The sequence below is a fragment of the Choloepus didactylus genome, chromosome 16 (genome assembly GCF_015220235.1).
Source record: "Choloepus didactylus isolate mChoDid1 chromosome 16, mChoDid1.pri, whole genome shotgun sequence".
NCBI lineage: Eukaryota > Metazoa > Chordata > Mammalia > Pilosa > Megalonychidae > Choloepus > Choloepus didactylus.
In genome coordinates this window covers 82,810,726-82,882,814 of record NC_051322.1, presented here as the reverse complement: position 1 = coordinate 82,882,814, position 72,089 = coordinate 82,810,726, and the positions used below count along the sequence as shown (strand labels likewise).

The following is a 72,089-nucleotide window of genomic DNA, read 5'->3' as shown; positions in this document are numbered from 1 at the left end:
TTGAATCATTTGTCTTTTGTAGATGTGTGGTTCTCATCCAATGTCACCCCCAAAATGCTGGAAAACTTATTATCTGAGACAAAAACCATTTCCTATGTGAGATGTTTGGTACAATGTTACTTTTTCATTGCCCTTGTCCATGTGGAAGTCTACATCTTGGCAGTGATGGCCTTTGATTGCTACATGGCCATCTGCCACCCTTTGCTTTATGGCGGCAAAATTTCTAGGGCTGTCTGTGTCCGACTCTTCTCTTTGTCTTATGTCTATGGATTCTCTGTTAGCCTTATATGCACACTGTGGATGTACAGCTTGTACTTCTATGGGAATTTTGAAATCAACCATTTCTATTGTGCAGACCCACCTCTCATCAAGATTGCCTGTGGGGGAGTCCACATCAAAGAATACACAATGATTGTCATTGCTGGGATTAACTTCACATATTCCCTTTCAGTAGTCCTCATTTCTTACACCCTCATTTTAGTAGCTGTGCTATGCATGCACTCTGCTGATGGGAGGAAGAAAGTCTTCTCCACCTGTGGGTCCCACTTAATAGCTGTTACCATATTTTATGGGACCCTCATATTCATGTGTCTCAGGCAGCCCACTGAGGAGTCTGTGGAGCAGGGGAAAATGGTGGCCGTGTTTTATACCACAATGATTCCCATGCTGAACCCCATGATCTACAGTCTGAAGAACAAGGATGTCAAAGAAGCAGCCAACAAAGCAATCATCAGGGCTAACTTGAGGCAGTGAAACTTCAACAGATATTTTTTGGTATGTTGGTAAATATTGTAAATGACAAGGTATAAAAATTGTTCACAAAAGACTTTCTATAGGCAACTCTTGCTTACACTGATAGATCCACTCTAACACTGTGATGCCTTATACCTAGAATGGACTCTATAGGCTTGGCATATTTTATTCTACATATGCAATGATTTTATTAAAACTGACATTGTTTTAATAGCTTTAATAAAATGAGTGCCTTCATACCATCATAAGATTTATCCTTAGTGTGCAATATTTGATAGTAAACAAAATTTATGTTCTAATTATCTGTCCCACCCAACTATTCATTCTTGTATGCTCTGCTGTATATTTCTGATGCTAAAGGGTTGAAACATCCCTGACAGAAGGCTTTATTACTCATTGCAATGAAAAGATGAATGAATATGAATTTTCTGAGTGTAAAGTCTGAACTTTGGCCATATAATGCTATCCCATTAAACCCTTGGTTAATAATTTGATTTGAAAATGTTTGATTGCAGCTAATTCCTAGTAATATTAAGTTGCAGAATCAACATTTAGTAACTTAAATAAAGTTTTCAGTGTTTAGAATGAAGCTACCAAATAGGAAGCACAACTCAACTACATGCTCTTGGGCATACATTTTAACTTGATCAATGTGTTTCAAAGTGGTATTTCTTTTGGGTCTGGCTAAAAATCCATGACACTCACTGTTCAATTAATCTTGATTGGTGCATCTGTACTCTACTTATTCTACATCCCATTCTTGCTAAAGGCAGAACATAAAATTGTCTACCCTGTATTATTCTTGCTAATTTATCAGTGTAACAACAAATGGGAAGTGAAAGTGATCCCTGATAGAGTAGTTATTCTGGGTTGAGTACTAATACTATTAAAATGAGTTTGCAATTGAATATGTTCAGCAAGATCCTGAGAAGTAGCATATAATGGTAATACTGCCACTGTTAACATAGGCTAGTTCAAAACACATATGATTTTTTTTAATTATATGCATGCTGGGTGTTTAGGGGAAAAGTGTTCTCACATCTGCAACTTACTTTGAGATTTATAAAAAATGGATAGAGAGGGATTGGAAAATGAATATATATGTAATAAAGCAAGGATATAAAGTGTTCACTGTAGAAGCTAGGTTAAGAGACAGATGAGTGTTCATTGGCACAATTATTTCAACTCCTCTATGTTTAATAATTTTCAGAATAAAATGTTGGAAAACAAACAAGAAACAAATATGAAATAAAAAATTGTCAAAGAAAAAATACATAAATATTGTTGCTTATATTAACAATGTTAACAACTCTACATTCTGATAGCAGGAGGAAAGAGTACTATTGGTTGGTTTTGGAAGTTATGATAACACCTTTTTTGTGTTTTTGAAACTCTTGCATTTGCTTCAAAAGAGTAGTTTCAATTACTGTACATAAAGTAGAACTGCTCAAGCAACAGCTGCCTTCACAGAGACTGACATTATATTGTAAAGGTCCATATTGCTGTCTTCCTTCTGGCAGAGAAGTTCCTCATGTTCTACTATTCCAGTGTTCATTTTATAACAAAAACCCTGGCAACCCAGCTATAGGCCACATTTGCCATCTTCTATTGTTGGCCCATTATAACCTTGTTACTAAATTTTTATTGAGCTATCAACAGAATTTATATATAAATCTAAGGGGCATCTCTTTAAAGCCAAAGCCGTAAGACTTGGACTTTCTCTTCTCCCTTCCCACTTGAAAATGTTGTCAATTTCAATGTTTACCCTAGGTCCAGAGATAGAAGCTACATCTTATGAGCTCTCTAATTGCCTTATTGTAACCATTAACTCACACTGTTGGATGAGAAAGGAATTCAATTATATTTTAATGACACTATATTTTGGAGCTCACTAGTAACATGTAGCCAACACCCTAATTCTCCTTTCAATTGTATTTATAAAACTTCCCAGAAACATGGTTCTTGGCATGCCACATAAGCATGGTATTACCTCTTAAGGATGATTTAATTTTCCTCAGCTGTTTGCCAGTTTTCCTGTAATTGAGTGAGAGGCATCTGGTTCTCTCTCTCTTAACCATAAAAATTCAATCCTCTGGTTTGGGATATTAGGCTATATCTCCGTTGCCTTGCTGCTTGATGAGACCTTGGATTTATCATGGCTCCCAACTGACACATTAGTTGATTATGAATCTCCTTTGTTCTCACTTCCAGGTCACTTTCAGACACTTATGAACTTCCTTCCTGGGCTCAGGAATTCCAGCAGTTTTCCCTGCATGGTCTTTTGAAGGATAGACTAGAATGTGCCTCCTTCAAACTGTTAGCCTACAAACACCTTTAGCTGTTGTTATTCTTCTGTGTGTTTAACACATTAGAAGTGTTTTTCTATGAGACTTTTTAGTCTCCCTGGCTACTCACTGGGAAGCTAAGCTATCATCTTGTCTGCTATGGATGCTCTTTAAATTTATCAGGGCTTTCTTTGGATAATTCTGTGGTTTTGTGCCACATCACCTGAATCCAAGATGCTACCTGAAGAAGGAACATGGGATCCCTTTTCAAAGATTCATTAACCTTTAAATTGTCAAAAATCAATTCTGGGGAGGTGAGGCAAAATGGTGTCATAAGGAGGTGTGGGATTCAGTTCATCCTCTATGGTAGCTAGTAAATAGCAAGGAACTGTCTGTAAAAACTGTTTGGGGGATTCCATGATGAGATGCATATTGTATACCAACCTGGAATTAGTGGAATAACAGAGATCACAGCACAGAACTGTAAGTAACTCTTCCACATTGTGGAAATTGGTACCTCTCCTCCACTGGTACGGCAGACTGACTTGGAATCTTTCCCTGGTGGGGAAAAGAAGCCCTTTCTTCTATGAGTTTGGGAAGGAGAGCTCAACCAAGCCCCAATGCAGATTTGATTAACAAATTCAGACTGCTGAATACCTACTTTGAGCACAGATAAAGGAAAAATAAAAGAACTGGGAGATCTATAGCAGCCCCACACCCAGTAGCAAGAAGGCAGAGCTGATGGAAACCAACAAACAAACAAACAACAACAACAAGAACTTAGAGGTTTCCATAGTTGGCTCAGCTCAGAATACTGGAAACAGACTATGCTCCAAGAGAAAAGGCAGGTAGACCCGGGTACCAATGCCAGCTATTGATTGGTGAACCTGCATGCCTGGTGACCAGCTCAGAGGAGAATTTGTTTTCTTTTCTTTTCTTTCCTTTTTTCTTTTCTTCTTTTCTTCTTTTGTCTCTTTGTTTCATTTTTTAGCAGCCTATTTAACAAAGCAGCAGTCATTCTTAGTTTTCAGCCTTGCCCAAAGCAAAGGTGGAATTAAGGTATGACTGAGAGACAAAACAATTAATCAGGTGGAGGAAATAGTTCCCAAAAGGGCATGTTTCCCCCAAGAACAGGAGAGAGGGACTAGTGCAAGTAGTGACTGTTATTCAGAGATTTTAGACCCCAGAGGCTGGGATATCAGCAGCAGTTTCAACCTACAAAAAGCAGAGACCAGCCTGTCTCAAACATGCTCCAAGGAGGGGTAATAAGGGAGCTGCTTGAGAGGCCTGTAAAGTTTCCAGCCTGCAGGGAACATTGGGCTGAAGAGTGGCTTATTTTTCCCCAAATAAAAAGAAAGGAGAAAGGCCCAGCACATGTGGTAACTGTTGTTTAGAGAACTCAGACCCCAGGAGCTGGAAAACAGAAACAGTTTAAACCTGCATTCAGCCTCAGCCTCTGTCTCAGCCATGCCCCTGGCAGGCACTGGGTTGGCTGAGAATTAAAGGTACAGTTAAACTTTATAGCAGTGGGGAACAGCAGGCTGAAAAGTGTCATCTTCTGGGTGGGGCAGGAATACCACAGAATCAGGAGGTTCAGGTCAAAGAATGGCACCATGCTGGGTCTCATCATCAGGAAACCTTGATACTGATTACTCCCTCTTAGTGAGTCCTGGACCCATCTTGTCTGGGAAAATCTGACTGGGGTCCATTTTATATATGGAGACACTCCTCCCAGAACCAGATCTCTAGGCAAATGTTTCTAGAAGTAATGAAATGAGTGTTAAAAATACAGAGAGGCATAAAACAAAACAAAGCAAACAACACATGAATATTCTGTGAGGGGGAAGAGGGAATAGAGTGCTTTTTTCCTGGGATGAAAGAACTGCACACACAAAGAAGGGCAATCTCAAAACACTTCCATATAAACAGGGAAAGAATCAGAAAAATAAGAGCTGAAAAATTCTGACCAGTTAAATGGAAGCTATGCCAGAGACCTAGAATAAATTGAACTGAATGTCAAAGAGCATCTATATAAAAAAAACCAACCAACAAGAAAACACTAGGAAAAAGAGAGAAAATGACCCCAGAATAAACTAATAAAAAAAAAAATCAGATGCCTAGACTACAGCAGAAAAATGAGTCATACTAGGAAGCATGAAGATATGGTCCAGTCAAGGGAAAGCTAACACTTCAAATGAAATACAGGAATTGAAAAAACTAATTAGAGATGTTCAAACAAATATTTTAAATCAATTCAATGAGTTGAAGGAGAATGTGACAAAAGAGATGAATATAAAGAAGACACTGGGTGACCATAAGAAGAACTCAAAAGCTTTCACAAACAAATGATGGAGTTTATGTGAATGAAAGACTCAATAGAAGAGAGAAAAAACACATTGGAGACATGCAATAGCATATTTGAAGAGGCAGAAGAAAGTATTAGTGATCTAGAGGATAGGACATCTGAAATCCTGCACACAAAAGAACAGAGAGGGAAAAGAATGGAAGTATATAATCAGGGTGTCAGGGAATTGAATGTCAACATGAAATGCATGAATATACATGTTATAGGTGACCAAGAAGGAGAGGAAGGAAAAGGGACAGAAAGAATAATTGTGGAAATAATCACTGAAAATTTCCCAACTCTTATGAAAGATGTAAAATTACAGATACAAGAAGTGCAGTGTACCCCAAACAGAATAGATCCAAATAGACCTTCTCCAAGACACTTACTATTTAGATTGTCAATACCAAAGAGACAATTCTGAAGGCAGCAAGACAAAAGCAATCCAAAGTATTCAAGGGAGGCTTGATAAGAGTATGTGTGGCTCTTGTAGCAGAAATCATGGAGGTGGGAAGGCAGGGGTGTAACATATTTAAGATACTTGAAGGAGAAAAACTGCAAACCAAGAATTCTATATCTGACAAAACTGTACTTCATAAATGAGGGAAAGTTTAAAAGGTTTACAGATAAACAAAAACTGAGACAGTTCATGAACAAGAGATCTGCTCTACAAAATCTACTAAAGAGAGCACTCCAGGCAGATAGGAAAATACAGGAGAGAGAGGTTTGTAAAATAGTGTAGAAATGAAGATTACCAGTAATGGTAACTAAAAGGGCAAAAAAAGAGAAATATAAAATTTCTCTCCAAATATGTATTTGGACATATAAAATCCAAATGACAAAATAGTTGAAGGTATTATTGCATTTACAGTAACAACATTAAATGTTAATGGATTAAGCACCCCATTCAAAAGACATAGACTGACAATTTGAATTAAAAAAAAAAAAAGGGAAACATCTATATGCTGTCTTCAAGAGACTCACTTTAGACCCAAGGACAAAAATAGGTTTAAAGTGAAACTTGGAAAAAGATATTTCATGCAAACCACAACCACAAAAAAGCATGGGTAGCTATACTAATATCAGACAAATTAAATTTCAGTTGTAGAACCATAAAAACAAAGAAGTCCCTATGTTTTAATAAGAAGGACAATTCATCAAAAAGACATAAAAATTACAAATATCCATGCACCAAGCCAGAGTGCCCCAAAATACAGGAGGCAACACTGACAACACTGAAGGGAGAAGTAGACACTTTAAAATAATTGTTGGAGACTACAAAACACCACTGTCTTCAATGAATAGAACATCTAGACAGAATAAATAAGGAAGCAGAGATCTTGAATTAATTGACAAATGAACTAGAATTAACATGTACAGAACATTGCACCCCACAAAGCAGGGTATACATTTTTCAAGTGCTCATAGATCATTTTTCTGAATAGACAACATGATGTGTCACATACCAAGTTTCAATTTAAAAAGATCAAAATTATACAAAACATCTTCACTGATCATAATGGAATGTGGTTGGAATCAATAACAGTCAGAAAGCTGGAAAATTCAGAAATATATGGAGGCTAAACAGCACACTCTCAACCAGTGGGTCAAGGAAGAAATCTCAAGAGATATCAGTAAATATCTCAAGGCAAATAAAAATGAAAACAGAATATATCAAAACTTATGGGATGCTGTAAAGACAATACTGAGAGTGAAATTTTTTGCCCAATGTCTATATTAAAAAAGAAGAAAGAACAAAAATCAAGGACTAACCTGCTCACCTAGAGAAGGTATAGTAAACTAATCCCAAAGCAAACAGAAGGAAAGAAATAACAAAAATCAGAGCAGAAATAAATTGAGTACATAAAACCATAGAGAGAAAAAACAAAACCATCAGTTGGTTCTTTGAGAAAATCAATAAAATAAATGGACCCTTATCTAGGCTGATAAAGAAAAAAAGACAAAGGTTGCAAACAAATAAAATCAGAAATAAGAAAGGGGACACAACTTACTATCCTGCAGAATTAAGGGAGATAACAAAAGGATTCTATGAGTAACTCTATGGCAATAAACAAGCAATGTAGATGAAATGGACATCTTCCTAGAAAAGCATGAACAACCAACATTGACTCAAGAAGAAATAGATGACCTCAGGAAACCAATCAGAATTAAAGAGATTGAATCAGTCATCAGAAAGCCCCCAAAAAGAAAAGCCCAGGGCCAGAAGACTACATATGTGATTTCTACCAAGCATTCAAGAAAGAATTAGTAACAATCCTGCTCAAACTCCAAAAAATTTAAGACAGAGGGAAAGCTACCTAACTCCTTCTATGAGGTCAACATCACTCTAACACCAAAGCCAGAAAAAGTTACAAGCAAATGTCTTTAATGAATATCAATGCAAAAATATTCAGCAAGATATTACAAATTGAATCTATCAGCACATTAAAAGAATTATAAACCATGATCAAGTGGATTTTATTCTGAGTATGCAAGGGTGGTTAAACACATGAAAATAAATTAATGTAATGCACCATATCAATAAATCAAAGAGGAAAAACCATGTAATCAACTTGATTGATACAGAAAAGGCAATTGCCATATTTCAGCACACTTTCTTGATGAAAACACTTTGAATAATAGGAATAGATGGAAATTTCATCAACATGATAAAAGGAATAAAGGGGTAAAGCCAACAGATATTTGTACTCTGAGAGCAATCCATTAAAAATGCGTAGACTCCATTGCTGCTTAATGGGTTGAGTGAGACAGATGTAAAAATAATTGAAAATACATAGAGTTTAATATGATGATTTTAATGTCTCCACATAAGTCTAAAAGCCATACTTAATCTTGAAATATATTCTAACATGGAAACAATTAAGATAAAGTGGCTTTCATAGGCTTCTTATTAACTCCTAATATTGTAATTTCTTTTGCCAGTATTTCTCAAAATATGATACAGGGAGATGGTTTTAAATAGTTCACAGATATTTTATTTGCAATGCCTGAATATTTATAATTTTTGCTGTTTTCAATTCATGAAAATTGTTACACATATCTCATTTGCACTAATTATATAAAGTTTACCATTCAGATTTATTTAAACTAAGTTGTGAATCAATTTCAAGAAAATAAACTAAGAAAATAATAGTCCATTTAATATGTCAATGTGGGAAAAATCGTAAAGCATAAAAATAATTAAAAGTCAAAAAAGCACAGCTCTATGCAAGATTAGCACAATTATGCAGACACACATATACACATACCAAGTAATCATATGCATATATACGTAATTATATATATACACTCAAACAATATAACGTGTGTGAATTTTATATAGAGTAAAATATAGTATTTGTTTATATATTTTATAATATAGCTTAGTACTTCTCTGCATGCTATTTGCTCATCAGACACTGATTCCCAGAAAGTTTATATATCCTTCCTTTGATTTTTTCAGACTCCAAGAATTTCTGCACTGTCCATGACTATTAGGTGGTTGAGCTGAGACTTAAAATCCAGGAATTCTGTTGTCAAAATCTCAGTTTTCCAAAATAATACTGTGCCTCCTCCATACATTCTTATATTATTAGTTAATTTTAATGACAGACCAATTTTAATAGAGTAAACTCAGATAAAGAATAATCCCCAGAATATACCTCTCATTCTTTCTATGTTTCAATAATGGACTGCCTCTTGCTATTTCATACACACATGTAATATGTTGATTAGACTGACATACATACACTTACACATATACTTTCCCACACATAATACTTATATAATATATGTATATATGAATCTAAATCTATAGATTGTGTTGTGTGTGTGTGTGTGTGTGTGTGTGTGTGTGTGTGTGTGTGTTAGGGTTCCCTAGGGAAACAGAACCAACAGGAGATATCTGCAAATATGAGATTTTATCAAAGTGTCTCACACAACTGTGGGGGTGCATGAGTCTAATTATATAGGGCAGGATGCTCAAGTCCAAATTCTATAGTACAGGTAGCAAGCTGGTAACTCCAATGAAGGTCTTTGATGAACTCCCCAGGATAAACTTCCTGGTTGAAGAAGAAGTGAAATCTCTCTCTCGTCTCACTTATAAGTCTTCAAATGATTGGGTTAAATCCATCTGATTGAATTATCTTATTGTGGAATATGTTCCTTCATTGATGTAATCAGCCACAGATGCAATCAATTGACTGATGATTTAATAAACCAGTCTTCTGCTTTATTACCTGCCACAAATGTCTTTGTAATAACAGTTAAGCCAGGGCTTCCTTCACTAGACACTTTGGCACCATCACTTGGCCAAGTTAACACATGAACCTGACCATCACAGTCCATCCCTTGTAGTTATACACATCACCTTAAACCACACTTAATCTCTAAATAGAACACAAAAACAGACATATGTTTCACCCAACCATACTCAGCTCTACTACATACAACTGGAAATGCACTAAATCTACTACATACAACTGGAAATGCACTAAATCACTTCCAAATATGGTGCAAGTCCTTGGGTAACTTTCATTCTTAAATTTGATATCCTATAACTTAAATATTATGAAATGAACAATACAACTTATGTCATATGATAATAGGATAAGATAGAGAAGAAAACAAAGATATTTGCTTTATGTACAAATAAAAACATACTCATAAAACAAGGAGGAAATATTCATGCCATCACAGCCCTCATTTCTGTAACTGATCACATGGTCATAGTTCATATTTATCATTACCTTCTTCCACTACCTGTTCCATGTTCCCTTTACTCACAGAAATCATTTCAGGTGGCCTTGTTACTTTGCCTGGTGGGGTGACCCCAAACCTTCATTCCTAAAGTTTCTGGACCATTGGTAGTCCTGTCTGGATTGGGTTGTTGCAGTTTTCCATTGTGTTTAATCACAGGGCATGGTAGTACTAAGAGATTCCCTAGGGGATCTCCTGTATTCCAGGAAACCTCTTCTTTACCTGCATTGTGTAGTTGCAGTCCTATTTCTCCTTGATAGTCAGGATCAATCACTTCAGCCAGTAAAGGAACCCACTTCCTTCCTTCTTGATTCAGAAGCATAAGCTCAGAGTGACCAGGTGGCAGCCTTAACTTCAAGTTCAATGAAATAAGTTTTGTGTTTTGTATTTGCAAACTCAACAGCACCAGCACCCCACTTCTCTGGTACCAAAATCTGTTCCAGTTTGCCAAAGATGCCAGTATGCAAGATACCGGAAATGGATTGGCTTTTATAAAGGGAGTTTATTTGGTTACACAGTTACAGTCTTAAGACCACAAAATGTCCAAGATAACACATCAGCAATTGGGTGCCTTCACTGAAGGAGGGCCAATGTTGTCCAGAAAACCTCTGTTAGATGGTAAGGTACATGGCTGGCACCTGCTCCAAGTTCTGATTTCAAAATGGCTTTCTCCTAGGATTTTCCTCTCTAGGCCACAGCTCCTCTTCAAAATGTCACTCTTAGTTGCTCTTCAGGCATTTGTCTTCTCTTAGCTTCTCTGGAACAAGAGTCTGCTTTCAACAGCACTCTTCAAACTGTCTCTCATCTGCAGCTCCTCTCTCTCAGCTCCTGTGTATTTTTCAAAGTATCCTCTTGGCTGTAGCAAACTTGCTCCTTTTGTCTGAGCTTGTATGGTGCTCTCGTAAACTAATCAAGACCCATGCTGAATGTGTGGAGCCACACCTTCATGGAAATTCTCCAGAGTTATCACCTACAGTTGGGTAGGGCACATCTCCATGGAAACAACCCAATCCAAATGTTCCAACTTACTCAACACCAATATGTCTGCCCTCACAAGATTTCATCAAGGAACATGGCTTTTTCTGGGAGACATAATAAATACAGACTGGTACAGGTGTCAAAAACACTGTCACCCAGAAACTTGTCTCATACAATAGTATGGTTAGGAGAGTCAAATGGTGATACTTTGCATATCTCCATTGCCAACTTATGCCATGGACTATCAGTGCCATCTTGATTTTTGAAAATATTCATTAGTGCCTTTGAATCTAATTAGAGTAGAAAACCAATTGTAAAAGCCCATTTAAGATTGTTTCTCAAGAACCACTCCTGGTTCCAAAGTGTATTAGTCAGAGTTCTCTAGGGAAACAGAATCAACAGGAGATGTCTGTGAATATGAGGTTTTATAATAGTGCCCCATGCAACTGTGGGGGAGCACAAGCCCAAATTCCATAAGGCAGGCAGCTAGCCAGCAACTCCAATGAAGGCCTTTGATGAATTCCCCAGGAGAGACTGGATAGCTGAAGAAGAAGTGAAAGTTCTCTCTCTTCTTGCTTGAAAGTCCTCAAACGTTTGGGTTAAATTCAGCTGATTGAATTCTCACATTGCAGAAGATGTTCTCTTCATTGATGTGATTAGCCACAGATGCAATCATTTGACTGATGATTTAATAAACCAGCCTTCTGCTTTATTACCAGCCACAAATATCCTTGCAATAATAGGTCAGTAGTTCCTTGACCAGACACTTGGGCACCATCACCTGGCTAAATTGACACCTGAACCTGATCATCACACTCCACTCCTTGTCAACTTGGCAGGTATACACATCACCTTAAACCATACTTAATTTCTAAATAAAACACAAAAACAGACATATGTTTTACCTAACCATACTCAGATGACCTGTGTACAGCCAGAAATGCACTAAGTCTCTCCAGAATAGAGTGCAAGTCCTTGGGTAAAATTCACTCTTAAATTTGATATCCTATAACTTAAATACTATGAAATGAACAACATAACTTATGTCATATGATAAGGGGATAAGATAGAGTAGAAAACAAAGATATTTGCTCTTTGTACATACAAAAACATACTCAAAACAAAGAGGAAGTTTTCATACCATCAGAGTGTATATATTTATCTTTCTGTAGTTATATTTATAGCACATATAGTTGTTTCCTCAGTACACAAACTATCACCCTACCTCAAAACATATCAATATAAAGATTGTTTTGTTGTTCTTCTCAATTTATGCTCATGTACTCTTGGCCATCAGGGAATCAACATGCTAAGAAAGTGGAATTATATTGTGAAAAATTTCTCCTTTAATCTTTGTGCTTTATGCCAGCTTGCTTATATTATGTGCTTTACCTCCTTCCCTCCTTTTCTCCCTCCCTTCTTCCTTCCTTCCTTCCTTCTTTCCTTCCTTCCTTCCTATCTCCTATGCTAAGAAAGATTTTCTCAACCCTAAATGTTATATCAGTGTTCATCTGGGACATTTTGTGCTTTTTTTTATACTTAACTCTTTAATCAATCTATTATTAAATTTAGTATATGGAATACAAAGATTTCACAATGCAACCTCAATTTTTCCACATATAACTGAGTCTCAGAGACTTATTAATGAATATTTTGTCCTTTCCTTATTTATTTAAAATAATGAGCACTTACTGTACTCAAAACACTATGTTATGGGCTTGGGAACCAACAGTGAGCAAGCATAGATGGGGTCCCTGGTTTTATGTCATACATTCTGGAAAGGGAGGAAGATAATGCATAGTGAAGTAAATAGATTTCCTCAAAGTATGATCAATTATTTAAAAAAAGCAAAAACAGTGTGTGGTGTACTGAAAACAAACAGCAGGAAAATCTGGCCTAAAATGGAATCCAATATCATTCTGTTCAGATATGAATATGAGTAGTAGTTAAAAATGCATTAATAAAATGTCTGAAATACTCCTTCTAACCTTTGTTTGTTTCACTGATTTTTATTATGTGATTCATAAAGCTATTTTTTCAGCTTGCTCCACACTGTTAAGATGGTTATCGATTGAATATGCCTTAAATAGGGCAGTGTATACTTTCACCTAATATTCTTTTTTTTCAAACAATTATAGTAAGGATTATCCATTATTTCTTCCAAAACAATTATATATATATTAATATATACTTGTATACAGATATTTTAATATATAATTATGCAAAATATGTATAGTATATAAGTATATAATTATATAAACATCTATAATATATAGTTAATGTATATTGATATACAATTATATAATTTTAGAATCTATTACATTTTCCACAAAAAATAATTTGATTAAAATTGCATCATATTTACAAATCAACTTGAGGGTATTTTTAAAATTCTGTATAATATTGAGTCATATCCTTCTTTAAAATATGCTCTGCTTCTCCATTATTTATGAATTTTTTAATACCTCTCAGTAAGCTTTTCCAGGTGGCCTCATATACTTAGGACAATTCTCAGCTCTTTTTTCTTTTTTTCTTGTTATGGAAATAGTATTCTTGGAACTGACTGTGATGTTGAATAGAAGATCATATTAATATAATTTTAATAATTATAATAGTTTTTGGCTCTTTTTGGATTTTCTAGGTAAACCATCACATCATCCAGAAATAATGGGAAATTTGCCTTCTTGATAATACTTAAGCCTCCTATTAGTTCTCTAACCATTATTGCATTTGGTTCCTTTCTTTCTACCCTCCATGTATTGATCCTCACCCTCACAAAGATCCCGATTCTAGAGAGTTGTGAAAAAATCATAATAATTGAGACAATAGGAATCCTTGTCCTCCTTGATATTAATTGAGATGTTTCTAACTTTTCTCCATTACATGTGATGGTGGGTAGTGATTTATGGCAGATAGTTGTAATTATGTTAATGTTTTATTTCTCAAAACTTTCCCAGGAGCTTTAGGATTAGCTGTGGAAATTTATCACATATATATTTAATGTATTAAGGGAACAATGTGTTTTTTTTTTTCATTTTTTCTTAATTTAATGAATTACAATGATAACTTAAACCAATAAAACTAAATTATTTTCTTAGAATAATCCTTACATTTAAAATATCATGCAAATAGATATAACCTCTTGATAATAAATTTGAATATTTTTCACTTTTGAATTCTATTTGATAGTATTCTTGATACCTGTTTTCCCATTTGATCTTTAAACATACACTTATTGCAATTTTTAATTTGCTTAATCCATAATTTTTTTTTTATTTTCTATCTATTTCCACATGAAGAAAACAAAGCTCAGTAAAAGGAAGAAATGGTGCCTAATGTTACCCAAGTTTTGTAGGTTGGAGACAGAGAATGCAGGGTCATTTCCCCCTCCTCACATCAAGCTCATAACCATTTATTATACAGACTTTTATTTAGGTATTTTTCCTTTTTATTTCTAATTTGCAACCCAATTTGCTTGAGGATTTTTTAACCAAATTTTTGGCACTTGATTCCTATTTTATCTCATTTCAGTATTTCATGTTATGTTTAACTACTAAAGTACATAGGTCTATGTGTGAATAATCCTCTGCATTTCCCCTCACTTTTTTCCATACGTTTCAAAGTAAAAATATAGATACCTACAGATACATGCACACATACACACACAAACATATGCAATTGTTTCCTGATACTTTTAACTGCAAATTTGTTTTCCTACTTCAAGCAACTTTATTTTTAGAGTTTTTTCTAGAGTAACTTCTTTTGATATCTTTTAATATAGTCATTATATGGTGGTCAGATTCATGAACTGTTTTATTTCTATAAAATGTTCAAACCATAAGTGTAAGCATTTATCATAGTTCAATTCATAATGCGTACACCCACAGTATGCAGAAATCATAAAATGTCCTTCCAATTTTAGGTCTTACAATTAGAGCTTATGGGTAATATTTTGCCCAAATTTGAAGCTCACAGACCATCACCCTCATCCAAACTGTCACACATGACATATCCTGTCCTAATTTATTATATATATTATGTTCTAATCCTAATATATGTATTGCTAGTATTTATAGCTCACATTTGACATTTTTATCCTGCTCCATGTGAATAGGCCTTTACATCATAACTCTTCTGGATATCTGTTCCGGGAAGGATTAAATATCATTTAGCCTCCCTTAATACATAGTATTCTAGCCACTGTAAATGTCAAAATATTTAATTTTGGTAAAAGTAGTGTTTGCTGCTGACTTTGAAGGATTTTAATCAGAGATTGTATTCCCTAATTATTTGGTACAGATTAATATGCAACATTTCACTACAAAATTTAGGAGGTCCCAATTGCCTATTGCCTGCCCATACTATATAGTGTGAAAGGATTTAGATTAGTGAATCTATTCCTAGTCAGGCTGCAAAAGTTCAAAGTATTTAGGATAGTTAGGAAAAAAATGCCACTTTCTGGAACTATCATTCTTCATCTGTTGATTTTAATTAAATAATTGTTGATCATTTAGTAATGAGAAAATGAAGTCTGAGTTTGCTTAAGTGTTGATGATGAAACTGTCTCTCTGGGTCTTATTACTAAACTCTCCATTGCAAACAAAATTCCCTGCCATAATTGCTATAAAGTGGATCTACTAGCTAATCAGTTTCCAGGAGCCTAATTAAAATGACTGCTTCCTGAGCTTTTTCCTGGGAATATATTAACTGGAACCAATCACAACAAACTAAAAGTTTCAAATTTTCATTAAGATTAATGAATATGCAGTTTAGTTTGAACTGCAGTGAGGTAATTATCTGATTCCTCAGGGATGGAGATTTCCTTTACCAAAAGCACCTTCCTCTGGGAGACAAAGATATTGTAGTGAGAAGAGAAGGGGATTTATGCCAGGCTAGGTTTATGCCAGGCTTTTCTACTATCTTGCCATGTACTCTTGGGAAGATCATGGACTCAGAGCTTCATTTAAGAAATGGGACTATTACTTACAGCACAGGACTCTCTTGAGGAATAAACTTAGAAGGGATACTTAATTACTTTCCAAACTGAAAATTAATGATACTATGATTTGTAGATAGAATGATAGTGCTGACCACAAAAACAACAGTGTCTAACATAATTTGAATGCTTATTATATCCTGGACAAGGTGCTTAAAAAGTCTACATACTTTATAGCATCAGTCCTCATAAGTACAAAATAATGTATGTAAAAAGGTCTCATATTTCAGATGATAAATAGAAGTTCAGAGAATTCAAATAATTTGCCTCAAATCATAGCTGATAAATGTGTTAGAATCCAGATTCTAAGTGTAACTTTAAAATGGATACTCTTAACCCATATTCAATCTCCATATATTTTCCAAAATTAATTCTAAGATTCTCCAGAATGTGTTATGATAGTGTCTCTTGTAGTAACTGTGCAAACAAAAAACAAAAAGTAAAATAAAACACAATATCTGGAATGCTCATATCATTTGTAGTAATAGTGCAGATATTACATTGGATAGACAGATGGATACATGAAAGGTAGAGAAAGAGATAAATAGATACATATATATACACACATATATAGATGCAAAAATGCATAAATATATAGATAGATGCAGTTATATACATATGTTACTAAATTGTTTTCCACATCTCAGCTGAAGCAACTTTTATTCTCACCCAAACAGAACTTCCAACCCTCTTTCTCTGAATTCCACAGCATACCAACAACACAAGTCAGGGCATAGTAAACTATAAACACAAATCTACAAATTCTCTCATTCCTTGAGCTGTATACACAGGCTCTTGTGTGTGTTTGTCAGTCTGTGTGCATGTGTTTACATTTTAAATTCCAGTTTTTAGTTAATTTTCCCACATCTCAGTCTCTTTCCATTTGATGCATGGTACTCTACTGTGTTAACTTGCTGTGTAATTTGCATAGATAGTCCTTAATGGTGGTCATTAGTGTTGTTCCAAAACTTTCATTATTATTGCAGTCTTGACAGTACCAAACACTTGCAACTGGTCTCTCTGTCAAGACTCTTGCCAGCCTCCAATGCCTCTGCCATTCATTCCAAATTATCCTGTTGGAGGGATGTTTCAAAAATGTTATTCTGTTTCCCTCTACTATAGGTTTTATTCAAAACTCATATAGGGCTATTTGTGAGCTGGGCCCTTCTCTGTATTTACACTTGTTCTCCTGCTATTTCTCTCCCTGTCTCCAACAAAACTACCTCACCTTCTCAGACCATGGCCACACATGCTGTACCACCAAAATATTCTCTGCAGCCTTTCCTCCTTGCACAATGTCTAATTGCTTCTCATCTTTCAAGTACAAGTTCAAATAGTAACTTCTTGGATTTCCCAAAATTCAATCAAACTTTTCCTTACCTGATCCCCCACCGCCAAATAATATTAATCAGTCTTTACTCAGTGTAGCCTTTGTGCCTTTCCTGTATCATTGTTATATTTTCTATACTATGTTATAAGTCTCTCCATTTCTGTCACTACATAATGAGGGAGGGAATCTGATAGAGTTATCCCTTTATCTGCAGGGCCTTTCAAATAGTGGCAACTGATTTACTATTATTATTATTTTAAATCATGAGTGTTCTAAATGAGTTAAGCTATCTAAAAGAAAGATAAGAAAGTAACAGAATATTACCACTTTCATCTTTCATTAAATTTCTTAACCAAAATTTTGTATTTCTTTAGTGACTTTTTCTCATTTGGATTTTTTATATGTATGGCTTAATTCAATATACAAATATGTAACAAATCACACACTATTGTAAATAGATTTTTTTCCCATTGTATTTTAAATTTTTTTCTCCAGCATATAAGATGTGCCATTTGTGGTAAAATTTTAGTAAATCTGATTCACTGATTATGTTGGATTTTATTGATATATCTTCACACTATTCATGAAATATCTTTATATTTCTTCATCTTAAAAAAATGCCTTTTATCTTTTCTTTTTGGAGATTTGCCAGCATTTCTGACAATACTTTTAACAGAGATGCACTGACACTTCAAATCCCAAACTAATGCAAGCATTATAATTTCATTATCATTTTTAATTTTTGCTAAAGTAATTCCTTTGTGGTAAACTTTTTTTAAACTATTAATTATGGAAATTTTCAAACATATACAAAATTAGAGGGACTGATACAGTAATACCACTCCCTCCCCCCACAAAAACATCCCATCACAAACAGATCTCAATTCAGGCTTCAAAGGGTTTATAGCACAATATTTGTGACCATAGGTAAGTAAGAGCTTATGAATATTGTTATTATTGGAGACTGTCTTGCCCTTTCATTCCCCTATAGCTGGAAGCTGAGAGAAATTGTATGAATTTGAGGAGACCTGGTTTCCTCCTCTGTTAAAAATGACCATGATAAGCTAGATGATCTCAAAAATCTAGATGGAGCTGATGTACATAATTAACTATAAGACTGAGAAATTGAAAGTAAGGATCAAAATACAATTCTTTGTCCTATCAAATAGCAGGTTGTGTTTGTGCTATGCTGAAATCACATTTTCAGTAATGTCTTATTGAGTGCCACAAGTTTTTTTAAGAAACATTGACTTAACTTTTTTTTTTAATGATAGCAACTCTGCCAGGGGTTAGGGACACAGTGGTGAGCAGAACTGACATGCTCTCTATCCTCATGGTCACACAGTGGTCACACAAAGGAGCATACAATTATTAATTGTGATAATTCCTTCCAAGTAGAGGTACATGGTTCTGAGAGAAAATAAAGTGGAATCCAGCACAGTTCAGGTTTCTGCAAAAGCTTCCCCTGGAAAATGACTTAGTTTGAATTTTGAGGTAAGGATTGGTAAAATGGGTGAGAAACAATATTCCAAGTCAGGTGGCAGGGGGACACTTGGAACATCAGCTGAAGTGAATGGAAGTTAATGTGACTAAAACATAAGGGAGTTGAAGGGAGAGCAAAGCAGGTCTGGTGCAGAAGGTCTGGGTGAGGTCACTATGACCTTGCAGTCTATTTTAGGGAATTTGATCTTTACTCTAGGAATGTTAGGAGATTATTAGAACTTTTTGAAACAGTGGGGACATTCAATAGGATTTGTATTTCTAGAAGTTTATTAGAGACCAATTACAATGCTATTTCAACAGTCTTAAACAAGAAATTATGTGATGTGCAGTCAGAGAGTCAGTGGAGATAGAAGGGAAAGCATGGATAAGGACAATAGGTAGGAGGTAAATAGATATAAAATTTGGAAAGTAAGAAAGATGAAGGTGTCAAGGACGACTACTAGTATTTTATTTCCAAAGTAGTTTGGTTAGTTGTGCAGTTCACCAAGATAGGCACACAAAACAAAGAATAAATTTGGGTATAGGATACTGAGAATTTAGTCTTGGGCACATAGAACTAGAGGTGCCTTTGAGGTGTCCAGATTGAACTCACAACTGAGTATCTGAATATAAGTATCTGTAACTGAGAAGAGATATCTAAGATGGTGAAATAAATTTGAGACTCATAAATTACTGAAGTTGTTGGTCATTTAAAAAAGTCTCAAAGGGAATGAGGATCTTGAACTAAGCTGAAAAGAGGCTGAAACAGTAATTAGCAAAGTTGGAAAAAAACAAAGGAAACATGGTGTCACAAAAGACAAGGAAAGAGACAATGTACTATGTTTTCAAATTCCAGAGTAAATCCAACTTCTTGTCCATTGCATTTGTCAACAGCATGATAGATAATTTAGAAAGGACTCACTTCAGTGGTGGTGGGAAAGCTGGATTGGAAAGGGGAAAGGATTATGTGAAATCGGGAACAGTTCTATAAAATTTTGGCTTATGCTTGAGTTGTGTTTCCAACACACATGCAAATACATAAATATACATACACACACATTTCCTAATATGAGAAGAAACTCAGTTTCACCATCAACAATAAAATATTTCCCTTGTTTTTGATCTGATTTAGGAAAACAAACACAAAATAGGCTGTGCCAGTTTATATATTGTGTCCCCCAAATGCCATTATCTTTGATGTAATCTTGTGTGGGCAGACATATCAGTGTTGATTAGATTATAATTCTTTGAGTGTTTCTTCGGAATGAGCCCCACCCAGCTGTGGGTGATGACTCTGATTGGATAATTTCCATGGAGGTGTTGCTCCGCCCATTCAGGGTGGGTCTAAGTTGATTAGTGGAGCCATATAAATGAGCTGACATAACAGAAGGAACTCAGTGCAGCTGTGAGTGATGTTTTGAAGAAGAGCTATAGCCAAGACAGACACTTTGAAGAATGCACAGGAGCTACAGATGAGAGACAGTATGAAGATGGCTATTGAAATCAGACTCTTGCTCCAGAGAAACTAAGAGAGGACAAATATCCCAAGTGCAACTAAGAGTGACATTTTTAAGAAACTGCAGCCTAGAGAGAAACGTCCTGGGAGAAAGCCATTTTGAAACCAGTACTTTGGAGCAGATGCCAGCCATGTGCCTTCCCAGCTAACAGAGGTTTTCCGGACACCACTGGCCATCCTCCAGTGAAGGTACCCAGTTGCTGATGTATTACCTTGGACACTTTATGGCCTTAAGACTGTAACTGTGTAACAAAATAAACCCCCTTTTATAAAAGCCAATCCATCCCTGGTGTTTTGCATTCCAGGAGCATTAGCAAACTAGAATATAAGCCAAGGGTTATTTTTTGGTTTTGTCCTATTTTCAAGTAATTTGTATTTTTCAAGGAATTTACCTTCTAGAGAGGGAAACAAATACAAACAGTAGCTGTAATGTTGTAAGTACATATTTGTATTACTTTCAGAATTGGGATTTAGCCAATGGTAAATTTTAAAAGCTAGACAATTAATTATATTCCTAGAAGAGAGCATTTTCATGGCATTCAGCAGAGTATTAGGGAATATTCAGGCATCAGAAATGAATTCTGTTGTTTTGAGACATTCAGACTTAAGAGATCACATTATGAGCAGAGTTGAGCCCAAGGGTTTGATGACATCTTGTGCAATCACTTTTTAGTATTTTTAGTAAAATGGGAATTAGGAATTACTAATTTGACTTTTTCTCCCATTGTCTACTTATCTATTTTTCTTCTTTATTAGAGAAGTTGTGGGTTTATAGAACAATCATGCACAAAATACAGAATTCTCATATATTACCCTGTTATTAACACCTTGCATTGATCTGGTACATTTGTTAGAATTGATGATAACACATTTTTATAATGGTTTTATTAACTATAGTCTATGGTTTAACTTAGAGTACACTGTTGTGTAGTGTAGTTCCATGGTTTTTTAAAAAATGTTTCTGGAGAAAGGACAAGATGGTAGCATAGAGAGGAGTGGAATTTAGTTAGTCCCCTGGAGCAACCAATAAACAATCATAAATAAATAGTAAATAGTCTGGAACAACTGCTTGGGGACAACCATGACTGTCCACAGATTGTACACCAACCTGGATTGGGTGGAATGGCTGAGACTGCAGGATAAAATCTGTAATTAAAAACTGCAGAACTGCACTGTAAGCTCCCTCCCCTGATGGCAGACTGAGCTGCAAAACCTTGCTGTAGAAGAAAGCAGCATTCCCCACTGGGAGCAAGAAAATATAGCTCATCACAGCTCCTACTGGGATTTTAATTAACAAATGTGGACTGCTGAATATAAGCTACAAACATAGACAAACTCCTAACAAACAGAGGATTTTAGAGATTACTGACCTTGAAGAGACAGAAAACTACTGTGAACTGAGATAGGGAGCCCAGAAGACCAGTTGCTCTCTCTGACCAATGGTCAAAACTGGGGGGCCATGGACTGGCTCTGAAAAGGGGCTTTCTTTCCCTTTTTCTCTCTCCAACCTGAGTGGGTCAGTGGAGAGAGCCTCAGCAATTTTCAGTTTTCAGTGCTTTGACCCAGAAGGGGTGGAAATAACAGAGTCAGAGAGACAAATGAGCAATTCAAATGCAGTAGATAACTCCCTAGGGGGTGTGTCTTCCCTGTGAGAAAGGAGGTGGGGCCCAGATCTAGTGTTGGCCTTCCCTTCAGAACTCAGACCCCAGAGCCTGGGAGAAAACAGCCAAAAACAGAAACAACTTAAACTAATAAGTAAGGGGCCACACCTATTTACACCAGTCAGGGGTGACAGGCTGATGGGTTCCACCTGCTGAGCAGGTTAGGAAAACCACAGCAACTGGAGGTCTCACAGGAAAATCTGTCATTCTTCTAAGATACACCCTCAGGGAAACTCAAAACTGAATATCACCCCATTCTGAGATCTGAACCCATTCTGGTCTTGGAAAATCTGATCGGGGTAACCAAGGAAACCATGTCTAGAGAACAGAAAGCTACAAATTACACTAGTAAAAACAAAGATATGGGGAACACACTTATACCTCAATTAAGATAGAGTTGAGATATTGTTTCAATTTTTTTGAAGATGTGGAATTTTTTCTTGGTCACTGGTTCCCCAAAGGGCACCCTGCTTCTGCTGCCTCAGTGCCTCAGAACTTTGGTGTTGGTCTCAGATACCACTTTGCCACCCACACTCCTGTGGGTGGTGATCTTGTGGATGGTTTGCATGGAGTTGCTACTGTCCAAGGTGTCACTGAGACTGAAGTCCTCTCCATCCTCTAGCAGGTGGTGACAGGAGGCAATCTTGGGCTCCAGCTTGACCTTGATGTTCAGCAGGGCCTCATACTCCCAGACCTGGTGCTGCCCCTCTGCCCAGGTCTGCGTCAGCTCTGACTTCAGGTGCAGCAGGACCCTGTTGAGCTACTTCATCTGCAGGGCATACCAGGCTTCCACCTCCCACAGGCAATTCTCCAGGCTGGCTTTCAGGTTTCTCCTGGAGTCCAGGTCAGTTTCCAAGGACTGAACAGTATGTCTCAGCTCTGTGTTAACTCAGCAGCTCCTATGTCAGCAGACTGAGAGGTAACCACTGTGGTGCTCTCTTCAATCCGCTGAGACAAATACTTGTCCAGCTCCTCTTTGTTCTTCTGAGACAACTCATAATCCTGAACTCAAATGTCTGCCATGATCTTGCTGAAGTCCTGAGGGTTGTGTGTGCCCACCTCCATGGTCAGCCCACAGATGGCAATCTGTGCTTGTAGGCCCTTTACTTCCTCACCATTGTTCTTCTTCATGAAAAGCAGCTCCTCTTTGAGAGCCTTGATCTCCATCTCCAGCTGCAGCTGAGTGACATTGTTGTCATCAGTGACCTTGTGAAGCCCATGGATGTTGCTCTCCACAGACTGGCACATGGCCAGCTCAGTCTCATACTTGACTCTGAAGTCATCAGCAGCCAGCTGGGCATTGTCAATCTGCAGAATGATGTAGGTCTTGTCCACAGAAATTTCAAAGATCTGAGCCCTCAGTTCCTCAATGATCTTGAAGTAGTGGCTTCAGTCCCTGACCTGGGTTCCTTCTTTTCTAGGTGTTCCCAAATTTTTCCCTCCAGTCTCTGATACTCAGTCTTCATGCTCCTCAACCTGTCCAAGTAGGTGACAGGTAGTTGTTCAAGGCCTGCATAGACTCCTTCTCACCCTGAATGCCCCCTATTCCTGCAAGACCCATGGCCATCCTGTTGGGCAGGCCCCCTGGACACCCAGCCACATGGGGAGATAGAGGATTGGGGCATGGAGATCCAGGAGCCTGAGCTCCCAGTGCCCACATAGATGCTGGCCATGCTGCTGGCCAGATGGACCCGGTGGCTGAGCAACTGAATGGAGCCCAGGGATGGGTGGTTGGTGGAGAAGGTTGTAGAGTGGGTGGTGAAGCTCATGTTGTCTGGGGAGTGAGGTGAGAGGCAAGGAATTGGAATATGGATGCATATTTGGGATATTGTTTCATTTTAATGAAACAATCAATTAAATACTTTCAAAGAAATGTACTAAATCAACTCAAAAACCAAATCAAAGTGTTCAGGAAAGATATGGCAAAAGAGATGAAGGATATAAAGGAAACACTGGGGGAACATAAGGTAGAAATTGAAAGTCTGAAAAAACAACTGGCAGAATCTATGGAGATGAAAACCACCATGGAGACATACAGCATCAGATCTCAAGAGGCAGATGAAAACACTCAGGAACTGGAGAACAAGACACCTGAAGTCCTACACACAATAACAAACAGGGAAAAGAATGGAAAAATATAAGCAATGTCTCAGAGAAGTGAATGACAACATGAAGTGCATGAATGTACATGTCATGTGTGCCCCAGAAGGAGAAGAGAAGGGAAAGGGGGCAGAAGCAATAACAGAGGAAATAATCAATGAAAATTTCCCATCTCTTATGAAAGACACAAAATTACATATCCAAGAAGCACAGCATAACCCAAACAGGATAGATCTGAATAGATCTACACCAAGATACTTAATAATCAGATTATTAAGCACCAAAGACAAAGAGAGAATCCTGAAAGCAGCAAGAGAAAAGTGATCCATCACATACAAAGGAAGCTTGATAAGACTATGTGAGGATTTCTCAATAGAAACCACAGAGACAAGAAGGAAATGGTGTGATATATTTAAGATACTGAAAGAGAAAAAACACCAGTCAAGAATCCTATATCTGGCAGAACTGTCCTTGAAATATGAGGGAGAGTTTAAAATATTCTCTGACAAACAGACAATGACAGAGTTTATGTACAAGATACCTGCTCTATAGGAAATACTAAAGGGAACACTACAGGCAGATAGTAAAATACAGGAGTAAAAGGTTTGGAACACAATTTGGAGTGATGGTAGCACAACAATGTAACTCTGAAAAAGATGACTGTTAGTATGGTTGAAAGAGGAAGGTTAGGAGCATGTAGAACACCAAAAAGAAAGAGGAAAGATAAAGACTGGGACTGTATAACTCAGTGAAACCTAGAGTGCTCAACAGCTGTGGTAAAATGTACAAATATGTTTTAACATGAGGGAGATCAAATGAATGTCAACCTTGCAAGGTGTTAAAAATAAGGTGGTATTGGGAAAAAATAGAGTCAATGCAAACTAGAAACTATAGTTAACAGAAACATTGTATTATGCTTCCTTTAATGTAACAAAAAAAAAAAATACCAAAGCTAAATGCCTATAAGAGGGGGGCAAAAGGGAGGGGTATGGGACTTTTGGCATTGATGATGTTGTTTGACTCTTTTATTGTACTTTCACTTAAATCTGTCTTTCCTTTTTTGCTTTTAAGCTGTCTTTTTTTCTTTTTTTTTTTTTTCTTTTGTCTCTACCTTCTTTGACTCTTCCTCCTTCCTTGTGGAAGAAATGGAGATGACCTTATATAGATAGTGGTGATGGTGGTGAATGCATAAATATGTGATTATACAGAGAACCATTGATTATTTATTTAGGATGGAATGCATGGTGGGTGAACAATAATGTCTTAAAAAAAAGTGGGTTGATGAAGAAATCTTGAGGGCACTACATTGAGTGAAATAAGTCAGGCACATAAGGACAAAGACTGTATGGTCTCAGTGATATGAACTAATTATATGTAAACTCAGAGACATGAAATATGTTACCAGGATGTAGAATGAGGCTAAAGAATGGGGAGCAGTTGCTTATGAACACAGTGTTCAACTAGGGTGAACTTAAATCTTTGGAAATGGGCAGGGGTGATGGTAGCATGTTGTGAGAATAATCAACAGTGCTGAAAAGTGTGTGAAGGTGGTGGAAAGGGTAAGCTCAGAGTCTTGTATGTCACCAGAAAGAAAGCTGGAGGTTAAAATATAGGAATGTATAAAACAGTGAATCTTGAGGTGGACAATGTCCATGATTACCTGTACAAATATTAGAAATCTTTCTCACAAACTGAAACAAATGTGTGACACTATAACTAGAAGTTAATAATAGACAGGTATATAGGGAAAAATATATGCCTATTGCAAACTATATACTACAGTTAATAGTACTTTAACATTCTTTCATCAACAGTAACAAATTTACTATACCAAAAGTATGAATCAATAATGGAGGGGGGCATGGTTAGGCATATGGGAGGATTTGAGTTTTCTTTTTTGTCTTTATTTCTTTTCTGGAGTAGTGAACATGTTCTAAAAATTGAAAAAAAAAATATTGTGGTGATGGATGCATAGCTGTATGATGATACATTGGGCAATTGATCTTGCACTTTGGATTATTGTATGGTATATGAAAAATCTAAATAAAATTTTAAAAAGTTTATTTTGTTATAGTGTGCACAATATAAAATTTCTCCTTTTTAGTCACATTTAGATATGTATTTTTGTGCTGTTAATCACATTCACAATGTGCTCTGAAATTTACTCTCAAATTAATATCCTCCAATATTCTATAGGAATATCAAGTAAAGAAATAAAAGTATTATTCATTTCATTATTAAAAGACACATGCAGAAAAATGCAGAGAAGCAATCAAATTAGAGAAAGATAATAGATTCCATTGCAAAGATGGTACGGACAGTGAGCATCTATGGATACCAGATTTAGACCTTAGAAAGAATCATAAGTAAACTTATAAAGACAAATGAGTTTCTAGGATCATGGGAAGGTCATCTTCTATTAAGGTGACATGATGATCACCAGAAAAATTGAACAAATTGTCCAGATTCAGCAAATGAGGTTAATACTGTGATAGAAGCAGTTCCGTTTCTCACATAGGCTATATGAGTATCTTGATTTTATTTTTGGTTCTGATACTGTCTTATATTTTTAAACAAATGTTTGTAGAGCACTTACAATGGCCAGCAAACTCATAGTTGACTTCCTTATGTACATTAACTCACTTAATAATCACAAAAACATTTTAAAGGAGGCACCATTATTTCTTATATTTTACGAATTAGAAAATTGAGGCTAAAAAAATTATGGACCTTGCCCAAGTTATAAGTTACTCAGGTTGTAAATGCTGGTCTTATGCTTTTTCAAAGCTTATGCTCTTAATCAAAATGAATGAAGCTGTAAGACCTTTTTATGATGTTCTCAGTAGCATAGATTACCTCTGTCTCAATGGAAATTTCTAATCAATATATTTGAAGTATGGTTTCTTTAGGAACACAGATTATTATTATTTTTTAATCCCCAGTATAATTTATCCAGCTTGTCTTCCTTGGAGAAAAACATGGGAGGAGGGAAGAATTGCAGCCTTTGGATATCTCTAGAGTTTCAAATTTAGACCCAAGGGATGTAGGAACCTATAAAGCACACAAATTCAGAATTAGTTCAATGGAGCTAGGGCCTTGGCTAAGCAGGTGAGTGAGATGGAGTCTGCCTATGAAACTGATCTCCCCATTGCAAACCTCTCTCCTTGGTATACTGTGGTATTAAATGGAATCAGACTGCAGTAAAAGATAATACCTCTAGGGTCCTAACTACATTTCTTGCTCTATCTTTAATAGGAGGATGTCAATTTACACTTAAAATACTACTTTACCAAGCCCCAGCTTTCTATCATCCCTCTCTCTCCTCCACCTCCCCCACCTCTCTCTCTCTCTCACACACACACACAAACACACACTCACAAACACAAAAATATGTACAGACTCCATGTTGAGTTAAACAGTTACCTCATAGACTTTACCCTCTTTTCTGCAGTAGCACCAGAAAAGAGAACTAATATATGACTCATGGAAGGCACATTTGGAACAGATGAAGTTTCATGTCTAAAACTATCCAAAGAGGGTGGGTTACCAAGAATGACTCTACATCTAAGCGCTGGTAACAGTGTGCTTGCTTGTTTGTTTCTTAAATCCATTCTTTGCATCTTAGAAATGCTATATATAAAGGTAAATTAAGAATAGATGACTGCTGTAATTTTTGAAACCTGAAATAAGGTAGAAACCCATTGGTATTTCATTTCACTGCTATTGCTTCTTTGGAAGGAGTTTGACCTTAAACAGGGATTTAAGACAACAGACTCAAACCAATTCTTCCTGACACTTTTTATGTCATACATGGCTTAGCATTTGTCTTGATACATGGAGGGAGTACCTGATGGCTGAAGAAGTCATTGTGTCTGGGGACCTGTCATGCACTGGTGGTACCCATATGCCTCTCTCATCTGGTTGGTAAAGCTCTAGTGAGGAATCCAAGCTTGGGGTGGCCCTGGCTTGGGGGGCACTCCAGCTTGAAAAAGCCCTATAGACCCTGAAAGAGCACAGGACAGGGCCTGAATAACACTTGGCTGTGAAAAAATCAGTAAGTATCTTGATGAATAGACCAGTGGATAGGAGAGAGGAGCTTGCCCAATGATAACCTTTTCTTCCCTATCATTGAAAACTTTCTCTGCAAAGCAGAGCCATTGTATTAGATGTGAACATAGCAGTAGAAGCATCAGAGATGTGCCCTCATTTCTACAGGAACAAGACAAGCTCTTTAAAAGTTAGTATAAAAGGGAGATTTAATTCACTCTGCAACCATGTATTGAGAATCTAGATGGGCAAAATAGAATATACAGAAGCTAGGAAAGAACCAAATAGATGAAACTGTTCTTAAAGATTTAGCCAATTATCAGTGAGGATTTAAAATAACACTTGCAAATTAATTAGAAATGGGATAACTGCATATTAATTTCCTTAAAACTATCCTTGCCTACACAGCCCTTGGGGAGTTTCTTGGTATGAACAGGATAAGCACACTCTAATTTACTTCTGCTGGCTGGTGGAGATATGAACTCAAATTAATTCAGACATAAGTTAGCCAACCCAGACCAAAAGAGGAATAAATAAATTTCAAAATATGGCTGGGAACGTCTTCACATTCCAATTATCAAATTTATTTTTTAGACTACCTGCTCTCAGATGTGTCTGTAGGTTAGAATCAACTGTGGAGCTTTCAAAGTACTGAAGCCGTGCTGTCCAGTCCCACTTCCTCTCCCCCACATTCAGACCTTTGATAAAATTGTTTGGGGCACCAGTTTGTTAAAACCTCCCTGGGTGATTCCAGTGTGCTGTAGAGTTTGAGGCACAGTTTTCTTTATGCAGGATGTGTGAAAGCAAGAAACACCAATGATTACTGAGGGATCTGAAGCTTAAATATGTCCATGATTTGAAGGATTTCCCTCAAAATTGGCAGAGATGTGGAAATGATTCAATAAATGATGAGACTTTGGGATGATGGTTGCTTCAGAAGATCCTAGAGAAATAAATTGCAAGCTATGAAGAAAAATTAATATTTAAAATGTAGAGGAATTGAGAGCATTGTATAGTAAATGCAGGAGGATATAAACCATATTTTATGAGCAATTTAAGAGATTTTCTTAGGTAATTTTGTTCCTATATAATTTTGTAGTTTATTGAATTTGGAATTTAAACTCCAGTTTAACATTCAACTCCACTGTCAACTCTCTATTTAATGACTAGCTACCATAATAAATGTATCCTCATTGATACATGTATCCTCATATACACTTCCCTGTGATTTGGTTTGACATGTACCTTGGAATCACTTTGTATCCTGAAGTTCAGCAAGTGTAATGAAGAAACTCTAACTTATGGATAGTCTTTGTTATTTTAAGTAAAGAAATAATGATATATTATAAATGAATCTCTTCCCCTGCTACCATATTTCAGTGAAAATAGTCTACTTTATTTTACATCATATGGTAATCTTATAATAACCTCAGCTGGGTTGAAATCATAGTTTCATAGCTTGAATTGAAATAAAATGCTGGGAAAAAAGTTTAATATATTCAAGTCCCATTTGTAAGTAAGAAAATTCTTAATTCTGAGTTGAATGCAATGATTATTTTACTTACTTTTTAAAATTTCAGGCCCCTGCTATTTTAATTTGGCAAGCTACATGGAAAACTTAGTAATCATTGATAAGCTACAGCTTTCCTCTTTGTCTTCTCTAAGCCTTAAATATTGGCTTCATGCTATGGAAAATGGGTGCATATCTCATCCCTAGTGTTCTATCCTGGTGGTTAAAGCTGAAGCTTTGGACAGATTTTCATATTGATTAGGAATATGGGTTCTTCAGTGACTCATACCCAGTCACAACTGTTGTCCACCATCCTCTCTGTGCAATAATAGGCAAAAGCCAGATTTTTATTTTTACACCTTTTGTTTTTAAATTGTTAATCAGGGATGAAGGATTAATGAGAGCTTATCCATAGTGAAGTAATTCATATATTGCACTAAATATGGTGTCTGATTGGGACAACACTCAATTACAACATATGTAATAACAATGATAACTTAAATCTGAAATGTGACAGGTTAGACTTGAGATCTCTCTAGAGACTTTCTGTTAATATTTTAAGAGTCTACTTTGTGGAAAATAAATGAAGGAGCAAAAATAAGATTCAGAGTATAATATTGGGCATAATAAGCCTGTTCTTTTTTAGGTCTGTTAGAAATACAAATAAGTACAGTTACTGGGAAACATGCATCAAGGGCCCCATCTGCCTATATACCTTTCCATAAAACTTTGTTTAAAGCTAAATAGTTCCTTAGGATATGTGGTAAAAGAAAAATCTAGTATTCTGAATGTTGGATATTATATATCCTAGAAATACGTTGACAAAGTTTATGAGATAAGATGTTTATCTACATGAAGTTTATAATTATAAGCTATTTGATAAACTACTTGATTTGTTATCATTTTTGTCTATAAACACAAAAATATGGTAAACTTCAAATTGGGAGAAAACCTCACTCTTTAATTCCTATATAAATAAAATTGGATGCTTTCCACATCTCTGATCAATTTTCTTTTAGCTTCTACAGCATAAATTCTGTATAAATGGAAGAGGGGATATAGTAAATTGATTTTCATGGCACATATGTAATTATTTTATTTTAATATTTTAAGGATGTGCAAAATACAGCCAAGGGGAAAATAGGGGAATAGAAATATGTTTCCATTTAAGAGTTACATATTTTTTTGTGCTGCCATATAAATACATAGATAGAAAAGACAGCAGCAGCAAAGACAGTGAAATTTTAGTGGTGGTTTTCTCACTTTGTTTCATTCAGATGATATTTAATTTTTAATCAATACCTCCCTTATTTTTGAAAATTACAAAGCAAAATAATTCATAAGAAGATGATATTGAAAATAAAAGACTGTCTTTCTGGAACAAGAATGGCCTGTAATTAGAAAGGTAAGGTCCATTTTTGTCACATGATGACATGATTCAAGGTGACAAGACACTGGTAATTACCTCCCTTCAGTTGTGGACCATGAGATGTGTTGTTTTTATTCTTCAACTGCAGCAAAATCCCGCAGAATAAATGGCTGAAATTAACGTCATTTATGTGACAGAATTCATTCTCAAGGGAATCACAGACTGATCAGAGCTTCAGGCCCCATGTTTTGTGGTATTTTTAGTTATTTATCTGGTCACAGTGCTGGGGAACATTGGATTGATTACCTTGATCAAAATTGACTCCCGACTCCACATGCCTATGTATTATTTCCTCAGCCACTTGGCCTTTGTTGACCTTTGTTATTCCTCTACCATCACGCCAAAGATGATGGTGAATTTTGTTGTGGAATGCAACATGATTCCTTTCCATACTTGTGCAGCACAACTGGGCTGTTTTCTCACCTTCATGATCACTGAGTGCTTCATTTTAGCCTCCATGGCCTATGATCACTATGTAGCTATCTGTAATCCCCTGCATTATTCAGTACTGATGTCAAAAAGAGTCTGCATTCAATTAGTGGCCATTCCATACATATACAGCTTTCTGGTTGCCCTATTCCATACCATTATCACTTTCCATCTAACTTACTGTGGGCCAATGAAATTAACCATTTCTCTTGTGATGACCTCCCCCTCTTAGCTCTGTCCTGCTCAGACACACACATGAAGGAAATTCTGATCTTTGCCTTTGCTGGCTTTCATATGATCTGTTCTTCTTCAATAGTCCTCATTTCCTACATATTTATCACTGCCGCCATCCTCAGGATCCACTCTTCCCAGGGGCGATGCAAGGCCTTCTCCACCTGTGGCTCCCACATGGTGGCTGTTAGTATTTTCTATGGCACACTGATCTTTATGTACCTACAGCCCAAATCAAACCACTCCCTGGACACAGATAAGATGGCTTCTGTATTTTATACTGTGGTGATCCCCATGTTGAACCCCCTAATCTATAGTCTAAGGAACAAAGAGGTGAAAGAAGCCTCAAAGAAAGCCTTGGATAAAGGTCATTAAACCTTAAAGACACTGCAATTAAGAAAATTATAATAAAAATGCTTTAATAAAGAAAATCTGGTAAATAAATTAAGAATTCCCTTGCTTGCTTTTATTATAATTATTTTACATCCAATTGGAAATATGAGTTCCATTAACAGATCTTGATATTTTCTACAAGTCCCAAGGCCAATTTTGGAAAGTCAGTATGATTTAAAGAGTTCTGAGGAAGTCAGCCTTTATAGACTCCAAAAATTATTTCAAAACAGAAACAAAGGCACACACAAACTTACACATGTGTACCCCCAAAAAAGGCAGCAGCAAGTTTTTCTTAGGGCTCTGAATTCTGGAACAAGATTGCTTGAGTTTCCTAATTCCTTTACTTATCAGCTGTGCAGAATTGGACAATGGATTTAAATTCTGTGTGCTTCTGTTTCTAACTGTGGAAAACAATAAGACCCAACCTCTTGGGTAGTTTGAGGATAAAACAATATTTATGAAATATTTAGAACATTATTCATTGATAATAGGACTATCTAAGAATTTGTTATGTAAATATTTGATATATAAATCTTATCATAATTAAATATTAATTCATTGAATTTTCAAAGGTTTATCAGTCTTTAAAGCAAGAGGGGCAAAGTCTGGCTGTTTTCAACTATCTGCTAGGCATATACTCAAGTAATTCTGCTTATTCTAAGCAAAAAGGACTAAGAGATGGGTGAGATTTTATTTCTGGACCTCAATTATTTATAAATTATCTAAGATCATATAACTAGCAATTTAAAAATCCCAAATTCAAATTCAAGACTATCTGACTTGATTTCTTACCTGTAGTATTATGAATAAAAGGAATTATAATATCTGGATTTGATGTATCATTATCAGACTTTTAAAAGCAACAATCATTGCTTTTGTTCTAAATAAAACTACTTGGAAGAACATGGTTGATAGGAAATTGTGTTTTTAAGTAAATAAGTTCAATGTATTTGCATATTGGTTTAATTAGAAATAAGTTGTGACATCATTTTTCTGTACCTGTTGTTTATGCAATCATTCTTGTAGGATCATGACATGCAATTAAAAGTTAGTGATCAAAGTACTTTTGTTATTTTGACATTACAGAAAAAAATAATTTGAAATTAGTGATTTAATATTATTATTGTTTTAATCATATTTTTTATTGTGGGCTATAACATATATATATAGAAGTGATAACTTTCCATGTGCCATTTAACAAGTATTTAGAGAGCAAATGTCATAGAAGTTATGAATTAAAGTTCCACATTTTCAGTTATTTCTTTATATTTTAATACTTGTGGCCATCACATAGGATAGAGCTTGGGTTTTGCATTTCAAGGTGATTATTGTGATTATTTTCTCCTCTGCCCTTATTTGCAAATAATTCAGCTGTGCTGTCATGAAGTCCTTGTAGAAACTTGACTTAAATGAACTCTCAGGTTTTTAAAGCAGGGTTAACAGAGAAATACAGTGTTTCTATTCATCACACACTTAGGCATGCTATTTGCATTTATATAGGAAGAGACACATAACTTACATATTACATACACAGCACACAGAAGCATCATAGACAGTGTCTCTTTTAACAGGTAAAGAAATTCATGTCTATCGAACTTGATCCACCTGAGGCACACTGGTCTTGTGAGGTTTCACTGTACCTTTCTGCTTTATAGACTTATTTAAGCATTAAGTGAATTGAAGATTTGTGTCTTTATGCATTTTTAATTCCCTACTATTTGCAATCACCTCTAAGTTAACCTTGGTTTTCCTCAGAGACTAAGAAATTCAACTGTGTTTGATAGATAAGTTATTCAGCTCTTCCTGGGCAGAAACTGTTATGTGCAGCCTCTAAAATTTTTCTCTAGGAATTTCTCTAAAAAGATGGGTTCTACTTTTGAAATGCCAGTCCCCCAGGCCAAACCTCAAAATCAACTTTATGTATTTTATCTCCTGGTTTATTTCAGTAAAGTATGTATTTTCATCTCTCCTTTGGTGCCTATGATGTTTTCAAGTCTGGATATAGATAGAATCAAGAGGTTGAAAAAAAAAAAGGTGACAAACAGATACTCCTTGGAGGAATTCAAGGTTGGAGAAGACCATGACCAATTTCAGAAAGATTTCAGCCTAAATGTGAATATTGCTACTACTACTTAATAATAAAGTTCCAGTTATTTGTTATTTGCTCACCTCACAGGTTAGATATGCATAGTGATTAGCACCTAAAGAAGCTTGATAAATATCAACTTGGTTATTATTATTGTCAATGACATGAGCATCACCAAGACATTTTTGTATCTAAAATTTATTAGTGGTCTAATTTAAATAAAAATCAAGCAGTTGTTTTGGGACATTGATATTAAAAGCTTTAGACTCATGAGATTTTTTAGCTTTATCTACTTAAGCTGTAGACTCACATGCATTCATGTTCAATATGCAGAAATCAAGATTTACAAAATATATAAATTATGTGGTCTTTAATCACTTTAACAACACAACAAATGGATAATGTAAAAATGCATTATGTTACAATTCCCTTAAAACATGTTTTAATTTAATTACAAAATCATTTTGTAGAAGCACAGGATTTTCAGGAATGCATCTAGAATCTAAGTGTTCAATGGAGTTTAACTTATACTTGTCTGTATGTTTTGTTTATAATTTCCTCATATTTGCTTACATACATTTTTATTTAAGCACTGTGTCAGAGGAGCCCATATTCCATCTACATATTTTCAGAGAAATTTTAGAATGCAATCTATGAAGAAAAGCCACTAACAATTATATATAATTTTTTCCCTTATGCCTGCCCTTGGCACTTATTTCAGTGTGTAAGTAAATTGAGCATAGAATGTTGGCATTGTATTACATAAGTAATCACACATGTGGAGGATCGTTAGAGATCATTTCCCCTAAGAATCACATAATAAAAGTATACCTCAGACCTCAGAGTTGTTAAGAGTCCTTTATAAAGCAGTTATATAATAGCAAATAGTGATGTCCAGCTATCAAAGTGGAATTGGTTAGGCTATGATTTGTTTTAGCATGTGAGCTTGGTTTATGTCATTCCTTGGGGAAAACTCCTGTCCCCCAGCACTGAGCATAGCTCAAGCCTGTCATGATTTCACAGCATCTGCCAAGGAGCCCAATTGCCCAGTCCACCCCAGCTCATATCACTTCTGCTGGTTAGTCTCATGGCTCCTCGTGCCATTTGTCCTGGCCAGATGGGTCGAGAGTAGAGTTGTGGCTGAGGGTTCATGAGCTGGGCTCCTACCCCAGAGTGAAGGTGCCAGAGGAGCTCTGGCTCAGCCTCAGAAAGCCTTGCTGTCACTGATACAGCACCAAAGGCTGTGGGGGAGTGGGAGATTCTCAGACACCTTAGGAGTGAGTCAGCATCACTGAGAGGTAAGAAGGTGATAAAGGCAGAAGATCCTCTGCTCTGTATGTGGTGACCTTTCTTTTTCCTGTCCTTTGTAGAGCCTATGTGTATATTCTGTGCCAGACTCAGGCTTATATAACTTTCTAATGGTTCTGAACTTGTGAAAACTTTTAATTTATACCTGGTTTTTGAGTTATTTTTTGTGAATCACTATTAAGAACTTCTTAACATTGTACAAACTGTTCATGGAAGTATAGGAAATTCATTTAAAATTGGGCTTCAAAGTTGGAAAAACCTGAATTTAATCTTGGTTCTTTCATTTATTAGATATGTGTATATATATATAAATTACATAAACTGTTTTTTAATCTTTTCTTTACAGAATGGAGAATTATATCCATCTCAGTTGAGATTATGAAAATTAACAGAAGCAGCACAGTTAAAATTCTCTTCCAGCACCTGACACAAAAGCATTCAATAGCTTTATCTCTATTTTGAAAAATTTGGAACTGAAAAACAGTCATAATTTATTAAGCTAATCTTTACTACCTGTTTCAAGAATGATGCTTTGTTTTCAAGAAAAAGATGCATATTTTAAATAATATTGTGTAGCAGGTGTAGAGATGCCTAAAACAATTCAGTTTAATTTATGTTCGTTGACATGGAGAAATAAATTTAAAACCATTAAATTGTTTTAAAAGTTCACAGGAAATTACTCCTTGGTTTTTAATTTTCAATTTGTTGGTTTTAAAATTAAGCATATTTTCAAATAGTTGGCAACTACATCCTAAAGGGCAATTACCCCATTACCTAAGGTGAAATCCAATGAATCATTGATATAATAATATTGCAAATCATGAAATATAATAGCAGTTTATGAAGCCCTAGCTATGTGCCAGAAACTGTACACAACTTGTTATATGTATCATGTCATTTGATCCTCACAACCTAAGAGAAAGAAGCTACCATTTCATTTAGTAGATGCGTAAATAGAGGTGCATAAATGTGAAGTAAGTTACCCATGCTGAAAGCTATTAACTGGAAAAGCTAAAATTTTTAGCCAACCTGTTTTAATGAAGGGTGCATTTCCTCATCACGCACTTACAAACATAGAAAAGGCAGCAAATTACAATGGCATGAAGCTGCCCCAGTGATCTAAACTGATACAGAATCAGTGTCACTAAATGCTTGATATTAAAGTAACTCTGTTCCTGCTATCCTTCCCAGATGAAATTATCCATAGTGTCCAAACCCAAAATTCCTGTATTAAAATTTGGCATGTTTCCCATAATTTTATGTGGTTATCAATTTCAATACAATCCAAAATTTCTCAGTAGCACAGATCATTCAGATGAAGCCACTATTTCCCAATATGTGATTTTTTTTTTGGAGGTGGGTGAGTGAGGGGTTGGAGGAGATGGAGGGTGTCATGGCCAAAGAGGATTAAGATATCTTTCTTTCTCCCTCCCTCTCTCTCTCTCTCTCTCTCTCCCCCTTCCCTCTCCCTCCTTCCCTCTCTCTCTCTCTCTCTCCTTTCAGTTCAACAACTGAAGTAAAATTTACAATATGCCTTTCACATGGAAATATTTAAGAATGAAACTGTGGTTTATTCTCCATGAAACTAAGGAGATATACATCAGAAAAATGAGTTTGAGGACTTGAACTAAGGGAATTGGCTCTGTTCATTAGCAGCATTATGACATTAGAAAAGACACAACTCAAAGTGGCTAATCCCTGTCCAGTTATTCTTCAGTTTGATAGCAAATACAACTTTTCTATAAATCCCCTCATTGCAATTTTTACCTCTTGGTTTCTCATGCTATAGATCAATGGGTTTAGCATGGGAATCACCATCACATAAAACACTGAAGCAAATTTATTGGTGTTTAGAGAATGGCTTGACTTGGGCTGTAGGTACATTAAACTGATTGTCCCATAAAACATTGTGATGGAAGTCAGGTGGGAAGCACACGCAGAAAAGGCTTTCCGTTTTCCTTCAGCAGAGTGAATATTTAGAATGGCCAAAAGAATGAAGACATAAGAAATTAGCACAATGAAGAGAGCAGAGGGTATTGAACCCAGCTGTGATAAGTAGCATCAGCTCTTTGATGTGAGTGTCAGAGCAGGCCAGTGCAATCAAAGGAACATCATCACAGTAGAAGTGGTTCACCATACTGGAGTCACAAAAAGACAAGCAGAAGGTCACCATCATCTGAACAAGACCCACAGTGAATCCATAAATGTATCTGCTAACAATCATTCGAGTACAGAGTCTCCTAGGCATGAGAATGACATAGAGTAAAGGGTTGCAGATGGCAACATACCAATCATATGCCATAATTGAAAGCAGGGACATTTCACAAACTGCAAGTGAGATAAAGCAGCACAAAATGGCACAGGAATAAAATGTTATCCTTTTAACTTCATGCATAAAGTTTGCCAAGGTGTTTGGGGTGACAGATGAAGTAAAAGAAAAATCAACAAAAGCCAGATGGCTGAGGAACAAATACATGGGTGTGTGAAGTTGAGGACTAATTTGGATTAGTACAATCAAACCAACATTGCCCATGACATTAGCTAAATAGATCACCAGGAGGACACCAAAGAGAATGGCTTGAAGCTCTGGATTATCTGTGATTCCCAAGAGGATAAACTCAGACACTGCTGAATGATTGCCTTTGGCATGTAATACATGTACAATTCTTCCACAGTGAATCCTTCTAGAACATACATTATGAGTACTCTTGACTCTGTAGGCAATTTTCAAATAGATGTTAGGATATGGTTCTTACTCAAAGTAATGTTATACTGAACACATTCAAAGGAGAATTCTGATGGTTCTGTCTGTTATTCTCAAGTTAGTTTCTTCTTTCAGAATGAAGATGTTTGTTCTAGGTAGAAATTACAAAGCATGAAATTTTAAGGGGATTTTTTAAAGTAGAAAGAAGATATTTTATTTAAAAATGTACACAACTGAAAAATATGTCACATTTTAATAAGAGAAATTAAAGTTTCAGAATCATTTGAAACAGGTAACAATTTTTTTTTAATTATTGGTATTTGGAGTACCTTATATAAGATTATAATAATCCATCTGAAAATTCTTATTTAAAACAAATAATAAAATAAAAAATTGATCCAGAAGGTGAATTTTTTGTTTGCTTATGAAATTTCCAGAAGGTGAATATTTGTTTATGAAAGATAAGAAATAACATTTTGAATACTGATTTTCTCTAGACTATAAATTAATCACTATGTGAATTTTGATTTTATTCTTTGACTTTTCTGGAATTCCTGGTTTGTCTTTAACTGTTGTGTGGTATTTGTGAATTAAAGTAGAAGAAAAACTTCAGAAGTGTGAATAGCCTACTGTTCCACTTTGCTAAACCTGCCTTTATGCAAAATACCAGAAATGGATTGGCTTTTATAAAGGGAATTTATTAGGTTACAAATTCACAATTCTAAGCCCATAAAAGTGTCCAAATTAAGGCATCAACAAGAAGATACTTTAACTGAAGAAAGGCCAATGGTGTCCGGAACACCTCAGATCAGAAGGCAAGTGGCTGGAATTTGCCAGTCCTTTGTTCCTGGATTCTGGTTTCAAAACTGTATTCTACAAAATGTCTCTGGGCTTCTGTCTCTCTTAGCTTCTCTCTCTCAGCTCCTGTGCATTCTTGCTCATTCTCCAAGAGCATCTCTCTCTAAGCATCTGTGGGTCCTCTCTTAGCTACTCTGGGGCAAACTCAGGTCTTCATCTCTTAGCTTGGCATCTCCAAACATCTTTCCATCTGCATCTCTTAGCATCTGACATCTGTGTTAGCCTGGAGCTCTCTTAAGTACTCCAGTAAACTAATTAAGACCAGCCTTGTATGGGTGAGGTCACATCTTCATGGAAATAATCTAATTGAAAGGTCTCAGTTGAGTGGGTCACAATTCTATGGAAACAACTTAATCAAAAGTTATCACCCATAATAAGTCTGCCCCCCACAAGACTTCATTAAAGCACACAGACTTTCCTGGGGTACATGACAGTTTCAAACTGGCACATCTACTTTATTTGAAATATGCATAACAGGATTGACAATAACAGCAAAGCAAATGATTCAGAAAACACATTTACCAAGTGCCTTCAAAGATCCAAATACAAAGCAAGGGAAGGAAAAAGCTCTACAATGAATTTGTAAAATGTAAACTTGTTTCTGGCTAATTAAAAGGAGATACCTTTTAATGATATTTACTTCAGCAGAAAAGATGTAAATTTGATTTTCATTTTTCACTATTTAATCTCAGATTATCTTTACAGCAGCCATATAGACTGGCAGTACAGTTATCATCCTCACTATCAGTGAAACAGGGTCTGAAAGTTTAGGTCTTCTAAATTTTTCATGACAAGCATGTGGTAGAGAAGGAATAACTCATTAACTGGTCCATCCTTGACTCCCTAACTTCAAGTTATAGTTTATGCAAATAATCTTCCAGAGAGGGAAAGATATCTCTATCAACCAGAGGTCAAAACAACTGTGGAAAGGCAAGCTGAGTTAGTTCACATCATGTGCTTTCATGATTACTTATATCATGCTATATGCTAAATGAGATTTAGCTCTTAATAGTATTAATATTATTTAAAATGAAGTTTACTCTTCAGAAACATGTGTGTAATCCCATCATAGTGAAGAATGTGGATGGTTATTCTGTTTGTAATATTTTGAAATGCATTTTCTCTTTGCTTCACCAATTGTGACTAAAAATCATTGTCCTGTGTAGCCCTTTTTCTCTCTAGCACTTACATATCTATGCTGTATCGAAACCTATGTAGCACTTGCTCTCTTATTGCCAAATTCTCCAACATCTTCAATCCCTTAATTCTCTCGTCTTAAACTGAAACCTGGATTTCCCTTGAAACCTGCTTCTCTCCAGTCCACATCTCTGCAGACTGGTCAATATGCAACTCTCCACATATTTCAAAATTGAGAAGCAACATAAGTCATCATTAATGTTGTAGGCATTGTTTCAAATTTATTAGTACATCTCTCATTTGTACAAACTGTTCTAATGATTTGAGATTTATATCCATCTTTATTGTTGTCAATCATAGCTCTCCAGTCATTCCCTTTAATTCACTGTAGACTTTGCCACCGAAATCATTCTATCTTTCTTCCACAATATTGTCATCCATGCCCAGGAAGGCCACACATTTAATAATATAGATTCTCAGATCATGCTACCTTGCTATCAGTGACCCCACCTCCAATCCATTTGAGTTTCCCACACCCATGACTCCATCTTGGAACTTGTCTCATCTGAATTTGATCAAATGCTAAGTATCCAAATTTAAAACATTATTTTATGACCTCACCATCTGCTTCTCCCTTTTATAACTTGGTTGTGACATTAAAACTTTTAGTTTATTCATTCATATCACTATTTCTCATGCCCCACTAATTATCCCTTATCAATCATAAAACTTTCTTTAATCAGTTGTTTCCCTACACAACTTAGACTCCATGATTTATTAATACAATTACACTTGCCAACCTCCTAAACTTTCTTGCCTTATTTCCCTCCAGACACACCAACATTTGGGTTTTTGGGGGAATGTGCTTCTCTTTGCAATTCACTTGGACTACCAAGAACACTATCCAGGAAAAAGTGAGCAATTATGAGATTATCATATTCAAAATCAAATAGTAATTTATATTTGCCTTTTTTCTGAATCAACTTTCTGTCTCCCAGTCTGTGTTGCTATTTCAAAACACTGGACTTCTTTCATCTTTTTCTGTAGCAGTTGGCATTTTAGTAGATGTCAACAATTCCAACTTCAGAGGGGAATTTAAAGTAATAAAATGGAAAACTTTTAAACTTCTTGTCACCAGCTGCAAAAACCTACGTGATTCCAAATCTATTCTTTACAATATTTTGGCAGATGGTGTTCTCTTTCTAATAATTAAACTTATATTTTAGTCTCAATGTTCTTTTGTTTTACGTAACATTCTCCCTCTTTTTTCCATCTTTCCCATCAATCTAAAAACAAGATATATGCAAAAAGCTTCACCAGTAATCTCTGATTTCTTTTTCTCTACCTTCACCTTTGTTACCCTTTATCTTCTCTTCACCCCTTCAAGATAAAAACATGCTAGAAGGGTTGCCAACACTGGCTTCCTCCTTCACATTTATATCTGTGTATTGTATGCTGATGACTTTTCTCAGGATTGCACTGCATTTACTTTCACCAATTTCACCAACACCCTTCTTATCCCCGAATTCAATAAAGTCTATTTAGTTGACTTCTCTCCAGCAATGGACACCATTTGAATCACATTTCATCTAGAAAATTATTATTTTCTGGTTTCAAAGTCACCAGAATCTATGTTTTCCCATATTTATGTCTACTTTTGTTCTCCCTTGGTAGATCTGCTTCCTTTGTGTTTTAAATAAGGCTATTATTTTAGAATTCCACATAAGTCAGCTCATGTCCTTATTGCACACTCTTTTTCAGAGTTTTTATCTAATGCTATGAGGACAATTGCTGTTTACATGCCAGTGATGCAAAAATCTAATTCTCTAGGCCAGTTTTACTCTGAGCTCTGGATACAGGTTCCCAACAGCTTGCCAGATAATTAGATATTTCAGAGGTACCGATATTGATCATGTTTAAAAGAGAATTCAGCAAATCAAAATTCACTCCACTCCATGAATAAGCCTTGGTGCATATATTTCCTAAATCACTGAATGCTGTCATTTTCCAACCAGTCATCAAGGTCAGAAACCAAGAAAACATATTTCATATCTCCTTCCCCCTTCCACAAATAATGAATTATTTCCTGAAGACTACTAATAATTTAATCTTATTTTCCCAAATACATCTATTTCCACAATTCTTTATATTCTTTTATTTATTCAGGTCTTTACCACAACTTTTCTGGATTACTGACCTATACCTTTTATTGTAGCCTCCAGTCTTGCACAGTCTCATGCTTATGCCAGCTTGAGTACACTTTCTTACATCAAAATCTTACCTTGTTTTTTTCTGCATTGACCTTAAGGTCCAAATTCTTTAATGTGACTAATTCAACCCTTGATAAGCAAGCTCCTGTTTTGCATATGAGTGTCATCTCTTGTCACTCCCTCATGCAATATCCATGCTCTCACCATGGGAACTGTTTCATAGCTTCAGTTTCTCATTTATGGCAATGGATTTTGTACATAGCTTGGTTGGAATACTCTTCCCTTTATCTTCACCTCTCCAGTTGGCTACTTGCTTTCTACTTATATTTCAACATCAGGTGAAATTTACCTTCCTTCTAGAAGCTTCTCACTACTGATCAAGTGTTACACCCAATAATTCATTGGTCTGTTTATTTGTTTGTAACTTAATCTAAATTTTAAATTCTTAATAAGCAAAGATAGTTCTATATTTCCCCCAGTTTTATTCCTAGTACCTAGCAGGATGTGGCAAATGTACTGGTAGTATAATTTAATGAATGAACCTGAAGTTTGTGTTGCTCCAAACTCTTTTTACTGCTTTGATTACCTTGAATCTTTTCCCATTCTATGTTATCTCTGAGTAATCCACAGCAAAACCAAATAAAGTCCAATGAATCTCAAGGCAAACTTTTTGAGTGGGAACAATAGTTAACATTGTATGTAAGTATTAGTATATTTTGTATGATGTGTTGGTCCCTCTGGAAACTTTATCTACTATTACATCATTTTAAACAATTTCTGAGAAAAAAATTAATGATATCTCACAAGCATGAGCTATCTTTTGGGACTCAAGATGCTTAACAGGCAAGAAACAAACACTTCAAATGACAGAACATAATGCAAAGTCCAAGTATAACAAGAAATTAATCATTAATGGCCCAGGCCATTTTAACTGCTGAGAGAAAAACTTAGAGAATGCTTAATTATATTTGATTTATATTTTATACTTTAATATGCATTTTAATGAATTTATAAATTTCAGTACAGGCATAGTATTCATTCTATCAAAGTGAATTAATTTGATGTTGGATTTTCAAGACTACCATGTAATGAATTGTATTTTGGATTACACCAAAATCTCAAATCTAGGCATGAAACTCAATAATCTGTTGAACTCTTAAATAGGCTTGTGTAATAAGGCAGACATAAACTTGACTTATTAAATATAACCCCATCAACTGTGACCCTGAAAGACAGTGACTAATTCTTTCCAATAAGTAAAACATTGAGCATGATTTTTGACATATACAGCAAAATATGTCTGGAAGTATAAGTAAATCAAATTCTGGGAAGAAGAGAATACCTTGACCTAGAAAGAAAATGTCTGGAATGTGGAAGATGTTCCTCTAGGGAAGAAGTATGTGACAACCATAACTGAAGAACTGAATGTGATACCAGCACAGATCAAAATCCATAGTCATTTGGAATGAGATATGGATGGATTATCATGGACATAACATGTGCCATGTGAACTTGGGAACCCACTACTTTATAAGTCAAGCCCTTGATCTTGAGACTTGCTCTTGTGAAACTTATGGCTGTAAAGGGGAGGCTAAGCCCACCTATAATTATGCCTATGCATCACCATCAGAGAATCTCTGTTGTGCCTCAAATGTGGACTTCCTCTCTCTAAGCCTAACCCTGCAAATAAATTCATCAACCTCCCCACAACATGGGACAGAATCCCCCAGATGAATCAGTCTCCCTGGCAATATGGAATACAGATTCTGGAAATGAGCCTGATCCTGGCAACAAGGGGTTGAGAATGCCTTTTTGATCAAAAGGGAGAAAAGAAAGGCAACAAAATAAGGTTTCAGTGGCTAAGAGAATTTATATAGAGTCCACATGCTGTCATGGAGGTTACTCCTATGCAGACTTCAGCTAGATGTGTCAAATGGCCACTGAATGATAAGCCCAATTCAACAGTAGTCCCACAAACCCTAAAGAATAACAAGATCCCTGAGATTCTATGAAAGTTTCACTTACTAAGTTTATTCTTCAGAAAATTAAATCCTCCAGATAACTCTTATGCCAACTATGTCCCAAAACCCAGAGGCAATAGCCTCTTTAAAAACATCAGCCAGATGTGTCCTCTTTTCTCATAATGTTGACACTCCTTTTCAACCTGAACAAGTTAGAGTAGTCACTGCCTAGATATCCCTGAAGAACAGGAAAGTGAATAAATTAGAGGAAGAGGTAACAACAGACAAGAGGAAATTTAACAAAGGATTATAAATACTGAATCTATATAACTTTCTTCTTCTTAGTTGCTAGGGTGTTAGAATAAGTAGAAGAAAGAATTGGAATGGTGGAACTGGAACTATAACCCATAGCATCCTTTGAAATTTGTTCTACAGCTACCTATTAAATGATAATTTGAAAGTTTTCACCTTTTTGTATATCTATTATATCTCACAATAAGGAAATAACTGAAACTATGGTACTGTAACTCATCATATTTTTAGAAATATCCTATATAACTGCTTGTTAAATGATACTTTGAAAGATATTAACTTTTTGCATGTATGTTATATTTCATAATAAGGAAATAAATGAAATCACAGAACTGTAACATAATTTAAAGTTGCTTTCAAACTAGTTATTAAATTGCACTTGTAAAGTTATAACTTCTATGTATATATATTATATTCTACAATAAAAAATATGATAAGAAAAAACATCTGCTATCAAAAAAAATTAATGAATGAATTTTGTTGATGTGAATTGAACTCTCCATAGAGGGAGGTTAGAAATTAAACATGAAAACCCTGCCCTTTCTCCCTAGTAACGCCTCCCTATATAAGGTCATTGTTAAATTTATTTGATCATGGGCATCCACAGAAGAGAGGAATAGAGCTCCTCTTTAGTGAAGGGATCAATGAGCTTCCTGGGGACCAGGAAGAGAAAACTAGAGCAAATGCTGAGGATGGGCTTCCTGGAGGGAAACCCAATCAGGGATTTGTGAACCTGGATCCTTGGTTCAGGTCACTGATCTGTATTCCCACAGTATAATACCACAAATAATCCAATGTCTCTGGTTTAGACCTTGGGCTAAGAGTAAAATACATTAAATTTTATGATGTTATGTTTCACTTTTTTTTTGGAATTTAAGAGGGAGGAGACATTTATTTTAGTCTTTGTGACATCCCATAAGTTCCTAATTCTATGAAGCTGTGTTGTGAAATTCTTAAAACAAAACAAAAGAAAAAAAAAGAAAGAAAGAAATTTCCAAGCATTTGGGCATAATTACAGAGGCCTAACAGAATTTGGCAAAATCCAAGTGGCTAAGAAAGAAGTACATTGGCATGTTGGGTCTTGTGTCTATCCTAATGACTAGAATCAAACTCTGGTTGCCCACTACTGTGCAAAGATAGATGGACAAGAAAACCACAAAGAGGGGCATCTTCAACTCCTGATGATCTGTGAGGCCTGCAAGAATAAACTCTGTAGCCAGTGTGCAATTTATCTGAGCATGTGTCTTTCCATGACGTCCTGGTAAGGAAGAAGAGAGGAGAAATAAGCCCAGCTTACCATTTCTATAAGTCATGATATCTAATAGAATTGTTGCTAGTTTAGGGATTGCTAACAAACTTGGAGCTAGGGATGGGAAAGAATACAGACAGAGGTATTTATGGGAAAAGAGTACCCTATCTTCAAAGATCTATTATATAAAATTTGTGAAATTATCCATATTGCCTTAGTTTCTTTTCAAAACTGTTGTATATTAAATTATTTAAAGCTACTACCTGACTTGTTAAAAATGTTTAAGCTATTTTTTTGATTGAAGAAATGTTAACATTAATCACAGAGAGCAAAAAAATCTGTGCTGCATGGCTCTGACAGATCTGTCGTTCTTCCAGTGCAGACATGAACTCCACATTGTCACAGCACTGAGAAAAGTGTGGTTATGTATATTTCTATTTTAATCATTTACAACAGAAAGGTCACTAGGGGTTGTCAATACTCTTCATAATTAAGTTAATAATGCAAATACTGACAACAGATGTCTTTATGGAAGGAAGAATGAGAAATATGCTTCAAGTATTTATCTCATTTTTTCTCACTAACACTTTTTGCAAATTTAATATCATTATTTCCATCTTACATATGAGATAGAGAGCCTGAAGCAGAAATACCTGAAACAAAGTCAGGCAGCTCTTGAGAACTATAGTGGGGTTTCATACCATCTGTTTTTGACTCACTTGTCCACACTCCTCATCATTACGCTCTCAAAATTCTCCATTTATTCTGTGGTTTGACACCTAAACTATTTCAAAGTTTTGCTTGATATAATGCTACACAAATATTTTCATCTCCAGAATTCTCACAGACCACTCTCTTGTGACAGCACAGGAAGAAATGTGAAATAAGTGAAACCCAATGTTACTAACCATAGAGACACCATCAAATTTTCTTTCAAGCAAGCTCTTCTGAGCTTCCAAATTAGAATCTGGAAAAAGGAAAAAAAATATGGAAACTCACAAACTCTAAACAAGAAGAAAATATAATGTTGAGTAATTTTCCAGTAGAGGATTGAAGAGAGCACTGTGTGCGTGCATGTGTGTGTGCACACGTGTGTGTGTGTGTGTGTGTGTGTATATATGTATGAAACTAAACATGAGTTCATTCAGGTATTTCCAACAATTCTATTCCAATACCACAGGGTTAGCTCTAGTATTCACTTCATGCTTCTCTGAAACTTTCCTCTTCTATGGTGAGAAATCTGGCTCTCACCATCCAAGAACTATTTATATGTTTAACGGCAGTATACATGTGCAGCAGATTCAGAATTGCTAACTCATAACCCTATGAGGAAAAAAAAATTACCAACTAGAGTACAAGGTTTCCTTTTGTCTACAAGTTCACAATTTCTAGTAAAAACAGCATCTTTCAAAGTTACTTAGGTCAGCTAATGCCTCCCATCCCCAGTGTGCTTTTGACACATATTTAGAATAGTTAGATTCATTCATCATAGTATGCATTCCATCCTGCTATCCCTGACAACCTGGTTGATTTTTTAATTGGTTTACATATTTTAAGCTTCACTTTGTTGAGTATAGTTCTATGGATTTTTGACAAATGCATCTAGTCAAGTATCTACCACCTAGTACCAAACAGAACACTTTCTTCACCCTAAAAGTTCCCCTACGTGTCCCCTTTCTAGTCAACCACTTTCTCCTCCCAGAACTTGGTTTGACTCTGATTCTGCTGAATTCTTTTACCTACAGACTGAGAAATAGAAAGATAATAATTGCCCTGGGAGAAGCCTTTGAAATCCTATAAAATAACTAATGTTTAAAGAGCATTGTAAAAACACTATCCTACAAATTATGGTTAACAACTTCTATTCATTACCATTTGAATTCAATCTAATCTGTTCAAATGCATGAATTTACATAGGAAGTTTTTGAAAATATAGTGTAAAGATCATAATGGAAGTTATCTCTGCTGAAGGGAAACAGGATCAGGAATTAGTGGTGAAGGAGATTTATTCCTCACTCTGCACCATTTTGTACTGCTTTTCTTTTTGCAACCTATATACAGCACAGAATTGTTAAATAAATTTCAATAAAATAAAATACAAAGGCAATGTAACAAGGGAAATCACTGCAGTTTTCTATGTATATGTGTCCACTTATTGGAGAGATTATAGAGAGAAGTAAAGAATTTAGTTCAGTAGAAGTTCTGACCAAATAAATTGTTCCCTTCTAATTCCTGTGTTATCCAAACATTTCTCTATAAACTGCACAGCAGAGTGAGGGGAAGTATGGGACATCCTGGAAAATGTTTCCCTTAAGCAATTAAACTGGAATAACAAAGTCTTTTGTTGATCCTTGGCCTTATCTGTTGTTCCTTTCTTATACAGCTCTAATAATTCACCTGTAAAAGTGACTGGACATCTATGTAAAGCACTGCAGCTTTGGTTTTTCCTGATTAATTAAAATGTCCTTTATCATTTAGGCTATATGTAATTGTTTGCACTGATATATTTTAGGGCAGATGTTTAAAAAAACAGAGTTGTAGAATCAATCATAATTTAGGGAATTCTTCATTTTTTAGTTTAGAGGTATTAATGGCTTAACCCTCAATTATATTAGGGTTGAGTAGATTGTCTAAGAAAACCACCAATCTTCCTAAATTTTTTTAAGAATGGTATATTAGTTTTTGAACTATTATCTCATATCAGACCCAAATCATGGTATTTTATGGTAAAAGGCAGTATGTATAGGGGATTTGGCCATCAGCAGCAGGTATGCTTGCTATTTTAAAGCAAAATGATGTCTTTATATACATACAAGAATTACTTACTACCTTAAACATACGGTCTATATGTAGGCATCAATTCTGATTAACGCTGACACAATATGCTCACATCAGGCTGCAACTTCAAAGTCTTTGCTGCTTTCCCCTGTTCACTGCATCTGATGTGCTAATGCATCACGTGTGAGGCAATGCCAGATCCTGGCTCTCCCTGCCCCATTACATTGCAGCTCTGAATTAAAGCTGGGGATTTATTTAATAGAAAACTATGTGGAAAAACTCATATTCAAAGCCCATGGATGGAACAGACAGGACAATCCTTGTTTCTCCATAAAATTATCCATAATAGATTGCTTATCAGTCATCAAAATCAGAGTTCTTGGGGTTGTAAGATTCTCCTTGCCTTGGACAACACGGCTTCTATAAAATGCCTTACATATATCTTAAAGGCCACTGGAATTCCTTAACTGGGTTTCTGTGCTCTCGTCTACTTGAAACCTCTGAAAGAGACATCTGAAGTGTCTTGTCCATTCTTAGTTCAATACTTACTGCTCCAAATTGCTAGGGAAACAGCAGACCACACACTCTATTTGGGTAGAGGAAAATAATCCTCATTTCCTTTTATGTCCTCCACATTGCTTTTTGCACTATTGGGGATTATTGCCAGTTTCTTCAGAGATGCATTATTCCCTAATAAAGATTGAAACCTCTTTTTCCTGCACAGCCTTGCTGTGGAACAAATATCAGGTAAGACAATATCCTGAAAGAGTGTTCTATAGTCCAGAACAAAAAGAAATTAAATAATAACTAACAGAGATAACCTGGATGAGTAAGCAAAGATGTCATGAGCCTTTTGAAGAGTAAACCAAAGAGAGGAGCATTATGTCATACAGAATTCAGGGATAGGTTTCTGTGGGAGTCAGCTTTGAGTTTTTTGAAAGATATATTGTAATTCTTATTTATCTCTTTCAAAAACAATTCAAATTCACTCACCAAGCAACACCAGCAAAAACAATATGAACAATTAAAACAATAGATAAATAATTGCATTTCAGTTCATTTCCATCTTGCCTTGGAATCCCCATGGAGCATGGGCTGTAGTTTTTCTGATGATCTTGTTTGCATCCTGCCCTTTAAGGTCCTTTGGGAAAGAGTCACTGACAAAACCCTGTACTTTGTTGCTGCCAATGTGACTCAGAGGAAAAATAGCACACTCCTCTCAGGTAGGTGAGAAGAGTTAATTCAAAACTGGGATCAAGATAATTTTAAAAATGAAGTAAACTAGAACAGAATAAAACAGAATAACACATCTTAGATGTCAGTTTCTGAAATAAGGGTAAATAGTGTTTTTCTTCTCATTTTATTTCAGTTTTGTGTGTATCATTTATTATGTAAAATATACTTCTTATTAGATTGAGATTCAAAAAACAAAGGTTTGAGTACTCTAAGATAGGATCTATTAGGAGGTTTGGAAAAATGAAGCACTTCATTGACTAGACTGTAATCTCTGTCAAAAATCTTTCACATTCTTACAAAAGCTGGTGATTTTACCCAGAGAAGAGGTGAGTTTGCTAGCATAAAGTTATCAATATATCCTTAAATATATATTATGCAAGTAAAGAATATTAACTGTGAACAAAGGTAATAAATATTGAACTATTATTAACAAAATTAAGTTTTGCTTTCTACTAACTTGATCCAGAAAAGACTATGTTAGGAAATGAATGAAAAATCCATGGTTCACATCCCTGAAATCAAAGAGAAGAAATAAGGAAAGATATGGTTGCATACATATGAGAAGATCTGTAAATGAGTTATGTATAAAGTATTTCCAGAACACAAAGATAAAAGAAGATAACACAGAATGGGACTTAGATATAGGGGAGGGTTTCAAAGGGAGGGTGGAAATTTTATATGCTTTAAAGGATAGTTTTCTCTTTAGCTGTCCATCCCCCAATAACTTGATAGAGGTGGACACAGGGAAACACATATATAAACACAGGGAAGCATGTAAGGGCAAATTGTAATTGAGAGATGGAAAACATTTATTCTCATTAGATTACTGCATGTTGAATGTGACAGAAAGGAAGAAAATTCATTGGAATTTGAATATAAAATATCCATAGACTAGATTGTATTTATGATTAAAAAATAAAAATGGTTAGTGCAGGTACTCAATGCAAGGAAAAAGTGATGCTTTCCTTCAGAGAAGTAATAAAGAAATGTCCTAAAGAGGGAGAGGTATCACTACTAGGAGGTAGTTGTAGTATGTAGTGTGGGTTTGTATTTCTCAAGCTGGTGGTAGTGAGAGGCAGCCTTGGGGTGGTGGTGGGGGGTGTTTAAGATGTCTTGTGAAAAATTACTATATAGTAAGTTCACTTTAGTACATCATAACCAGAATTTTTAAATGAAATCTGTTTTTTTTCTTTAAAGAAAATATGAGCACATCCACATATCCAGATGTTAGAGTATCATTCTGGATATATATATATATATATATATGTATATATGATTGTGTGTGTCTGTGTTTTATCTTATCTTACAACAACTATTTCTTTCAAAGGGTCATGGCCAGAAAAGTCTGAATGCTACTAATATGGAGAAGGGTATTGGTAAGAGCAGACCTATAAACCAATACTTAATTTTGTCTTTCTTTTTTACTTGTTACTCTTCTCTTAAAATGGACTTCAGTGTGTTCAGATGCAAATTAGAGCACAAAAGATTGAAAGTTTCCTAGGTCTATATTTTCTTCCTTGATTCTCTTGCTATCATTTGACATTAAAAATCCATCTTCATGTCAGAGTTCCAGGATGGACTATCACATGTTTACTTAGGATAAAAAATAAATTAGCATACTTTGAATGTAATTATTAACCACAAAGTATCCATTTCATAAACATTTTAAATTAAAGCAAATAAATTAAAAAATCTGTAGTCCTAAACCTTTTTGAGATGTAAGTCATTAGAAATTTGTGAAAAAAAAGTGAGGAAATATGATTTTTTTAATTTTATTTATGCAACATTTATTTCTAGTGCATAATTTTTCAGTGCATGTAAAGTAATTCATATATTTTTTTGCAAAATTGTTTTTTTTCCATTTTTCAAATATAAAGTGAAGACAGGAAAAAAGGAGAGAGTAAGAGGACAAAAGAGATACAAAAGCATTATTAACACAACTTTGGAGACTGTGCAGGAACTCTAGTGACCTATCTTTGGTAAATGATAAAGTTATAATGGAAAAACAGAGAATTCTCTGTCACCCTTGCAACAGTCTACACACACACACACAAAATGGCAAATTTGTCGGAGTGATGACACTGAAGATGTTTCATTTTCCTTTATGTAATCAATGTTAGCATTACTTCAATAAAATAATAGTATTATATTTTGAAAAATTAAGATTGACTTTTAAATAACATAATGTGCAGGATATTTGAACCAAGACTGCACCAATGTGGACTAAATCTTATCCTACAGCTTTTAACTCTGTATAAAGAGTAATATGGGGGAGTGGGAGACAGAAATACACCTTTTCCTCAAGTATCTCTTCTGCTCTCTTTCCCATCCACAGCATCCCTGTATAATAATAATCAGATAGTAGTCTTTTGTATTAACAATAAACACCCTTCTCACTGTATTGTGTTATTAAAAGATGACTTATAGAAATGGTAAGGTGGATTTAATACTCCTTTCATCTTCCTCATCCAGCATCTGAAAGACACACATGGCTCCATTTAATTGCACCCCAGTGACAGAGTTTATTCTTGTGGGCCTCACAGATTGTCAGGAGCTAAAGATGCCTCTCTTTGTGGTTTTCTTGTCCATCTATCTATTCACAGTAGTGGGTAACTTGGGTTTGATCCTGGTCATTAAAACAGATGCAAGACTCAGCACACCAATGTACTTCTTCCTTAGCCACCTAGCTTTTGTCGATTTCTGCTACTCTTCTGTCATTACACCCAAAGTGCTTGGGAATTTCCTGTACAAACAAAATCTCATCTCCTCCAATGTATGTGCTGTTCAATTATGCTGTTTTCTGGCATTCATGATAGCCGAGTGCTTGCTACTGGCTTCCATGGCCTATGATCGATACGTGGCCATTTGTAACCCCCTTCTCTATATGGTCATGATGTCTCCAGGAATCTGCATTCAGCTTGTAGTGGCACCCTATAGCTATAGCATCCTGGTTGCACTGTTTCATACCATCCTCACCTTCCACCTCTCTCATTGCCACTCCAATATCATCAGTCATTTCTACTGTGATGATATGCCCCTCCTCAGGCTAACTTGCTCAGACACTCACTCCAAACAGCTGTGGATCTTTGCTTGTGTTGGCATCACATTCATTTCCTACCTTCTGACTGTCTGTGACTCCTATATGTGCATTATATCTGCCATCCTGAAGATGTGCTCAGCTGAGGGCAGGTGCAAAGCTTTCTCCACATGCAGTTCTCACATGGTGGCAGTCACCATTTTCTACAGGACTCTGATCTTTATGTATTTACAACCAAGCTCAAATCATTCCCTTGACACAGACAAGATGGCTTCTGTCTTCTATACAGTGATCATCCCCATGTTAAACCCCTTGATCTACAGCTTCCAGAACAAGGAGGTAAAAGAAGCCCTGAAGAAAGTCTTCATCAACAGAAACCAGGATTCTGAGTTCATGAAATTCAGAAAATGACTTAATTAAAATGGACTTTTCTAAATAATCTGAATTTTTTCCCATTTAAAAACTAGTAGAATGCCTATTTTCATCAGTTAGAGATGAATGACTATCTGATCACTAGTTAATGAAAGTTTTTTCTAGAGACTTGCATTTCAGATGTATGTGTAATCATAAAACTTTGCATCTAGTTTCTCATTTCCTATAGGACAAATATATTAAAATTAACTAATTCTCTGATCCAAAATAAATTATACCAACCTCCTCATTTATCAAATGAATAATGTATAAACAATCATTCATTATGTGAATAGACAATTAGGAACAGGCAGAGCATGAACAAAAGTCTAGGCATCTCCCACCCACAATTCAGGATTCAAGACTCAAAGGCAGCACAGACAGTATGTTCCATGTGTAAAGCAAAAACATATAGTCTAAAGAGTTTTCCTGATTTGTAAATTTCTTGAAAAATATTATGACAGTATAAACCTATTTCATATAAATACATACAACAAATTTCCTTTATTAATGAGAATAATACATTTTAATCTGATTTCTGTCAGTGATTTAACATGACCTACTATTGACATGAAAGTCTGGTTTGGCCTCTAAAGACTAACTCTTTAAGTGAACAGTTTTTCTTTTGCCTATGAGACCTCATTATATTTTGTATTCCAAGAACATTTTTTGAAAAAAGAAATTCAGGGAAAGAATCCCAGAGGAATAATGAATTCCAAATAAATACACTCACAATAATTGAAACATCATAGGTCACTTACCTGTAGAAAGAATAGTATGCAGTTATGCTGGCAAAGTTTGGGTAAGTTCTCATTATTTACTAAGGTATAGCTTATAATACACTGAACCCAGGAGGCAATATACCCTAATGGCAAAAGCATATCTTTTACTAACACAAATATGGTTAGATCCCAAATGATTCTGTTTACTATGTGTGTGCTCTCACTGAATACCAGAGTATTCATCAATTAAATTATTATAACACCATTAGATTTAGAGTCTTTTTGAGGATTAAACTGCATTAGAAATGGTAATGGCCCATGCTAGGGGCCTTTCTACTATGAGCCCAAAGACTTGAGTTTCAACTCTACTAATCATTAGTCATATGAATGTGAGTAATGATTTATAAATGAGAATACCATATGTGATAATTGATAAATACATGAAATACACACACACACACACAGTTTTCAATTACACAGAAAGAGGTTTGAGTTTATGACCCATGCATGTCTTTTATATGTGTATATATTTGTAAAGAACTTGTAGGTTACAGAAAAATCATTCAGAGAATACAGAGTTCCCATATGCCTCCCCTATCATTAACAACTTCCATTAGTGTGGTAGTTTTTACAATTGATGTAAGAATATTATTACAATTATTTTTATTTATTATTAACTGCAGTCCATGGTTTACATGAAGGTTCACTGTGCTCTACCATCCTATGTTTTTTGTTTGTTCATTTTAAAAATTTTATTGTAATAACATACATGCAACCTAAAATTTATCCTGTTAAACACACTCAAATACACAGTTTAGTGCTCTTAATTACATTCACAATGCTGTGCTACCATCACCACCATCCATGACCAAAATGTTTCCCTCACCTCAAATAGAAACTTTGTGCAATTAAGCATTAACTCCATTGCTCTATCCCCACCCTATCCCCTTGAAACTATATTCTACCTTCTGACTCTGAATTTGCTTATTACGATTATTTCATATCAATGAGATCTTACAATTTTTTTTTTCTTTTGTGTCTGGCTTATTTCACTCAGTGTGATGTCTTCAAGGTTTACCGTGTTGTCTCATATATCAGAACTTCATTGTTTTTTAAGGTTGAATGATATTTTCCTCATTTATCTCCTTCCCTGTTCACCTAGGGACCAATTAAATGCTTAGTGGCAAATGACAAGAAAGATGGTATTAGTGACCAAGAGAGGAGACTACATTCAAATAAAAATATTTTTAAAAATCCTGCATTAGGTCATTTTATGGTCTCTTCATTTTAGTATACACTTCTGATGATTATACTATAAATTATGTGGAGTTATAGAGACACAGGGCTAGTCTGAACCACAGGTCTCAAAAATGGAAATTCCCTTCCTTTCCTCCTCTGTTTTTTAAACATTACCATTTGCTTAATCAAAAAACTTTAGACAATTCATTCCACCTATATGTGCCTTGGTTTCCTCTGTAGTATAAAGGTGAAAACATTAGTTGCTAAATGTACTATAACAAGGAACAAAAAACAGAAAAAACATTTTTTAACAGTAAAGGACTTTAAAATGTTAATTTTTAGGTTTCTTATCTATAATTTGAAAATGTTGGACATTTAGAAAACTATCCTTTCAGAGTAATATAAGAATTTTGAGGTTACATTTGAGGATTTGCTACCTAAGTATTAATATAGGAAAAATAATTGGCATTTCCACTTAAAATTTGCTGATAATTTTATAAATTATCTTCACCCTTTCTGAAAACAATTGTATTCAATTAGAAAAGTATCTCAAACTTGTTCACGAATGAGTGCACAGGTGGAACATGTCAAAAGGAAATACCTCAAATATGTGTAGTGGTGTTTTGAAAAGTATTTTTACTGAGAAATAGTTGGAAATGCTTCAAATGTCCATCTGGGCACCAAATAAGTACAAATCATAGGATTATCAATATTGAAAATTATGTCACAAATGTGCACAATATGGAATGGATTGTAAAATGAAATATAGATATGAAATTAAACTTAATGAGATAGTTTATAGCATAAACTGTAGTGAATGATTACAATAGGGAAGAAAGGGAAGGAAGGAAGGAAGGAAGGAAGGAAAGAAAAGGAAGGAAGGATCAACTACAATATAATGGCTTTTAATATTTTGGCAATGATATTTGAGTATATTTTTTCAGCAATAAATTAAACAATAATTAAAAAGTTATTATTTTGAATGGATTCTTGAAAAATATATTTTCATATTTAATTTAAGGTGCATTTTTATTATGCTATCATTTTCATCATATAACTGTAACTGAACACTTTATGATGACCTTAACAAATGTATTAATATTTTCTACTGAAATTATTGTTCAGGAACAATGTCACATACCATCAAAATATCACATTGTATGGGATTCCACTTTTAAAGTGCTACTTAAAAACAGGATGAATCAATATAATTAGTTGTAAATAATATTTTACCCCTTCTTTTCATTACACTGGCTAGCATGCTGAGAATAGTCAGAGTCATGATTGTCTTGATTCTGAGTTGTATTGAAATTTCTAGTTATTTCATCTTAATATATTAATCTGAGACATGTCTTCCCTTGAATTATCAAAGTATTTATCCTCCTACACTTATAATAGTGAGGTTTCATTCTCTATTTGATAGTTCATGCTTTAATTCAGGTATCTTTTGTCTTCTTTAACAATACCTCAGGGCACTGAGCATCTTGGATTTTCTTCCTGGAGCAAATACCTTCAGGCCCAAAGAAAGAGAATTGAAATCTAAGAATGGCCCATGAAATCTGTGAGAATTATCTTTCCAGTATGGCCTCCATATATAAGGGTTAGTCAACTTCTTAATTCAAGAAGCCAAGATCACCCAGAATAGATGTTCTGGGGATAATGGTTTAAGATACTTCTACACACTTTCCATGGCCAAAGGCAATAATTCAGAAGTGTCTGAATTCATCCTAATGGGACTCACAGATAGTATGGAACTTCAAGCCCTTCTTTTTGGAGTCTTTCTGGTGATCTACTTAATTAGTGTCATGGGTAATCTTGGGTTAATTATGCTAATTCAAATCACTCTTCAGCTTCACACACCTATGTATTTTTTCCTCAGTCATCTAGCTTTTGTTGATTTTTGCTATACCTCCTCTGTCACCCCAAACACAATGGTAAATTTCCTCCAGGAAATTAAAAGGATATCCATACCTGCCTGTGCCACACAGTTGTTTTGCTTTATCATGTTTGTGGTATGTGAAGTGTATATGCTCTCAATCATGGCCTATGATAGGTATGTGGCCATCACCAACCCTTTACTCTATGCCATTGTCATGAATAGAAGGGCTTGTATTCAAATGGTGGTTGGCACATATTTCTATGGATTTTCTGTGGGACTCTTACAAGCAATTCTTACCTTCCACTTGTCTTTCTGTGACTCGAATATAATTAATCACTTCTATTGTGATGATGTTCCTTTGGTTGCTCTGGCCTGTCATAAAACCCATTACAAAGATATCAAAGAACTGATACTGTTCACACTTGCTGGTTTCAATACTCTTTTCTCTCTTTTCATTGTCCTCATATCCTACATATTCATTCTAGTTGCCATTCTGAGGATTAATTCTGCTGAAGGCAGACAAAAGGCCTTTTCTACTTGTGCATCACATCTGACTTCCATCAGTATATTTTATGGGACAGTCATCTTTATGTATATGCAGCCCCAAACAGGCCATTCTCTGGATACTGACAAAATAGCTTCTGTTTTCTATGTTGTGGTAATTCCCATGCTAAATCCTTTAATTTACAGCCTGAGGAACCAGGAAGTGAAAAATGCTTTGAGGAAAATTATGGAAAAGATATGTTCTTCTATAAAATAAATTGCCTATGGTCTAAATGAAAGCCCTCTAAGTAGAGAAGCAACATTTACAAAAAAATCAAGTTTTCTTCATTAACACACTAGTAATAATAATTTTTTTCAAAATTTATATTATAAAAGTTAGCATTGACATAGAAGTTGCCTTAATTTTCTGCTTTTATATTTTATGATCATGAAATCATCATTCCTGATGATAGTGAAGGACATGAGTATAAAATGAAGTTGCAAACAGTAGGCAAATTTTTGTTTTGTAGACCATTCAAAATCATTTTTACAGGTATTTTGATCAGCATGCTTCACTTCATGAACCTTACATCAGTAAAAAGACATTCATCTTAAATTGCTAAAGAAGCTTTAAGTCAATAATGTTGTCTATAGAAAGTTGACAGACACCACTTTCCCAAACCCTTGTCAGCTGAACCTGAAAAGAAGTGTTGGTTCTAGCAGGGACACTGGCATTCATATTGGTGGAAAATTAAAAATAATTTAAAAAAAACAACCAAACTATTAACAAATGAGACAGACTTGCCTTTCAAATCAGAGTAAGTTTTGTAGATTATAAAATAATAGAAATCAATATTAGCTTGATGTTTTTGATAACAGAATGGTGGTCATTTAAGAGAATACCCTTGTTTTTAGCAAATATTTATATAAATTGGGTAAAGAGATAACATGTCTTCAACTTATTCTTGAACAGTTCAGGAAAAAATATAATCTGATACAATGTTAATATCTGGGGAATTGGGTGAAAATTACACAGGTATTCTTTGTCAAATATTGTCTTTTCTGTAAGTCTGATATTATATCAAAATAAAAAGTTAAAATAAGAAATAAGTTCTTCAGTATTTATTGTTTAATTTTAGGTTAACAGTTTAATTGATAAATATTTTTGCAAGATAGTTCTTGTTTTTGTGCCTCAATTCCAAATTCTTTGCAACTTTCAAATAGTAGATTTTTTTCAAGTACTGCTTAGCAGTCATATCTTTCTATAAGAATACAAATAAATAAAATACCCATTTGTCTCTAGTAAATCTTTGTTTAACAAAATTAGCCCTTTCTTTAGGAGAGCTTATTATTCAGTACGCAGTTTCACCTGTTACAAACTAAAACAATATACTGTACATTTTTAGAAAATGCAAAATCACAGCTGTCTAATTGTTCTTTAAATGGCTTGGACTTCTGTAAATAATTTTATAATCAGTCAAAAAGTTATAGGCAATGATAAGGACCACACTCCACTTTGTCTAGTTTATGGATGATGAGTAGAAAAATAGGGGAAGGAAACAAACAGACAAAGGTACCCAGTGTTCTTTTTTACTTCAATTGCTCTTTTTCACTTTAATTATTATTCTTGTTATTTTTGTGTGTGTGCTAATGAAGGTGTCAGGGATTGATTTAGGTGATGAATGTACAACTATGTAATGGTACTGTGAACAATCGAATGTATGATTTGTTTTGTATGACTGCGTGGTATGTGAATATATCTCAATAAAATGAAGATAAAAAAAAGTTATAGGCAATGGAGGGGCAGGGCAAGATGGTGAAATGGTGAGGGGTGGAATTTAGTCTCTCCTCTAGGGCAGCTGGTAAACACCCAGGAACTGTATGAATCAGTGCTTACAGGTTCTCTAGTGACCAGTCACACATCATACACAAATTTGGAACCAGAGGAAAAGCTGAGATCCCAGTGAACTTTGTAAGTTCCCCCTGACAAGGGGCCTTGTGCCCCTCTCCATCCAGACTTCATGGACTGTCTTGCAGCTGAATCCCTGAAAGGGAAAAATAATACCAATCTGCTGAGGGCAAGAAGGGGTACTCAACCCAGCCTTGACTACAGAATTAATTAATAAGTTAATTAACTAATTTTTGGAGCTGGGGGTGCTAAAGAGGGGCTGGGCTCTGAGAAGAGGGGGCACATAAAAGCTGTCATGTATTCCCTGGTTCCAAAAAACCTTTTTTCTATTTCTCTCCTACATTTTGTCCTTCTTCTTTCTCACTGACTCCTTATCTTTTTCCACATCAACAGCCCCCAGAAGAGATGGAATTGAAGCTGTTGGAGAGTAATTTCAGATAGTAGCCCAAAGTGCATCTTCAAATGCTCTATTCTGACACTAAGAGTTGGTATCCTAGACCATAAACTCAAAGCATGAGAAATGAAAAAAGAAAGAGATAAATGAGACTTCTTCAGTATCATAAACTTTTGCACATCAAAGGACTTTGTCAGGAAAATAAAAAGCCAGCCTATGCAATGGAAGACAGTATATGAAAATCATATATCTGATAAGGGTTTAATATCCAGAATATATAAAGAGATCATACAATTCAACAACCAAAATTCAAAAAACTAGTTATAAAATGATAAAAAAAAAACATGGCTAGACACATTTCTGAAGAGGAAATACAAAAGACTCAAAAAACATATGAAAAGATCCTCATCTTTACTGGTTATTTGGGAAATGCAAATCAAAACCACAATGATATATCATCTCTCACCTAGCAGAGTGATTATTATAAAAAAAAGAAAAGAGAACTACACGTGTTGGAGAAGATGAGGAGGAAGAGTTACATGTACAATTATTTCACTTTGGTGGGAATGTAGAATTCTGCAACTGCTCTGGAAGGCAGTATGGTGGTTCCTCAGGACATCAAGTATAGAATTGCCATATGATCCAGCAATCCCATTACTAGCTAAGTACTTGAAGAAACTGAAGGCTAGAACACAAATGGTCATTTGTAAACTGATGTTTATAGCAGCACTATTCATGATTATCAGAGATGGAAATAGCTCAAATATACATCAAAGGATGAGTGAATAAATAAACTGTGTATACACATATAAAGTCATGATGCATGCAACAACATAGATGGAACTTGAGGATGTTATGTTGAGTGGAATAAGTCAGAAACTAAAGGACAAATACTGTGTTGTCTCCCTAATATGAACTAACTATAATGAGCAAACTCTGAGAGTTCTAGTTAAGAACACAGATTATCAGGAAGTAGAAAGGGGGTAGAGATTGTGCATTTGATACTGAAGGAGTACCGAATGCTTAACAGGATGGATTGTAAAGACCCAGAAATGGAGAGCACAATAGTACATGATGGTAGCACAATATTGCAAGCATAATGAGCAAAGCTGGGTGTGAGTATGTTTGAAAGAGAAAGGCTAGGGACATTTATGATGCCAGAAGGAAAGATAGAGGATAAAACAGGGACTTTATACTTAGCAAAACCTACAGAGACAATTATGGTGATTAAACATAAAAATGTAAGAAAGTTTTTACTTGTGGGAGAACATGAGAATTTCAACATTGCAAAGTGTTGAAAATGGGATGGTATATGGGAAAAATACAATCAATCCAAACTAGGGGTTATAGTTGACAATAACACTGTAATATTCTTTCATTAAATGTAACAGAAGTGATACACCAAAGCTAAATGTCAAGAGAATGAAATATAAGGGAGGGCTATGGGATTTATGTGTTGTTTCTCTTTTTTATTTTATTTTATTTTTATATTTATTCTTTATTATTTTCTTTTTTTTTTTCTTTTTTTTCCTCTTCTTTTTTGTGGCAGAAATGAAAATGTTCTCATATATAATGTGGACATGAAAGCATAACTCTGTGATTATACCAGGAGCTACTGATTGTTCACTTAGGATGCATCACATGTTGTGTGAATAAACCTGTTTAAAAAATAAACAGAAAGATACAAATGTTGGACAATATGTGGAGAGAAAGATACACATATTCACTGTTGGTAGAGAAGTAGAATGATTCAGACTCTTTACAGAGTAGTGTGGTGGTTACACAGGAGGCTGAGTATGGGGTTCCCACTTCATCCTTCAACTCCATTACTTGGTATATATATAGAAGAACTGAAAGCAGGGACATGGATGAACATTAACACACTGTTGTTTATGGCAGCAGTATTCAAGATTTGCAATGGATGAAGATGGCAGAAGGGTAGATTGATGGGTGAATGGAAGGGGGAACTATGGTGTATGCATAAAATGGAATTATGAATGCCTGCAGGAAGCATGCACCTAGGTGAATGAACCTTGAGGGCATTATGTTGAGTGAGATAAGTAAAAAACAAAATGACAAATTTTGTAAATTCTCACTATTATAAACCAACTGTGATGAGCAAATGCTGGGAATTGAATACCAGGGCATAGATACCAGGGGATAGGACATGGACAGAGATTGGGCAATTGACAATGCAGGAGCATGGAGTGTTCAATGAGGCTTGTTATAAACATTTGTAGATTGTAACTCTTAGAGTGGACACAAGTTTTGACAGTTATTTAAGGGATATTTGTTTGCTACAAAATTTATATTCTCTGTTACACACTTTCTAATGTAATTTTTTGGTCATATTTTTAAGCAACATGGTTGCATGGAACCTAGAATGGGGAATAAGAACTTGTTATTCTATACAGGTTAATGTGATACCCCAATACAACCCAGAATACTTTGGGTAAAAAACAGTGTTTGCAAAGTCCCCTTGACGGACTAGGTAAAAATGTGAATACATTAAGCTTCCTCATCTGGGGAATTCCTGATAGTTTTGCAAGCATTAGGGACTCCCAATTTAATAAGTCATTCCCTCTATCTTGGGACTTGCCTTTATGAAACTTATTCCTGCAAAGAAGATAAGCCTACCTATAATTATGAGGAAGAGTAACCCCAAGAAAACCTCTTTTCTTGCTCAGATGTAGACACTTTCTCTAAGTCAACTCTGCAAGTAAAATGAGTTCCCTCCCCCCATATGGGACATGACTCCCAGGGTTGTATATCTCTCTGACAACATGGTGCTTAATTCCCAAGGATGAACCTGGCCCTGGCATTGTGGGATTAAGAATACCATCTTGACCAAAATGGGGAAAAGAAATGAAACAAAATAAAGTTAGAGTGGCTGAGAGATTTCAAATAGAGTCAAGAGGTCATTCTGGAGGCTATTCTTATGCATTATACAGATATTCCATTTTGGTTTCTACTGTGTTAGAATAGCTAGAAGGAAATACCTGAATCTTGGGAACTGTAATACATTAGACTTGATTCAAGGTGATAATTGTATAAGTATATAAATTTAATCATGTGACCATGTGATTGTGAAAACCTTCTGACTGACACTCCCTTTACCCAGAGTTTGGCAGATGTGTAATAAAATAATGACAAAAATATATAAATAGTATGGGGGAATAAGGGATATGGGATGGTTTGGGTGTTCTATTTTACTTTTATGTTTTTATTAATTTTAGAGTAATGAAAATATTCTAAATGTGACTGTGGCAATGAATGCACAACTGTAGGATGACACTGTGATCCACTGATTGCATACTTTGGATGGATTGTATTATGTATAAATATATCTCAATAAAATTGCATTTAAAAAATTGGCATGCAAAGAATCAACTAAGTATGGCCCATTCACAAAAAGAAAAATACAACAAAAACTGTCCCTGGGGAAGAGGAGACATTGGAATTATTAGACAAAGACTACACATCATTTGTGTTAAATATGCTCAAAGAGCTAAAGGAAAACATAAAATCAAGAAAAGCAAGAAATGATGACTCAACAAATAGAGAATATCAATAAACAGATAAAAACTTCAATTAGAAATTCTGGTGTTGAAAACAAGAGAAACAAGTAGAAAATCTATTAAAGGATTACAACAGTAGATTTGCAGGACAGAAGGAAAACCAGGAAGCTTTAAGATAGATCAATTGAAATTATCCATTCTGAGGAGCATAAAAAAAAGGATGAAGAAAATGAAATAGAGTCTACAAGGCTTCTGGGACATCATAAAATAAATCAACATGTTCATAATGATAATCCTTGAAGTGGGTGGAGGGTGTAGAGAACGGGAACTCAGAATATTTGAAGAAAAAAATGACTTAAAACTTACCAAATTTAATAATAACATGAATCTACACATCCAAGAAGCTCAGTGAATTTCCAGAAAGTGAAATACAAAGTCATGCACAAATTTTTCAAACATTATAATCAAAATAATACAAACCAAGCACAATGAATCTTGAAAGCAACAAGAAATAACAGCACAAACATGTAATTTTCAATAATATTAAACACCAGATTCTTATCACTAACCACAGAGCCCAGGACTTATTAAGATGACACATTTAACATAATGAAAGAGAGAAAATGCACTGTGCAAACTCTCCATAAATGAAGGAAAAAATATGATGTTCCTTGATACAAAAAGTTGAGAGACATCATAACTAGTTACCTGTCACACAAGAGTATTCCTTGAGTCTGAAATAAAAGTACACTAGTGAGTAAATCAAGGCCAAATGTAAAAATAAAGAATATTGGTAAAGACAAATACATAGATAAATATAAAATCTAGTATTACCATGTAACTGGCTTGTAACTCCTCTTTTTGTTTCTGTGTGATTTAAAAGAAAAACGTATAAAACAAAAGTTATAAATCAATAACAAGCTTATAAAGGTATAAAGAAATAAATTTTTGACAATAACAATGTTAGAGAGATGGGTGGACTGCATAAGAACAGAAAATAAATGACAAGCAAATAAAAATTGAACACTTTGAAAGGGGAATTAAACAGAGGAGCACAGTAATGGAGGAAATAGGGAATAAATAATATATAACATATTGAAGAAAATGCTCCAATTCAAGGCAGAAACTGGCAGAATGGGTTTTAAAAAAGAAAAACTTGATCCATCTATATGCTGCCTATGAGAGACTTATTTTAGACCCAAAGATGCAAATACAGTAAATAAGGTGAAAAGAGAGGTGAGGTTGCTAAAGTAATCTAAAAAAAACAGACTTTAAATTTAAAACTGTTAAAAGAGATAAATTACAAATGTTAAAATGTCATTCATTTGAATATAAGAATTATAAACTATGGTTAACAAACAGCAATGTACACAAATAAAAGCAAAAATTGGCAGAATTGGGGCAAGAGACAGTTCTAAAATGATTGTTGGAAATTCAGTGTCCCATTTTCAGTTATGAATAAAACAATTAGATTAAAATCAGTAAAAAAAAAAAAAAAAAGATGATTTAAACAGCACTCTAAACAATCAGACTTAACAGATCCATGCAAACACACTGCTCCAAAACATCAGGCAGCTTTCCCTTCTCAAGTGTTAATGGAATAATTTACATTAGAAACCATAAGTTAGGCCATAAAATGAGTCTCAATAAATTTAGGAAGTTTGAAATCATTCACATTATCTTCTCTGACAACAATGGAATGAAACTAGATATGAATAACAAAAATAAAGCCTTCAACAAGGGTGACAAAACCGTTCAATAAGGAAAAAATATTCTCCTCAACGAAGGGTTACTGAGAAAGCTGGATGTCTCCATTCAAGATAATGAAGCTGGATTTTTTCCTCACTCCATAGACAAAAATTAACTCAAAGTGGACCAAAGATCTAAAGGTAAGAGTTAAAACTATAAAAATCTAGAAGAACAGAAAAAAGCAAATCTTCATGACTGATTTGTCAGTGGGTTCCTATTTCTACCACTAGAAGCAAAACAAGAAAAGAAAAAACAGATAAGTTGAACATCACCAAAACTAAAATCTTTTGTGCAAAAACAGATACTTTCAATAAGCAGATAGTATTACAGATGGAAGATCATATTTGTGAATCATATACCAAGTAAGGATCTCCAATCCTGATTACTTAAAGTTCACAGAGCTCAATAGAAAAAGTCAAAAAATCCAATTACAAAATGGGGTAAGAAGGTGAACAGGTATTTCTTTAAAAAGACATAAAAATGGGAAAAGGTACATTAAATAATCTCAGCATCATTAGTCACTAGAGGATTGAAAATCAAAAAACAATTAAAGGATTTCACAGTCAATAGGACAGCTAACTAAAAAAATGAAAATAAAAAGTTTGGCAAGGAGTGGGATAAATTTGACCCTTGTACATTGCTGCTGGGAATATAAAATTGTGCAGCTACTAGGGTAAAAATTTTTGTCAATACTCAGAAAGTTAAACATAAAATTATCATTTGACACAGCACTCCACTCTTAGGTGTAATCTCAAAGAATTGAAAACAAATTTTCAAACAAATAATGGTACATGAACTTTCATACAAGCACCATTCACTCCAGATACAAGACAAATGTTCATAACAGAAGAATGGATAGACAAACTATGGTAGATAGAGACAATGCAGTTTTATTCACCCATAAAAATGAATGAAATACTGTTACATGCTACATCATGAATGAACCCTGAAAATACTACGCTAAGTTAAAGAAGTCAGTTACAAAAGGTCTAATATTTTATGATTCAACTTGCAAGAATTGAACAGAAATGGTAAATTCATAGTGACTAAAAGCAGATTTGTGAATAACAGGGGATGAGGAGATGAGGAAACAAGGAGCAACTTCTTAATTAGCTTGGGATCTCCTTTAGGGGTGAAAGTATATTTGGAACCAGATAGAGGTGATAGTTGCAAAACACTGGCAATGTACTAAGTGTCACTGAATTAGGCTCTTTATAATGACTACATTTTTATGTTTTTTGAACTTTACAACCATACAATATTGTAAAAGCATATTTATTAAGAGGTTTACTACAAGGAATTGGTTTACATGATTGTGGGGACTGGAAAGCCATAATTCTTTAGAGCAGGCTGGGGGTTGGAAACTCTGGTAAGAGTGAAGTTGAAGTCTTGAGTCAGAATTCCTTAGGCTGAACACTCGGAAAGGGGAGGAGAGTGTAGCCTTGAAGCAAAATTCATTCTGAATAGTGGAACCCTCAGTTGTTGCTATTGAGACCTATTCATTCAATAAGGCTCACCAACAATATTGAGGAAAATCTTTACATGAAGTCAACTGACTGCAGATTCTAATCTCATCTAAAAAATATTTTTACAGCAAAATGATTCCAGTGCCAGCAAAACAACTGGACACCATAATTACCCACATTGACATGAAAAATTAACCAATATATCACATTTTTAGAATTGTACATTTTACTGCATAATTCAGTAAAACATAAATCCTTTGAGGGCTTAAGAGAAAATCCTGTGAGGGCATAAGAGTTTGGAGTTTGTCAAAATATATGCAATAAATATGTACAGAAATATAGAATAAGTAAAAAAAAAATTCAATGTATGGCTTACATTAGCCACTATGTTTTTTATTTTGTCATTACACACACACACGCACACACATATATATTATCCTTAAACAATTTCTTTTGAGTTCACATTTTCCCTTTTCAGGGAATAGTCTCAAATTCCACAGACTATGTTTATCTTGTTTATCAGTTCTGAAGTTTTTCTTAAAACACTATCTATGCCAAAGCAAAGCAAAGTGTAAAAATTGAGTTTCATTGACTTTGTGTAAATTATGGCACAGGGTTGAGAATTTTTCTGTTGTCTCTTTAATTACTTTGCTAAGAAGAAAACATGAAATATAGCAAGATGTCTTGTTTGTCTGTTTGAAACATTAAAGATTTGGAAATGATATAAATATGCCTCCAAGTATTGTAGTAATGAAATGTAAACTAATGAGAAGAGTATATCTGACCTCAAATCATTAGAGTTTTGATCACCAACATTTATGTAACCTCTGTTAATGAATGGCTTTCCTGAGATTTTGTGTGCTATGCAATGAAAATATTTTACCCTACAGTGCTTGGTCCTCTTGAGATATTCTTAATTCTTCACTAATATAATCTCCAAATCCATTAAAATAATATTAGGGAATATGTCAATATTATATTCTGGTTCTCACAATAGCTTTTCTTCATTATATTCTCCTTCAACTTTCATCTTTAATGAACCCTTTAGTCCTTCTAATTAGGCATCTTAAATATCTTTCTTTCTTTTCTCCATGGTCTCTGTATTTTTTCACTTCCTAACATTCATTCTGAACTACCTACTATATGTGCATCTGAAATATGGACATAAAAAGTAGCAAGTGGTGCATTACATATATCAAAAGTAAGGAAATAAAATTATGTGCTAATGATCAAATTTATCAAATCTATTTCACACATATATGAGTAAAGCAAAATTAATAAGAAATGATTATCATGGTAGAAATTCTTCATAGTGTCAAGAGAATACACAGAAGAGCCTTAAACTTACTACACACTGCTGTTTTCGGTTCAAAAAAAATATGAAGAAACCAAGTTTGAGTAGAATTTTGTCCTTAAAGAAACAAAACCAAACCAAACTTAGAAACAACAAATAGTTTATAAATGTAGAGTGGTAGAATGTTAAAGTGTTCCATTCAGGAGAAGGATGAGTTTCTATGTAAGCACATAGGGAAACTCTTTGCTTAACAGCCAAAGGGACATTAATTCTATTTATTAAAAATATTATCAAATGACATTTGCTTTCATCATCACTGTCTAGAACAATATTCTATATTGAATATTAAATACAAAGATCGTGAAATCTTAAAGAATCTGTAGAAGGCATTTTTTACCTCTTTGTTCCTTAAGCTGTAGATCTAGGGGTTAAGCATAGGGATGACTAAAGTGTAAAACACAGAGACTATTCTCTCACTTTCAAAAGAATGAATAGATTTAGGTTGCACATACATAAATAGTAGAGTTCCATAGAACACAACAACTACAGTTAGATGAGAACCACATGTGGAGAAAGCTTATTTCCTGCCCTTTGATGAATGCATTTGAAATACGGCTATCAGTATCAGCATATAGGACACTGGGACTAAGAGAAGGGAAGAAATCAAATTAAATGCTGCAAGTATTAGGATCAATAGTTCCAGTTCTTGTATATTGGAGCAGAGCATATGTGCCAAGGGAACATCATCACAGTAGAAATGATTGATGACATTGGAACCACAGAAGCTCTGTATAAAAGTCTTAATGGTGATCATTAGAGACACAAAGGTGCTGTAAAGATAGGGGATACCCACAAGAACATGGCAAAGCCTCTGGAACATGATAACACTGTAGAGCACAGGTTACAGATGGCCACATAGTGGTCATAGGCCATGGCTGATAGCACAAAAAGTTCACTGATAATAAACAAAAGGAAAAAGGCCATCTGTGTGGCACAGGCATAATAGGAAATGATATTCTCATCCACAACAAAATTTACCAGCATCTTGGGACAAATAACAGTAAAATTGCCAAGATCAATGAAAGCCAGGTGTCTGATAAAGAAATACATAGGGATATGGAGGTAGGAGTCCACCTTTGTCAGGATGATCATGCCCAGGTTGCCCACCACTGTGACCACATAGATGAGGAGAAAAACCCCAAAAAGTGGACCCTGCAGCTCAGGGTGACTTGTGACTCCCAGTAGAAGGAACTCAGGCAGAAATGTCAGGTTCTGTTGGCCCGTTTTATCCAGTTATCTCTTCTGGGAAGAAGCAGAAGCATCATTATTAGTTTTCATTTAAAATTATAAAAAATAATATATTATTTTAGACGTAATGTGAATCTTTTTTTCTGTTGAAAGATAGAAAAATAATCACCACATTTGAATTTGAAACTAAAATACACTGTGAAATTAACTTTTTTCCCAATATAAGGGCACAAATATGACATATATTGAACACTTATTAGAGCCAATAATGTTTGAAATATATCCACTGATAACAAATCCATGTATGCCTTCATATAGAAATACTAGATTTTATTCATCTATCCAATGGCATCACAAGTTTTATTTAGTACCGTTCAATTTTTGTTTGATTCATTTTATTTTCATGTTCATAATGAGAGAGGCAGATAGAAAATGAAACAATGAAGCTTATATTTTATGGTCCCTCAACTGCACTTCAAAGACCATGTGTAGACTTAACAGTGCACTCACACAGTGATGTATATTTGTAAAATGTGAAAATGAGATGATCATGATCATATATATCCTCAATTAAGATCATCTCTTTCCACTTTTTCTTCTTCTCCATTGTACTTGGCCTGTTAGGCTTCTTTGGAATGTCTATAGGAAATATATTGGGTCAGCTATGAAACAACAGAGTTAAAGTTTTATTTAATGTTAGTGAATACATTTATGTGGTTCAAATTAATGACCTATATAATTAGATAATGCTACCTGTTCTGGGTGATGGTGACCTCTAAGTACATTACCAGCCTCTGTATGCTGAGGTGTTTCAGGGATTTAACAGAAGTCATTTAATTTCTTGATTTTATGAAATATATGACCATTATCAGTTTGTTCATAATTGAATTTTATGTTTTTTATCTTTTCCATTTTAAGTAAATGTTTATGCCTCAATATTCATTTAGAATATAGTTTTTTAAAAGAGACCATTTGTGTAATCTTCAAGAACCAAATTATCTGGTCCATGCCTGCTAAATTCTACGGTTTACTTAAATATTAACACAATTTTACCAGTTAATTCTATATGCTTTGTTTCCTCTAATACAGAACTGAGATGATAAAGTCTCTGCTGCATTTAATATTTATTTGTGAATGTATTGCATCATATGTTACCAAGTTTTATTGTTTCTGTAATTGTATAATTGAGAATTGATAGAATATGTCACTGTGATTTTCAAGCATTTCAGTGATAAACTCTACCACTTCCTTTCCTTCAGGTACACAAGGAATGTCAGTAAATCAAAGCTCAACTGCCCTGATTGAAGCTTAGGGAGGCTGCTATATTCTAATCCTTTTGAAACCCTTTCAAACTCATTTCACATTCAGGTTCCTCTCAATGCAAACCTAGGATTCTGCAAGCATGACTTTCAAATGCAACAGAAATATAGTTCAAATATTCAGATGCAAAAAATTTCAGAATGGAATTTTAAAATGTAATGAAATCTCCAGGTTTAGGCTACCCAACTATCACATAGAGATTTTCATTCCACCTCCCTTCCCCATTCCCACCACCTCCAAGTTACAAGCCCAAGGTTTGGAGGAATTGTAGTCCAGAGCCACCTTGAGGCATTTGTCTGATAAGGATGATTTTAGGTCCCTTGGCTGGGTGAAACTTTCAGAAGAATGGCAGCTATTCTAGGATTCTGTTAATTTTTGCTGATGATTTTGTCAGCTGGATCAAGGATATTGGGGGATGGGGCTTGATTTATTGGCACTGATGGTCTATCTCCATCTCCTTTTCCTATATTAGGTTTCCTGTTATATTTGCATTGAGTATCATTTCCCACCTAGTCCCCTCTTCTTCCATGATAAAAGAACTAAAATGTATATGAATTTTTAAACTTTATCTCAAATTTGAATTATTACAGGCCCTGCTATAATAATTTTACTGTAGAAAGGAAGTATACTGGATTGAATAAATGAACTCAGAATTCCAGTACCAGTTATTTGCTTCAGTGTTTTGCTAATAATTATTCTAGTGCTTATTGAGTCTATCTCTATTTTCAGTGTCAGTTTCTACTTATCTTTGAAAATATCTGCATTCTTTTACCCTGCTCCTTCCTCATGATATCTCTTGTCTGTTCTGAACATGTTAATATGTACATTTTAATACCTCTTGTTCAGAATAACCATTAGAACATATAAGAGACTAAAGTTTGCAAAGGAGTGACTGAAATTTCAATATCTAGTTATGGTGTTAACATGACTTATGTGTAGTTCAAGAGAACCCCTATAATTCCATGTTGCTTAAAAAATCATGCTACATACTGGGGAGTTTAGTAATTCAGATTGTAATATCAATTCTGAAAAAAAAACAAACAAACTAGATCCACTAGTAAGAAATTGAATAGAAAAACAACAATAACCACCAAAGGGAAACTTTTTCATGGAGAATATTTATCTACTTATCTAAAAATATTCACAGTTTATCGAATATTATATAGGGCATACTGATTCTAAAATTATTTATTATTTATCAAGCATTGTAGTGGTTATAATTTTACTGAAAAAAAATTGTCATTTATGAAATATTGCATAGGACATATTTATTCTAAAAAAGATCTATTTGTTATCTATCACAATTTCAAAGGTCAGTGGGTTCCTGTATTTTATCTGG

The 72,089-nt window shown here is 34.9% G+C and overlaps 5 protein-coding genes and 1 pseudogene across 5 annotated transcripts in view; 4 read left to right on the top strand and 2 right to left on the bottom strand.

Moving 5' to 3' along the window:
* The window catches only part of LOC119511769 (olfactory receptor 5M9-like), a 933-nt gene extending 180 nt beyond the window's left edge, over window positions 1-753 (top strand). Inside the window, exon 1 of the mRNA XM_037806303.1 lies at window positions 1-753. This exon is cut by the window's left edge and continues 180 nt beyond it. Coding sequence (XP_037662231.1) covers window positions 1-753 — 753 coding nt within the window.
* Window positions 754-31,295: 30,542 nt separating this feature from the next.
* On the top strand, window positions 31,296-32,224 carry LOC119511389 (olfactory receptor 1038-like). Its single transcript, XM_037805791.1, is given in 2 exon segments — window positions 31,296-31,803; window positions 31,806-32,224. Coding segments are annotated over 2 exon segments (927 nt in total).
* A 5,125-nt stretch (window positions 32,225-37,349) lies between these two features.
* LOC119511388 (olfactory receptor 5AL1-like) lies at window positions 37,350-46,803 on the bottom strand. The gene is given in 3 exon segments (XM_037805790.1): window positions 37,350-37,656; window positions 37,658-38,350; window positions 46,787-46,803. Coding segments are annotated over 3 exon segments (1,017 nt in total).
* Window positions 46,804-52,569: 5,766 nt separating this feature from the next.
* Window positions 52,570-53,529, top strand: LOC119511772 (olfactory receptor 8U9-like). Its single transcript, XM_037806306.1, has one exon. The coding sequence runs from the start codon at window positions 52,570-52,572 to the stop codon at window positions 53,527-53,529; it is 960 nt and encodes a 319-aa protein (XP_037662234.1).
* Window positions 53,530-57,169: 3,640 nt separating this feature from the next.
* Window positions 57,170-58,129, top strand: LOC119511670 (olfactory receptor 5AL1-like). Its single transcript, XM_037806178.1, has one exon. It carries the CDS (start codon window positions 57,179-57,181, stop codon window positions 58,127-58,129), a length of 951 nt encoding a protein of 316 aa, XP_037662106.1. The 5' UTR covers window positions 57,170-57,178.
* Window positions 58,130-68,495: 10,366 nt separating this feature from the next.
* LOC119511386 lies at window positions 68,496-69,475 on the bottom strand (annotated as a pseudogene).
* Window positions 69,476-72,089: the final 2,614 nt, after the last annotated feature.

Bases quoted from the DNA above. Each gene is read 5' to 3' on its own strand.
- LOC119511670 (XM_037806178.1), top strand. From the start codon at position 57,179: ATGGCCAAAGGCAATAATTCAGAAGTGTCTGAATTCATCCTAATGGGA.
- LOC119511772 (XM_037806306.1), top strand. From the start codon at position 52,570: ATGGCTCCATTTAATTGCACCCCAGTGACAGAGTTTATTCTTGTGGGC.